At 41.1% G+C, this 72,089-nt stretch overlaps 2 protein-coding genes across 5 annotated transcripts in view; both read left to right on the top strand.

Moving 5' to 3' along the window:
* Positions 1-517: 517 nt before the first annotated feature.
* Positions 518-42,285, top strand: hipk3a (homeodomain interacting protein kinase 3a). 2 transcript variants are annotated; one of them, XM_085780068.1, is made up of 19 exons: positions 518-992; positions 6,470-7,575; positions 8,509-8,700; positions 8,813-8,994; positions 22,610-22,733; positions 25,788-25,907; positions 27,259-27,345; positions 27,536-27,720; positions 29,080-29,245; positions 29,792-29,915; positions 30,055-30,149; positions 30,983-31,137; positions 31,456-31,617; positions 32,354-32,740; positions 33,239-33,385; positions 33,903-34,189; positions 38,015-38,166; positions 39,875-40,201; positions 41,609-42,285. In XM_085780068.1, exons 2-19 carry the CDS (start codon positions 6,472-6,474, stop codon positions 41,852-41,854), a joined length of 4,242 nt encoding a protein of 1,413 aa, XP_085636194.1. In that variant the 5' UTR covers positions 518-992; positions 6,470-6,471; the 3' UTR covers positions 41,855-42,285. The 2 variants fall into 2 exon arrangements, with proteins under 2 accessions (XP_085636194.1, XP_085636195.1); XM_085780069.1 differs by having other exon boundaries at positions 754-992; positions 30,986-31,137.
* A 7,822-nt stretch (positions 42,286-50,107) lies between these two features.
* The window catches only part of kiaa1549la (KIAA1549-like a), a 138,392-nt gene continuing 116,410 nt past the window's right edge, over positions 50,108-72,089 (top strand). The window contains exon 1 of one of the 3 annotated variants that reach the window (XM_085780071.1): positions 50,108-50,646. In XM_085780071.1, coding sequence (XP_085636197.1) covers positions 50,349-50,646 — 298 coding nt within the window. In that variant the 5' untranslated portion in view covers positions 50,108-50,348. The remainder of the gene's footprint in view (positions 50,647-72,089) is intronic. The other 2 variants (XM_085780070.1, XM_085780072.1) reach the window with 2 other exon arrangements.

Raw genomic sequence — 72,089 nt, forward strand, 5'->3', positions numbered from 1 at the left:
TCTAAGACTTGTCACATAAAAAATAGCATGTTTTTAGACACTTTTTTTCTCTCTCTCTTTTTTTTCTTTTTTTTTACTTCTTTCAAGCATATTTTCACTTGAAATAAGTAGAAAAATCTGATAGTGCAGCAAGTTTTTCTTTCTTATTATCACAAGCACAAAAAACTTGCTTTCACTGGCAGATATTTCTACTTATTTCAAGTGTTTGAAATAAGTGAAAATTATCTAAAAACAAGTTATTTTAAGTAGGAAGAGATTAGTTTCGACTAGAAATTATACATTTTTGACAAGAAATAAGACAAATATTCTTGGAAAGATTTTGAGTTTTTGCAGTGTAGGCTATAATGCACAACGGAAGTGTAATGTTTTTTGACAGTGTGACATTTATAGACATCTCTCTCTCTCTCTCTCTCTTTCCTCCTCCCTCTCTCCCCTCCTCTCTCTTTCCTCCTCCCTCTCTCCCCTCCTCTCTTTCCTCCTCCCTCTCTCCCCTCCCCTCCCCTCCCTCACATTCCACACATGCGGAGAAGCAACAAGCTACCGAACCAGCAGCAGCAGCGGCAGCAGCGAGCGGCAGCAGCGCGAGCTCCTCTCTCTCGCGGACGAGCCGTTATTAACATGCAAAAGTTCAGAAGCACGAGTCCTCGCCTCGAGTGGACGCGTTGAGAGCGACGTGTTGTGTTGTTAAAAGAGAGAAAAAAAAGGGGGGCTGCTGGCTGTTAAAGAAAACCATGGGACGCGGCTGGCTGTCGTAATATCTAGTTGTACGTGTTGTTAGTTTTGTTTTATTAATTTTTAATTTTATTTTTTTTTGGTTGGAGCCTCAAATGTGCGAGAAAAAGTCGCTCGTCGTTGAACAAGATGGCAGCAGCAGCAGCAGCAGCAGCGGCAGCCGCGGCGGCATCGTTGCAGGATATGACTGTGGTGCGGGTCCTCGTCGCTAGCCTGTTCCTTGACGCTCTGGGTGGTGTGAATTACTGGTCTTACTGAAGGTATGGCTACTTTATTTTGATATAAAATCAGACCTAAATGGGTGTAAAATACATGTTTCTGCGCTGAGAACTGTGTCGATTTTTGGTCAATCAATCAACCGTTGAGGGGACTTCGCTCTTATGCTGCGTTCGAGACAACTCGGAACTCGGGGTCTTTCCGACCTCCTACTTGGGGAAAAAGTGCGATTTAGCAAACGCCACCTACATGTCGGAGCTCCCACTCGGGGAAAGTCGGATAAAAACAATAAAATTTACCCCGACTTCTCCGGGAATCATTCGTTTGACGTCAAACAACAATCCGCACCCCTGCAGAACCACACACAGTCAACGGTAAAAACATCGATCAAAATGCGTTTCAGTGCCGACGTACATCAAAACGTTATGAAATATACTATTTTTAGTCGTTTTGTGCCCTTTGTAATGTTTAATGCACTTTTTACTGCAAAGTTTTTCTCAGTCCGCCATGTTTTTTTAGTTATTCTGGCGTGGTGGTGCGTCTCTTTGAACGCTTTTGAAGTCGGAAAACGGGAGTTTTCAACTGGGAGGTTCCGAGTTCCGAGTTGTCGCGAACGCAGCATTAGCTTAGCTCACTTCAGTTCTTTTTCCCCCAATGGTAAACAAGAGTTAGCAGCGAAGGCTAACAAGTTAGAGCTCCTGATGAATAGTTGCTCTATTTATGTATGTGTGTGAGGATTGGATTTCGAGTAACTTTAGCTGAAGAGTTTATAAAAATGTTGACGTAACCTTGTAATTATTTGCATATAAGTGACAAATATATTAGGTAAACAGGATAATTAAGTGAAATACGTAGCTTCGTAGATTGGCTTAGTATGAATTAGTTATCTTGGTTATTTAGTTTGTTACATGTGGTGTGTGACAGACACTGACTATTTATCTGCTTGTCACTTAGAACATAAGTTTCAACAGGTGTCTAGGCTAGAGTTGCCCTTCCCCCCAGACACACACAAGCACGTACACACACACACACGCACGCACACATTCGCGCATACACACACACAAACACGACACTCCTCCCATATGTTAACTGTCTCCTAGATTGATCAGTAACAAATTGTGTGTACAGCTGGCATTCTTGTACAACTGTGAGACACACCACAGACACACACGTGTACGTACACACACACACACACACACACACACGGGCAAGCACATAGGCGTACACACACCTATGCGTGTCGTTTTAAGGCTCGGCTCATGTTGCACTGTGGGATATCAGGCTACCTAGTTTGGCAATGGGGGAGGAAGAGGAGGAGGAGGAGGTGTCACAGCTGTGTCTTAGCAACTGTCCCTAAAAGACGGATGGATGTGGCACGTTGGCAGACACACACACACACACACACACACACACACACACACACACACACACACACACACACACACACACGGAGGGTGAAATCAGATCACACCAATCACACTAGCCATATGGTGGTGGGTCTTTTAGCTTGAACTATGTCTGACTATGTTTGATCAGTTGCATCATCAGGTTGACATCTGTCACTCTTTTTTCAGCTGTTGGAAAGTGAATGATGATGAAAGTAGTTTCTGGCTTTGTACACACTGTTATTTACTGATCAACCAGCTGATAAATACTGTTATTATCTTTTTTTAAAATACTTTGTCTGCTGGAAGAATTTTAACTATGGTGTCCACATTTCTTTCTGGAAACTGTCCATAATCGCAAGTCAGTGCAGTCGTAGTTAAATTAGTTTTGCATGTAAAGTTTGGGTATTTTTTTATTCTAACTTAATTGGAACTGGTGTGTTTTTTTTCTCTTTTACAGCCAGGGGTTTTTTCACTGTTAATTGGAAGGAAAGTTTGGTCATAACACGACAGCTTTTAATCTGTGTCAGCAGTGTATGCGTTAAAAATCACCCTCACCCACTAGTCATGAGAAGCAGTGTGTGTTGTGTTGTATTGTAATCTTGACGCCGAGGCACACCCCTGAGCCTGCCTGAGCCTGTGTGTGACAGCGTCAGTGGTTTAGGGAGGCCACTCGCTCGCAGCAGGCCTTTCTTGTTGAACAAAAACTTTGCTCTATGGAAGGTCACTTTCATAAGTGTGTTTATACCGTGTCTGATGTAGCTTTAAAAACTGGAATCACCTGACAGTGGAGTGTAAACGCAGTCAGGCATAACATATGCCTCTGTTTGGAAATATCCAGGACGTGTGGCTGACATGCAGCCTTGGCCTCTTGGCCTGTAATTCAGAAAGAAAAAAACACTGCAAAAGAGATTTTAAAATAGTTTTGAATTGGAAATAGTGTTGAATCTGAACAGTGGTGCATAGTGGAGTTACATTTGTCAAGCCAGATCAGGTCTGGGCCACATTCACAGAACAAAAATGCACCCAAGATCAGATATCTAGAAGGAATTTCTTTGTCAGATGTGGGTTACAATGAAAAAAGTAAATGCAAACATATAGCCTACTGGATAAAAGGTGAAGTTAAAACTTGACATGTAAAGAACAAACCTTGTTCTGCAGGTTGCTTTGAGTGTAAATGTCATGACATCTCCTCTTGTTGTTAAGTTCTCAAAAAGGTTAGAAGCATAGTCAAATGAGACGTATCTCTGGGACAGATCTCTGTTATGTCAGTTGAACTGTCGCATTGCACAGGTTGTACCTGAAGCAGCAGCCAGTTGAGTTCACAGTTTGAGTTTGTGCACATATTGAATTTTCCCCAGCATTAGATTAACTAAGGCTTTGGACCGAAGCATCAAAACTGAGGATATTGTTTGGTGGCCATCACACAAAGTAACAAAAGCAATAGCCTACACGTTCATAAAAGAATATTTCAGTAGCTTCCCACGCAGACAGATCAATTAATGATTGACATCAGTCAACAGTCGTGCATCTGTAAAATGTCAGAGTCGGAGAACACTCGTATGCCTCGTGGTCGTATCATTGGCACTTTGCTTGCTGTGCTGTTCCACTTTGTGTGAAACTGACCCTCCGGTGTAGTGAGCAGGGACAGGCCAGCGATGCATTGGGCTTCCCCCATCTCCCATTACAGCTGACCAGTTCCCCTTTCCAGTAAGGGTGACATGACATGGTGGCTTAGGTGTGTATTCGCTTTGGCAGCTTTTTGGGAACTGCTTTATTTAGACCGCAATCTCCCTCAGGACGAAGGTGATAGGGGAAGGTGCCATTTTGATACTATGCAGGGAGTTATAGCTAGTAATAACTAGTTCTCTGTGCACCAGGCTCGGTACCGCTACCGTTTACTGAATCAATTCGATTACAATTCACGGGGTCCCGATTCTATTCGATTTCCGTTTTGAATCGATATTGATTCATTTAGAGATATTTTAGTTTGATACAAGTTTTGCTTGGTTATGAAACTTTCACAGAACTAATGCTGCAAATTGTACAAAGGTGGAACTCACTAACCTGGTGCGTTATTGAAAATATTAATGTTTACATTGACCCAAAAGCAGTTACATTAATGCACATTTATTTAACATGACAGAAGTAAAGAGTGCAACTCCTCAGTACAGTCATGGGTGATAATTCAAGTGCAATCAATGCAATCAATGTGCACATTGCAGCATGTGAATAGACACACAACCTAACAGCAGAATCTGCTCTGTGATCTTGTCTGGTTAGCCGCGATTTGCGTGAGACTAACAAACAGGAAATGGCATACTTAGAAAAGATTGAGCAAAGGATTTTATGAATTGGATATGGGATCTTTCAAATAAAGATCGATATGATCAGAAAATCTTTTTTTTTTAAACCCAGCCCTACTGCGCAGTGTGCACCAGAGGTTTCTCCGATTTTTCCCTGTTAAAAGGGTTTCCATGGAGTTTTTCCTCAGTCGATGTGAGGGTCTAAGGACAGAGGATGTTGTTACGATGCCATGTAAAGCCCTTTGAGACAAACTGTTTGTAAAAACGGGCTATACAAATAAAATTGCCTTGCCTTGCCTTGCCTTATTGTAACATTTACATGTTGGTGTTGAGTATCTTTATTAGCATGTTGAATGATAATGTAGAGACAGTCCTTACACCTGAGCCGAGACACCTGTTGAATAAGCTGCACGATATGACCATACATTTGCAATGTGTGAAGAACATCTCCTCCACCATTAGCCGTCTGCTGCAGGTTAACACTGGAGAGAGGAGGGGCTGCTGTCTCAGCCTGTAGTTATAGGTTAACAAATATGTGTGGCAAATGTCACAGTGCAGTCTAGACACAGTGTTTTTCTGCTCTCTTGTTCAACTCAGAATTAGCAGTTTAAATATTCTGCACTAGCTTTCCTCCATGTTCAGAGCTCGTTCAACAGGTGGTGTGATGATTGACGCTAATTGCTTTCCTGTGTGTAAAGGTTGGGATGACATTTAGAGCTGCAAATGTAGTTGTTGTTGTCAACTCCAGGAGAAAAAAGTCCACTCACTGGTCTCCACTGCTGCCTCTGTGTTTGTGTGTGTGTGTGAGGCTGCATTACAACACCAAATTGAAGTAGTGTTTCATTCTGGTTAATCTGGCCCTGTGTGACTGCATTGTGCTTGTGTAAATGACACGGTTGTCCTTATTTCATTGTATTTCTGTGAGTCTTTTGGGATGTGTTTATTGCACATGTAATTAGAATGATAAACAAAGCGTTTTATTGTGAACCTACTAACCCACTACTCGTACGATCCTGTGCATTCTTAAAATCACTGATTTCCCATTTGTATTCTTCAGTTAGTTAAATTAAGAAAAGGAAATTATAATTTGAGAGGGTTATTGATGTTCGAAATGTGTAAAGTGAGAACTAATAGGTAACTTATAAGTTTTAAAATATGGAATAAGCTCAGTGATGAGTTGAAGTTATGTAGTGTTGAGTTTTAAGAAAGACTTAAAATGTAAAATTATTATAAAGTATAATAATGAAACTTTTTCGTCTTGGTTTTGAACTACTGTTGCTATTCTACTGTAGGTAATCTAATCTCATGGACTGTATGGGATTGGCAAATATAAACCTTGGGCTTCAACCTATTCCCTTTTCGGTCACTGTATGACTTTTTTTCTGTGTGTGTGTGTAAAATGTATGGATGCAACAGGGATGCACAATAACTTTTTTTAAAAACTGATAACCGATAACTTTCTGCTTCCAAAAGCCGATACCGATAACCGATAACATACCTGGAGATAAGAAAGACTAGTGAGGACCTATCATGACATCAATAATATAAACAAAACCAAAAACAGTTTTGACTCTTTAAATGAAGTTATTCTAATAGCAAGCCTTTCAAACATTTGCTAAAAGATATCAAAAGATATACTTAAATAAATGTATGATAATAAGTGCTGACTAAATTGTCCACGCAAAATGGTTGACTTTGATGTTGGTGTTGTGTGACCGAAATAAACAATTTCATTCGTTCATGATGACGACTGTGAAGTTACATTTGTGTGAAATGTGTCAGCTTTGCCGTCACCTTTACTAAATGTGTGTGTTGTCTCCTGTTTGGTAGGTATGGCCTCACAAGTCTTGGTCTACCCATCACACCTGCACTCAGCGCAAACAAGTGCCTTAGGAACCAGCAGAAGTGGAACCAGCAGCAGCAGACACACGGGTGAAGCCCGCCGCACTAACAACACCAGCAGAGCCTTTCAGCACCGACCCCCTCCCAAAACCTACGTCATCGGAGTCAACTACGGAATCGCCTATCCCAACAACGTCATCCCATCCTCGGCCGGCGCCGATTCAGGACGACAGCAGCAGCAGCAGCAGCGCAGGGGAGCGCCGCTGGACGACAGGCAGGAGGAGTGGCCGTTGTTGCAGGCGGCCGCATCGCAGAGCGAGGAGGAGGAGGAGGAGGAGCGACGTGACGAAGGTCCAGATCAGGAGACTCTTCGGCAGAGCGGAGGCCCAGAGGAAGGGAGGCCCCGCGGGGACAGTGGTGGTGGTGGGACGCCGTCAGGAGGCGGCGGTTTGGACTGTGGGCTACTGAGGAGAGCCTGCATCGGAGCGGAGGACGAGGAGGAGGAGGAGGAGGAGGAGAAGGGTGGCAGAAACAGACGAGTCCAAGCTAGAGGGGGATACGTTAACCTTCTAGACACAGGTGCCAGCCAGAGATGTGAACAGACGGCGGGCGAAAGTAGAGAACGACCGCAGGAGAAGAGCTGCATCGGAGCCATGCAGATAGTGGAGGAGGTGTCTGCGCTACCGTCACTTCCTCCGCCCGTGGCCATGTTGCAAACCGGCACCGGCGGGAACAATGCGGACACTGTCAGAGTCGTAGGAGGAGGAGGAGGAGGAGCAACGCTGCCCGCTGCTCAGCACGGCGCGGCTGACGGAGTGACGGGCGGGACCGGGGCCGGGGCTGGAACTAACGGTAGCAACGAGACGGTGGCGGGAGCTACGGTGACGACGAGAACGGGGTCGGGAGACGGCGACTATCAGCTGGTTCAGCACGAGGTTCTGTGCTCGTTGAAGAACAGCTACGAGGTGTTGGAGTTCCTGGGCCGAGGAACCTTCGGTCAGGTGGTGAAGTGCTGGAAGAGAGGGACGAACGAAGTCGTGGCGGTGAAGATTTTGAAGAACCATCCCTCCTACGCTCGCCAGGGGCAGATTGAGGTGAGGATCTGTCTGTTTCCATTACCCCTAGAAATGCACAAAACCTAAACAACGCAATAAAAAACTGACAAACCTCAAATATCGCTAAAACATTTGAACGCTCTTGTTTTTCAGACGTATCGATATAAAAGTGTATCGCAAAAGTGTTCTGGAAACAGTTATTTCGGTTCAAGAACATCACACAGCTCATTGAACGTATCCTGAGGGGAGAATATCAAGGGGGGGAAAGGGAAGGGAAATGAAGGGAAAGGGCTGCTGATGTTTATTTTTTTTATTTACTTATTTATTTATTCTCTTCTCTGGTTTTGTTCTCTCATCACAATTTATTTCTTATTAACTCTCTACTTTTTTTGGCTGTTGTGTTGCTGTGTCATGTCTTTATTTTTGTCACTTGTATTGCACAATGAAAAAAACGAAATATTCACCGCTGAATATTTCGCAATTTTGTGTCGTTTAGAAAAAAAAGAATTAAAAAAAAAAAGAACCTATCCTGAAATTTTTATCCATAGTTTGTCTGTGAAATCTTTGCGCTGCCTCCGTCTCCTGGTAAAAACAGTAACAGCAGCAGCTGTAGCGGCAGCTGAGATCACCGTCCCAACACCATGGAAACGCAAGACGCTTACATCCGTGGGAATTCGCGAGACTAGACTTTACGACAGTTACGGCTCATTAGCAAAAACACCTTTAATGGAAACTCTTGCAAATAGCAATTGTAATTTTTTTTGAAATTTCAGAAATATCGCTTTTATTTTGCGAAAACCTGTAATGGAAACCCAGCTAGTGTCTGTGTTTTTGTTGAAACTGTAACGAGGGACAGTGTTTAATCTTCCTAGATGTGTCAGAACTGCCTGTTTCCTTTCCATTTTGCCTCTTACATGTGAAGATCTGAACTGAACCTGTTTGTTTTCTGTCTCGGCTCTGAATCCCCCCCAGGTTGAGATCCTGGCCCGCTTGAGCAGCGAGAATGCAGACGAGCACAACGTGGTGCGTGCTCTGGAGTGCTTTCAGCACCGCAGCCATACCTGCCTGGTGTTTGAGATGCTGGAGCAAAACCTGTACGACTTCCTGAAGCAGAACAAGTTCAGCCCACTGCCGCTCAAAATCATCAGGCCGATCCTGCTGCAGGTGAAGTGACCGTAGTTGAGCTCATACACATTTAAAATCCTCTTTTTAGGCCTGGTAGAAAGCAGTTGTGTCACATTTGCTCATGTTCTGTATTGATGTTTTGTCTGTGCAGGTGGCTACAGCCTTAAAGAAGCTGAAGTCTCTGGGTTTGATCCATGCGGACCTGAAGCCGGAGAACATCATGCTGGTTGACCCCTCCAGGCAACCGTACAGAGTCAAGGTTATTGACTTTGGCTCAGCCAGTCACGTCTCCAAGGCTGTGTGCTCCACGTACCTGCAGTCCAGATACTACAGGTGAGACAGCTGCATTTATGAACAACCTTTCACTACTATCTTCCACTTAAGTATCAGAGTCTGTTACATTCCTTTCTGTGTTTTCACACGTGCACCGCGACCCTGAACTTATCTAGACTTTTCCTGGAGGAGCTCATACAAATGTCGAATCAGTTGGACCAGACATTTAACAGACTGTTCTCTGCCACCTCCCTTGTACAAAGTCCATGCAATTTCCGCATGAGCCCGTTTGTGAAAAGAGCAGTTAATTTTGTGGAGACTTCTCAGAAAGCCTTCGGCTGCATTAATGACATTCTCTATCCTGCCTCCTGCTCGTTCTTCCCAGACACCACCCTCGCCTAAACCCGAGTATGTTCAGTAGGTGTGTGTGCATGCACCAGCTTCTTTAGACTATGTTCAGACCTGAACATTATGAAGAACTCGTATAAGAAACTTTCTCTCATGAAGTTGCGATTGTTCTGGTTTCCACAGCCCAGATTCTGTATTTATGATGAGATGAGTAGTTTATTTTCGCAATTAAAAGTTTGATTTGACTTTGGAAGACAGATATTTTGTGCTGTGAATATTTGGGTAAGTTTTTATCAGCTCAGTTATTGAGGCAGAAGATGAATTAACATTGCATTTCCAGTCAGAAGTCGATTAGGGGAGCCGCTCTTCAGATTACCTCCCTGACACAGAATTAAAGCAGAAAAAGTGACAGTGAATTGTATTTCATTTTGAACACTCGTCAGTTTTGTTGTGGGAGAAACCAAGAGCAGTTCAAAGGAAGTAGAAGGTTGCACACATCAAAAAGAAACTCAGCTGTTTTTAAGTAGAACAAAATGTTCAGAAATTAGTTTAACAGGTTAGAATATTTCTGAGACAAATGGGATTCGCCTAGAAGTGAAGTGTTATGTCATTTGTCATCCTGACATGCCAACACAGTGGGCTGACGTGGCCCCCCGGGGGAAATTGTTGTTTATATGGGTGTGTGTATGTGTTTCCCACAGGGCTTAGCAGAGTCTTGCCCCAGCTTTATATGTTTAGGCCTTCTCTCTTCTTATGTAATGTGAAGTGCTCTGTATTAACCTGCACACCCCCTCCATCCCCTCCCCCCCTACTCCCTTCCTGCTCCCTCCTCTCTCTCCTTTTGTCTCTCTCTGTCTCTACTTTTTGTCTTCTTCGCCTGCTGTCTGTCTCTTCGCCTCGAGTAGCTCCCTCCCTCTCTATACTAAAGCACATATGTGTTTTTGGCTGCGTGCCTGCATGCATAAGTATCTGCTCCATGTTCAGAGCGTCACGCCCTGAACTCTGCTGCTGCTCTTGCGTAACTTGCAAAAGGAACTGAGATGTTTATATGAGGAACAGCGTAATGAAATATTTGGCATGTCTCATAGGCCGTGGCGAGAAGGAGAACGTGCTTATGAAACACAGACAGAATTTGTGAACTCTGAGACATTGTCGTTCGCATGAACTTGAAGTGCAGTTACTAAAGCTTTTATTGTGCGTCGTATGCCACACACAATATAATCAAGGAGCCGTTGTGGTTAAAAAGCAGAAGTTAGCGATACAATGCACAAAGAAGAACATCTGTGCAACATCAAAACCTGCGCCCCTTGTTTGAAACGTACTGTAAATTGTTGACTTGACTTATTGCGTTCTCGTGGGCATGTGGAAGTTTGGCGATGCATGACATGTTTCATGACGTCCGAAGCTTGTTACCAAGGCGAAGCATTTCCTTGTTTTTAACTATAAAGCAGCACAGGGTGGCAACTTTTTACTTTATTCACCCTCTGTTCCTGCTAGCACATTTCAAGCAAACGGGGACGGCCGAGTTGGGTAAACTATTGCAAACTCTTCAAACATTATGCAATCTGTGACAAACGCTGTTGTGTTACTACTGGGTACGTCTGCAGCGAACGCTCTGCACACACCCTCCCCATATTACCCTGTATGGAACGCAGTTTATCTCGATAGTAAATGAGATAACTGAGTAAAAAAAAAAAAGAGGTGGTACACTAAAGTGAGGCCTTCCTGTCTTGACAGAAAGAAATTCAGCCAGATTGAAAATCTAATGCAAAAAAAAAGCCAGTTGCAACTTCTCTATTTTAGCAAACGCAAACTCTCTCTGAGGATGAGACTTGAGCTATAGCTGTTGCATAACATGAACGCATTGCTCTCAGTTGACCTGGTTAAGTGTGTATGAGTGAGCTTTTCATCTGTGTCTGTGTGTGTGTTTTGTCTTTGAGCTGTGTCGGCAATGCTCGCAAGTTTAGTGCAAAGTTAAAAATGGGGCCTGGCCTGGCACAGAAAATTCAGGAAGGTCAGTCAGGACACAAAAGGCCAAGGAAGAATGTGGTATGTGAAAACCCACATTTAGATCCAGGAAAAAACATTCAGACATTCCTGTGTGTTTCTGGGTGTGCTCATGTGTGTGTGCTCATGTGTGTGTCTGTGTGTGTGTGTGTGCCCCTGTCCATGTAACAGCTGCCAAGGCTGGATCCTTCATGTAGGTTACACAATGTACCCTAACATGCTTCACACAATACTCCAATTCAGACGTGATAAAAGGGTTTCTTCTCTCAGGATGGAAAATTGATGTGTCAAGGTTGGTAACTTTACCTGCAGCCAGAGCCACGAAATTATATTGACCTGAAATCTTTTGAAGTGTAACACAGTAATCTGTTTTTTTTTTTTTTTTTTTTTTTCTGGGCCCATCATCACTTCTGTCGATTGTTTTTTTTCTCTTTGCTTTTGTGCCTTTTTTTAAAAATGAAATAATGGGAGGCCACTGGGCGGGGTGGGTAAAGTTAATATGTTTTCAATAGGACATACTGTAACGGTACATTTTGTATTGATTATAGTTTGATGGTCTGTTACATAAGCTGCCAGTGTTTGCACTCTGACTCTGCACGTAGAGCCGGCCCCACTTACTCATAACTTCTCCTGCTACATGGAGGCAGCAGCGTTGCCCCCGTACACACTGTGTTTCCCTTATGTAGGCCTCACACCTGTATGAGCTGCGTGTGCTGCACAGTAGTAACTGCATGGGGACCAGAGGCTTCTCTGTGCACAGCCGCCATGGCAGCGGTAGCATGGGATGTTGTTATTTTGAGGACACTTGGCTCTTATTCAAATGATACTTGAAGTTTACACAAAGAAGCCTACATACAAATACAATTAGTATGCCTCGCCTTTATGGATAGAAAATTCAGCTGTACAACCAAATATCTTTCTATAACCAGAGATACACATTCAGAGAGGGTAGAAAAATAGAATAAAATAATATATAATAAACCCTCTGGAATGAAATAATGATAGAAACACAATTGTTTCGGAAAATCAACATATAAGAAAAGTCCGGCGGGTGTCGAGCCTGTGTCACTGCAGTTAAAACTCACACAACAAAATACCATGGTAAGTAGGGCTGGGTACTGCTACTGATTTACTAAATCGATTCAATATTGTTTCATTTAGAGATATTTCAGTTTTAATACCAATTTTTGCTCGGTTATGAAAGAGATTTTCAAAGAACTAAGAAAGATGAAACTCTCGAACCTGGTACATTATCAAAAAATATCAATGTTTACATAAAGAATTAGCCCAAAAGCAGTTACATTAATGCACATTTATGTAACATTACCCACTACACAAGTAAACGGTGCAACTCTTCACTCTAGTTGTGGGTGATAATCGCGATCGCGCAGATCTAACAGAGGAAAAGACGAAATGGCGAGCATTAAAAGATCGATCTAAGGATTTTATGAATCGATATCAGATCTTTTAAATTAAGATTTTTAAGCCCAGCCCTAATAGTAAGCTGTGCAAAGCGCCATCTATTTAAATACAAGCTTAATGGTTCAGTGAAAAACAATTTCTGACATGTATTGGGACATACACAAAAGGACGTTTGGTCACCCTAAAGTTTTACCATCTGCTGCTGATAATCTGCATCTGCTGCTGGTAATCTGCATCTGAGACACTCGGAAGACTTTATTAGATACAGAAAATACCGAGTTATACTTGACTAAAGCTGCACAAGCCTCCTCATGCACACTGGTGGTCACACGCCACATCAAACAGCACCGCAAATAGATAATGAACCTGTGTGATACACGGCACGACCACGTCTGTTAAAAGAGTCTCAGTGGTTCAGTTATTTTTGAGATGGTTCGGACTTAAAGGACCCGATGAGGCGTGTGTTGTGTTTACATGCTTATTAAAGAGAGCGGGGTAACGACGTGCAGCGCGGACTGGATTCACTCTCAAACCGCTGTGGTGAGGCCCTGAGCCTTAATGATATGCACGCTACCCAGTGAGCTAACGAGGGGCCCTGTCATTTACTTATAGTTATTAATGTTTCATCATGATGCAGTGGAGGAAAACATGTCACTGAACTCTTTTTAAATCAACTGAGGGAGCATTGGTTATATTTATTTATACACATTTTTACATTTCCTTATTTTGCATTTTCACATTTTCTACCAGGAAAAGAAACCATGTAGTATTTGCATTTTATTTGCACTTTATTTTGACCCATAAAAGTTCATCAAGTAGGCTACATCTTACATGTAGCTGTGACTAACAACTGAACATGAAGTCCAGATCCTACTGATTTATATGTCATTCATGTATCAATTCAGCCTAGAAATTACGGTTTTGGTTGCTCTTTCCCAGGAGTTAAAAGGTTATTCACTTACTTTTACTTTAAAGTGACACACCACCACCCCTCCTCCATCTTTGCCTCCCTTTAACTATGTGTGTGTGTGCATACGCATTAGTTTACATGAGTGTGCATGAGTTAGACCTGTATCTGAACTTGGGTTAGGTAAATGTTTGTGTTCACTGGGAGAGGTCACCCACGCAACGTCTATATGATTATGTCATTCAAATCCCAGAGCAGCGTGTCCGTCCTACTTGTGGGGTGGGTGTGTGTGTGTGTGTGTGTGTGTGTGTGTGTGTGTGTACGTGCGTCAGTTTGTTTAAACGTCAGGTTATCAGGAGAGTGGTTTTGCAGGGGACACAATGTCTCCTCATCTCCAGTACTGGGGATTATATAATGGATGCACTGTATTGTTACCATAGTGAGGCTGTTAAGAAACCCTGGCCTCACCACAGTGGGTTGAGTGAGTTTTTCTTTTCTTTTTTAACAACTTTTGGGGTTTTCCCTGGATTTTCCAGAAGCCTAGTTAGTGGCATTACCAAAAATGTGGCTTTTGCTGCAAAAAACACTTTAAAAAACCGAGGTTTGTTCTTAAACTCAGCAAAATGTAAAACTATATTAAAAATGCAGGTTTGCATCCGTCACTGCCTCGTGAAGTGGAACTGATCTTGTTGTTTCGATACACGGACCCAACACCAGACCGCATTCGATCCACTTTCTTCATGTTTATTGATGTTGGTGAAGGTTTGTTTACCAGCAGTGGCATGTTGTAGAGTAGAGTTGCCTTGTTTTTGAAATGTATTCATTGTCCTATGAGAATAGCTTAAAATACAAAAGACCCAGTGCTCAAAACAATTAATTGATGAAGCCTGTGATAGTTATTATGACAAATATGACTTGGGTAACACCACTACCTAATTTTAACCCGGGGAAAACCCTTCTAAGTTAACCTGGATAACCACTTTGTACATCTGTGGTGAGAGGAAAAGCAGAAGAACACATTTGGGCCGGCTTTTGCAGAAGGAAAAAAAAAAGACTTGAATTTAATAAAGTTGAATACCAATCAATCCTGGTTTGATTGCCACAGGCTGAGTAGTGCTGCTACCGTCTCTTGAAAACCAACCTCCACCAGGAAAATGCCCCAAAGTCACAAAGCAAATATCGTCTCAAACTGGTTTTTATGACTGTGACGTGACGGTAGGTTCAATGAACTTCTGTGGCCTCCACACAGTCTCTCAGATCTGACTCAATAGAGCAGTGAGCAGCATTTCGATGTGACAGAACAAGAGATGAAAGCAGCGTGAATGTTCAACTGATAAATCAGCGGAAATGATGTGATGCAATTGCGTCAACATGGACCAGAAGGAATGCTTTCTCAAAAATCTTGTGAAACCCATGACCCAAAAAAAAAAAAAATAGAGGCTGCTTTTGAAAGCAAATGTAGGCCTGGCCCACTACTATAGTGTTTCTAATAATGTGCTCAGTTATAGGGCTAGACCGATTATCGGCATGGTCGATAATATTGGCCGATATTCCGATTTTTTTTGATAATCGGTATTGGCTGTTTTTTCACCTATAACTGATAAAATAAATGTATTTTAAAACACACTCCTTTGGCTCTGATGCTACCATTTCTCTACCTAAACTCACCAGTCTTGGCTGTGTGACAATGTCCTGACCACAGTCGCCACTGAACCAAGATTTGTGTTGGAGTTTGTGTTATTCTACAAAAATTTAAGGTCTTTCGATCACCAATATTCACAGTGAGAAACAAACAGAATACTGTATTCAGTCAAATCCCAGGTGTGTTGTTCTAAATTTTGACACTATTTTGACATTTTTACTGCAAATGAATATCGGCTCTAAAATATTGGTTGTCAATTTCGTTGATTACTGACAATAGGTATCGGTATCGGTCCTGAAAAAAACATATCGGTCGATCCCCACTCAGTTTGCGTATGGCAAATATAGATGGAGCTGTTTTGTGTTAATGTGGAATTTCAGTCCGCCATCCGTTTCAGAGCAGTGGGAGGCCATTTTGCGGGAGTGCTACCAACTCAGGTTGACCTGTTGTGTCAGTACCTTTTAAATTTGTTATTGTTCTGTCATTTGTTTCTACCTTGTTTCTGTGGCATGTCATCAAATAGTAATGCCTTTTATATAAACTGCACAGTGCAAGATATTCATTTTTAATAAAGTTTGCTGAGTTTCCTGAGTTGTGGCTGCACATGGGTGTAGCCATATTTGTGACTCACTCACTGGAGTGATGCAGGCTCAGGTGGTAGCATGCCCAGTAAACGAAGGGTGGTGTGTTAACATGTTAATAAGAGTGTTCAAGTTAATGCTGATTCAAGTTGGTCAGGTTTTATTCTGCAGCAAATTAAAGAACAAAGTATTCTACACACTCCCTCTGGTTTGGTTAGCCAAAAAGAAATACCAAACCCAAGTTACAGCAGGGAAAATAAGTATTGAATGCGTTAAAGTTTTTCTCAGAAAATATATTTCTAATCGAGTTATTGACAAGAAATTTTCACCAGATGTCGGCAACAACCCGAATAATGCACATATACAAAGAAATCCAAACATTTATGTCCATGAATTAAGTTATGTGTAATAAAGTGAAGTGACACAGGTACAGCTGTTTAAATGCAAATGCAGAGACTGTTGCCGAAAAACTGCCCCAGACGGGAACGTGCATCAGTGGTTTTGCATGAATTTACCTCTAAAACAACTCTGTCTGGTAACGTTCTGTTATTATCTCACAGCGTGGTGAATGTGCAGGTCACAGCTTGTCCACCAGAGCGTTTTGGAGTTGTTGGATTGTGTATTTGATGAGTTTGATGAGGGAAACCAAGAAATCCCATTAGCCTCTGTAGCGTAGCTCTGAGCAGCTCACGGCTCTGCTCCGCTGTTCTAAAAATAGCTTGCACCGACAATTAAAGGTAACGAACCTAATCCTAAAACAATAGGGATTATGGCAATGGGCCAATTTGCCAAAATGTTGAACTATTCCTTTAAGTCAAACTACACTACACTGTCAACAAACAATCCCTTTATAATTAGTACAACAAATGGGATAAAAACCTATTAAAAGCAGGTAATAAGTTGCTCAAAATATGATTTCTTTATGCACGATGACACCTTTTTCTTGAGTGTCTTCTTGAATCTTGACTTGTGTTCACCTGTTCACCTGCAGCCAAACAGGTCGGCGTCACATTTTGTGGCTTGAATTCCTGCTCGGTCACCTCACCTGCATGTTAAGCATTTGTGCTTAAATCTTGCGAAACCAGCAGGTAATACGACTTTGACCTCCTCCATGACCTGAGCTTTCTTTTTTTTTTTTTTTTTTTTGTCAGTGTGTTACTCTTGTAGAAGGACATCTGTGGCAGAAGCTATTCATTGTTTGTCTTTGTCATGCACTGATGTGTTTGTTGCCGTGGTAACCTGACACAGCAGGGGCATCTGGTGAGGTGACTCTTCTTCCGTCCTGTGGCGCTGCAGGAGGTGGGGGTGGGAGGGCATTGACGTAAAAAAAAAAAAACTACCACCACCACCACCACCACCTCCTCCCTTTGCAATGAAAATGGAGCAGTGTGCTACAACGTGAATAATTTAGCAAAGCCGATCAGGTGGAAGGAAGAGACGGCTATCGACTTAGCACACTCACACAGATTTGGACAGGTCGTGGTTTGTTTAAGGCCCTTTTTCTTTTTTTTTTTTATATGTAGGTGTGATTTTGTACTGTACAGTCGCTCTATTGTCACATATATACAGTAGGTGTTTTCACACCGGTGCCAGTGGTGACAGACACACACTGTCAGTTTCAAGAAATGAGATGAGAATATGAATCTCAAAAGAAACCAGGGACTTTTTTATCTTCTTTCTTTTTGTTGTTGTTGTTGCTGTGGGGAAGTTTATATATGATGAATGCTGCTCGTTGTACAGTCATTGACTTTGTTTGAACCATTGATTCAGGTTCAGGCGCGATTGTGTGAGAAGATGAAGTTTCCGTGCAGTCATTGTGGTATTTTGCTGTGGTCTTATTATTGATTTATTTACTTGTTGCTTTGCTTGCCTCATTGCCTGTTGTTGTCATGTGGCCAAGTCCTCCGCCCGTTTTTTTTTTCTTCTCCTGGATCACAGAGGCCCTTGTTGTGAGCAAGTATTACCGTATGTAGGCCAACTGTTTTTAGTCACTGACAGCCTTTAAGTGAAATCACACATCAGTTCATTAGTCTTAAAGAGCAGCAGCATAAATAGAGACTAAATGAATTTGTGTTGCAGCTGTGCAAACATTTTTAGTAGTGGAAACAAGCACACACAGATTAAAGATCCATTATTTATTTAGCACATATTTAACAAATCATAATGAACAAAGAGGAAATAATAGATTGACCTTAAAATCCAAACTATCTTCCCACCCAGACTGTTTTAGGGTTTCATCTTGAACTCAGTGACATTATATAGTACTGTATTTTACTGTAAATCTACATTATACAAACAATACAAATGACCTGACTAGGGATGTCATGATTATAGAGAAATAATCACAGTATTACGATTATCACGGTTTTTTCAACACTATGAATGTGTAACATCAAATACAGTCAAAATATAATTACGTTACCAATAATTTACACAAAATACTTTAAAGGGATAGTTCAATATTTTGGCAAATTGGCCCATTGCCATAACCCCTATAGTCATAGCAGTAGGTTCATTACCTTTAATTGTCGGTGCAAGCTATTTTTAGAACGGCAGAGCAGAGCCGCGAGCTGCTCAGAGCTACGCTACGGAGGCTAATGGGATTTCTTGGTTTCCCTCATCAAATACACAATCCAACAACTCCAAAACGCTCTGGTGGACAAGTTGTGACCTGCACATTCACCACGCTATGAGATAATAACGAAAAGTTACGGAGACAGAGTTGTTTTAGAGGCAAATTCAGAGACTGCTTGCTGAAAAACTGCCCCCGACTGGGACGTGCATCAGTGATTTTGCATGAATTTACCTCTAAAACAACTCTGTCTCGTAAAGAAAAGACCAATTATTGATCCCCAGGGGAAATGTTTGAAATATTCAAGTCATTAATTGTCATCTATACCACATATTTAAGTTTATTTTAATCATTTTCAGTTTTTTTTATTACAAATGACACACTAACATTTAAATTTCCCAAACTACCAATTCAATGTTACATTAGGTAAATGGACCGGTATCTGTGCATTTACCTTTGCTCTGGCGTACATCTGCCGATACGGTTCTGACAATAATCTTTTTTTGGGGGGGGGAAAGTGACGGTATTTAAGAATCTTTATGATTTGATTAATTGTGGCTTTTAATACCGTGGTTAATTGTGACATCCCTACACCAGACAGGTTTGCTTTCTCTTGGTGAAATGATGATTGTATCTTCTACAATTTGTATTTAATCACTTTAAGGTTAAAGAAAAACATCACATCCTCTTTAGGCAAACTGAGAAGTGTTTGAGATGTGATCAGTGACGGATCGGCTTCAGGCGTGTTCAGGTGTAAAAACTGTCCTGCACTGTGTCTCCTGTCCTGTCTCCTCTTCATGTTTAACATCATCGCTCCCAGTAACATAAACACACTTGTTGTTTATCTGCAGTTATTTCTGTTGCAGCAGTGTGTGTGTGTGTGTGTGTGTGTTGACCTTATAGTCTGCAGCGTTTGTTCTTGTTGTAACTGCGACTCTCTAGTCTGACTAGTTAGTTCTGGAACCTGGTCTGGCTGCCAAACACCTGTGTGTGTGTGTGTGTGTGTGTGTGTGTGTGTGTGTGTGTGTGTGAGAGTGTGTGTGTGTGTGTGTGGGTATGGGAGTGTGTTAGACGTGTGTTATGTGATGAGCTGTTACAGCTCTGGAAAGCTGGGGCCATTGCTGTCGCTTTTATGACTGGCAGTATAGCTGGGAACACACACACACACACACACACACACACACACTGGGTCCTTTAGGTTTATTTTTTGTCTGCTTTAATCCCCTTTCCCACAGCAGTGTGTGTGTGTGTGTGTTTGTGTACATGTTTGTTTATTTTTGCCATGGGCCTACTACAGTATAATGGAAAGCTTTATCATAAGCCTGTGTTTGTGTACAGTGTTATTTATCCATTTAACTTTTATCTAACCAGAATGATACGACTCTCAATGCTAACAACGCTGACAAAAACCCCAAAACAAAACACAAAAATAAAACGGGCGACGACCGACGTAACGAAGAAGTTACCAAACGGCTTATCTGTTGATCACCTGCAGTTGACTCTGATCTCGTGGAGAAATGGGAACATGATGGCGTGTTATTACAAGTGAGAACTCAAAACACTGTTAATGTTGCTGTTAGCGCAATGTTAAATATCTTTACATCATTTTTTTAAGAAGAATATTGCAGTATCAATTTTCACATTAAGGCTTGTTCCCTCCTGTTTTCATACCTCAAACATGCAGCAACAACAACAGCGTCTAAAGTGCAGTTACAACTAAAACCGTACCGTGTTTGTTTCCAAGTCATCTTGGTACATTGGTTTTTAGGTTTTTGTAATACTGAGCAGTTGCCTAACTTGGCCTTGGTTCATCCTAAATTTGTTGCAGTGCAAGTTAAGCAAAGATGTGTAATAAAAGAAATATTTAAATTGTGTAACAATGAGCCGTTGTGCAGTTTACTCACACATGATATCGTATTTTATTACTTTTCTCCCTTTTCTCTGTAAACGAGTGAATGATTTTCATATCGTCATTCATATCGTGTTATTTTCCCATGATAAGTGTTTAAATGTATCATTATTATAACAGTGCTGGCTTCAGACGTGTTAGAAAATGTTATGTAAACAGCGTCTTGTTGTGAGGTCTGACGTGTTTCTTTGTGCAAGTCAGCTTTTGTTTGATTGAAGCACTTAAAACTCTCTTAAAACTTGGAAAACCACAATCATTGTCCCAGGCCGTTTTGCAGGATTGTTCTGTTCATGTTTGAGGCAACTCCCCCCCCCCAGGCTGTTTTTTTTTCCTTTTCTTCTGTCTGTCTTGCATAACCCGACTTCTTCCTCTTGAAGGAGCTGTAGGAAATAGCAATGTGTAATTTCCTCTCTGAGGGCAGAAGGCCTTTAATCGTCTGTACTGAGAGACGAGCTCAGTGTCTGCGTGCATCACGCTTCCATAGATCCACACTTAGAGATTCAATCACACACACAGAGAAACGATGAGCAACGTTAACACTGCTACATTATGGTAGTTGCTTGGCAACAGTCGTTTCCCCCTGTGATCATCATCACCATCATCATAGCAGTGGTTACTATTTACAGCGCTGTTGCTCAGCTGCTGTGTCCAGGCCTTAATAGCCCATTGTTTTTTCATACACACACTTACTGCTGCAAGATTACTAGTCCCATTTGAATTGCATAAGTGGCAAAGTCCTTTTCGTTGGAAGAGATTTAGCTCATTGTTGCAGTAACGCAGCGTGCACGTCATGAGAAGGGTGTAATGTGCAGTGTGAGGTCCCGGGATACCCTGTTGTTGTTGATGACAGACCATCATGTCTTGCACAGACACAATGAGCTTTATTCAAGTTTTTTCTCTGTAAAAATCAAATCTTATGTAAGAGCCAGAGTAGAAACAAACTCAAAACAGAACCGCCACAATAGATTTTTTTTTTTTTTTTCTTTCAGTTTTTGTTGAGAAAGGTGTTGACTAGAGTGTGTTGTCACTCTGGAGGCTGTGGTATGTGGTGTTGTTGCAGGCCACTGAAAACATTACCAAACCATACCGATTACCAGAATCACACAGAAGGATAGAAAAAGTTGGTAACAGTTTATAATAAGTACACACTATTAGTTCAGCGTTAATAAATACTGAATTCTTCATTTATAACGCATGAATACTAATTAGTATGTAGTTTATAAATACAGTAAGCTCTTATCAATGATGAGTAAAACATTTTTATCTGTGTTTATAAACCACATACTAATGAGCATTCATGTGTTACCCAAAAAGTGCATTGAAGCTTTAGGGGTGGTGAGAAAAAAAAAAGTTATTAAAACTATCAGCTCTATTACATTGGAAATCAAAAAATCCATCCAAAGTGTATTTGTGGTTTAGCAACCTGACACAATATAAAAATATATATAAAATATAAATATGAGCATTGTGATCCTGTATGTGTATCTATGTATCATATTGTTAATGCTCAATAAAAAGAAAATGAAAAGCTCTGTGGCAGTGCAGTGTCTAGCAGCAGAAGGTTAGATAGGATCCTCATGTTTGCAGGTGTCAATACTTGTTAGTTTTTGATTTTGGTGTCATTTTGTTTGGATACCTTTCTGTTGTTTTATGCCGTCTTGTTTTAGCTTGTTTGTTTTTTAGTTTTTGTTTTGTTTTTGTCCTCTTTGGTGATGTTGATTGTCGATATGTTGCTGCCACCTGATTATTTGTATTTTACTTCCTTAAAAAGAGAAGCCAAACTCTTCTTGTTGGTGACACAGTGCAAAGTTTGAGGCTGAGCATGAAAACACTGGGTAATCTTGTTCAATATTAATCAACAGAGTCAGCGCTGCTAAATATTACCTTTCACTTTCCAGCAAGTAACCACCACTGAAATGTCAGACTGTCTGTTATCAGTCTCCACAAATCTGCCACTACTTGTCTTCAGTGTCATTACTACATCATCCTGCTACATCAGGTGTTTCGCACCTTGCGCCACCTGAAATGCTTCAGCTCTGGGGCTTTATGTTCGACAGTGATGGATGCCGCCATCGCCATGCAGCCTAGAGTCGGCCTTTTTCGTTTTCACCAGACATGTTTCCTGTCCGCTCGATCTTTTTCAGCTGCAGCATGAAGTCTTTGAAATCACAGACAACATGTTGTCCTCCTCCAGGCTGTGACCGCGTGACTGGTCTCTGATTATACATGGTGACCGACTCCAGACGTAACCTTTTGCCGCTTCTCTCTTCTCTCCCTCTCTGTGTAGGGCTCCAGAGATTATTTTGGGCCTGCCATTTTGTGAGGCCATAGACATGTGGTCACTGGGCTGCGTGATAGCTGAGCTCTTCTTGGGCTGGCCTCTCTACCCCGGAGCGCTGGAGTACGACCAGGTAAGATTTCTCTCACTCTCGCACATGTACAAGAAGCAACAGCCACTATATCACTCACTCACTGGCTCCATAAAGGAGAGACCCTATAGATGTATCCCCTTCCTGAGGAAATAAACAGAAATTAATTACATTTTCTAAGATTAGGATGATTATAGTTCACTGTGCTATAGTTTTAGTTTCAGTTTTATTTATTTGCACTATAAAAATCAAGGACAATTATAAAAACAGAATTAAAACACAAACAGTAAGTGCAGGAGAGTTTAAAAACCCTAAATGGGCTTATACAAAGTTCCTCCCAGAAAAATATGCAAAGATTCAATTCAAGAAACTTCAGAAATTCAGAAACAATACAACAACAACAAGAAAAAGAAAGCAATACAAGTGCTTTATTATGACAAAAAGAGTCTAACTTAGTTTTTTGGTTCGCTTTTTAGACAATAGGAAGTTATCGTTACCTTGTTAACAGTTTAACAGAGTCTTCCGCCTTCGTCTGATAACAAGGTAACGATAACTTCCTATTGTGTAAAAAACGAACCAAAAAACTAAGTTAAATCAGTAGACACAATCAACTTTCACAACATAAAAAGAGTCTAAATAACATTATAAGTATGTATATTTGGGAAGAAAATGTGGAAGATGAATATGTTTATAAACGCATATGCAAGATTGAAGTGTATGAATGTCATAAGTTTCTTAAATAGATGGGCGGATGGAGACAAGTAATTAGAGGAGGTGGCTAATCTGACTGATTTCTTTTTGTGTGATGAATAATTTCTGTAAATTGGTAGGATATGTGCTGCTTGCCCAAACAATATTACAGTAACTTGAGATGTGGATGAATTAAACTGCAGTTTTTCCAGTAGCTGCAACTCATCAGTATGTTCATTATATAGTTAAACCTGTATTTGTTATTGCTCCCTGATCTCCCTCTCGCTGTATGACTGAAGTCCAACAAATCCAGCATGAAATCCACCTAATGCTAATCTGGCCTGAGTGAATCAGGAAATTGTTCTTGGCAATGTGTGATTATCTTCCCACAGGGTTGTGCGGTCTGAACTGCACTACTGGGACTCTAAATGGACTCCCCCAGCGAGGGAGAGGGAGCATGGGAAAAGGCCCGCGCCACATTCACAGACCAGCGCAGGCTTAGCTCCCGTCTCTGGCCGTAGGCTCCTCTGTGGAGAATCAGGCCCGTCATGTTTTCAGTGTATGAGTTTAGACATTAGGACATCCTGGTATTGTCGCGTCTCGACTTTTATTGTGTTGGAAGAAAATGATATTTGACCTTTTATGGGCATCTGTCTGTCTATCTACGCAGCTTGTTTGGCCGTCGTTGCCAAACTAAATGTTTGAAATTGGCTGCATTTCCATAGTACATAGTCCGCCAGCAGCACCAAACATTTCTCCTTCATTAACATTTTTTAAAGAGTTGATGGCTTGTTTGGTGGGACGACTCAGTTTTTAATGCCTGTGCAGTGTGCATGCATCTGTTTGTGGAGTTTTTTTTTTTTGGCGACGTGTCACTCGTGCGTCCAGCAGCAGCGAGCAGTTTGAACAATCATCGGTCAGAGATCGTGGCTGATAGAGCTTCGCTGAGCAGTGACAGCTCTGTTGTATCACAGGGCCATGCCAGGGCGCACACTCACGCGTGCACATTGATCCCCCAAAAGCATGCAGTGCTGTGCCAAGGCTCACTGCAGTTCCACTCTACACAGCAAAATGTATTTATAAACATAAGCCTGATGGTAGACATGTGCACACACACACCCCACACACACACCACACACACTGGTGAGCGTTCAGTGCACCATCAGCAGGTTCTCAGTCCAGTGCCCTCTGGCCAGTCAGTGTGTTTGTTCTGGGCCGTAGACATGTGCACGTGTGCTCATGTGCGCACACACACACACACACACACACACACACACTGTAAAACCGAGCTGTAGGATTTCCACTGGTCATGGAATTTCTGGAGTATTTTCTTTCTTTCTTTTTTTTATTATTATCAAGACAGGTCTGACCAGAAAGTTGAGTGAACTCTCTGGAAATTTGGTTCGAAGATGGTTCAGTTCATAGAGGAGGAACTTGCTTTTTTTTTTTGTAACCTTTTATTTATCTAAGAAGGATCCATTGAGATTAACAATCTCTTTTCCAAGGATGTCCTGGTCAAGCAGCAGTACAAAAAACAAGAAAACATACTTTTAAAGAGATACAGATTCACAGCAAGATCAAGATAACGATTAATAATAATAATCATCGACACAGTGAAAGATCAAACCGTGCTTGAAAATTACAAATAAGAAGAAATGGATTAATGGCAGAAATACATTTTTATGGGCTGTGAGTTGATCAAACTTGTAAAAACCTGTCGTCTCCATTTAAAACTGTTTTAAATGGAGATGTTAAATATATAAAAAGTTGTATTTTACGTTGCAGTAGGTTTACTATCAGGTGTGTATATGATGGGACATGTGGCGGCAAAAGAAAAGCAGCCTCATGAAGCCATGCTGTCGTTTAATACTTTAATTTAGATCAATAATGCTCCTCTCTTTCACCATGAAGTCAGTCTTCAGTGTGTGTGACATTATTTGTTAAACGAGCTACAAAATCTGCTGACAAATGTTGATGACCTTTGACTCCCCCCATTTCTGTGTGTTCGGCTTTCACGCTGCATCCGCCTTGAGCCTGTGAAGTGCTCGAACTATGTCAGTCTGGCAGAGCACTAAAGGTTGAAGTGCAGGAATTCAACATTAGCTGCTGTATTAGATAACAAGACGCTCCACAGCTGTTATGGTCTCAGTGTATAACATAAGTTAACATGTGGTGGGGAGAGTTCAGCGTTATACATGTTTAGATTGCGTCAGCTGAAGGGAACTTGGCAATAAAAATGGAAAAAATTACATTCATTTTACTTTCAGCTAAGTGGTTTTGATTTAACCCATTTTTTTGTCTTTGCTTTCTCCACCTCCATTTTTCTTTACATCCTCTCCCATACGTTTTCCCTCACATTTTCTCCTCCTCCCCCTCTTTTACCTTCATCTTCTTCCTCCTCCTTAGATCCGGTACATCTCTCAGACTCAGGGCCTGCCTGCTGAGCACCTGCTCAACAAGGGGACCAAGACTTCTCGTTTCTTCTCCAAAGAGTCTGACTCTCCCTACGCCTCCTGGAGAATAAAAGTAACTGCACACAATTCACAAAAAGACGCATTTATACATAGTATAAGTAACATGCATGCCAGGGTTTGAGACTTAACAGTTCTTACTGGGAGCACAGTGGCCAATAACTTTTAATTAAAAAAAATTTTAGGAGCGCAAGCGGAAAATTTAGGGGCGCACCAACTCAAATATTCACATTTCCTTTTCATTCATGATCCACACACACATTGGCCTGACACCTGTAATGACAGATACCAGATACTTTCAGTCTTCCTTTCACATTTCACCAGTGTTTAAAAAAAAAGGCAAATTTACTGGTTTCACATGCGCAAGTAGATGAAAAACTTTTCTTGCACTGTCTCAAATGTCAGGAGCAAAATGCTCCCCGTTTAGGAGCCCTGCATGCGACACACAAATATAATAATACATTTATATGTATAGCACCTTTCACAGAAATAAAATTCACAAAATTACAATTCAAAGAGCAAGTTATACAACAGGAAACAACAGTTTACAGTTCCCACACAATGATGAGTGTTAACAACTGTCAACAACCTCATGATAAACGCAGACAATCATGAGCCGCACAGAAAAAGACCCTACAGAACAGATTGGCAATTTAAGCAGAGATAAATGCAAGCTTGAATAGATAGGTCTTCAGATTTATTTTAAAAACTTCTAGAGAGCCTGCAGACCGAAGACATAGAGGGAGAGATAGATTCCAGAGAGAGCACGATCACCATTTGTCTTTAAGCTAGAGTGGGGGACAGTCAGTAAGCCCTGATCTGAAGAAATATAAGAAATATGTATGAAAACACAATGCACACACCCTCTTGTCAACCACAAATTATTGTCACCGATGCTAGTGCATGGGGGAAGATGAAATCTGAAGTGAAAAAAGCACAAACATGCCCGTTGTAGGGAGTGGGAAAGAACTCACATGAAGCTGCAGCGACAGGACCTTCCCAATAGGAAACAGCTGCATAAGCTTTTCAAAACAGGACAAAAGCCTCCACACCCCGAAGAAAGCTCAAGGAAATGTGAAACTGTGTTTAGACTACCTGCCAGGCTCACTCCAAATAAATTTTTAAAATGAATGTGAGACTAATATTTATCTGTGCATGAGTTTCCCAGCAAGAACCCCACTTGACCACACAAAATCTGCATGGGAACACACATGGTTCGCTCCCACCGACTGTATTTATCTGATCTTCATACAGTGACTGTTCCCATTCCCTTTTTATTGAAACCTGACAAATCTAGTTAAAGAGTTGAACACAACACACTGTCCATGTGTTTGAACAACAAATCTTCATCCACCCTACCTTCATACTTGGGATTCTTCCACTTAATACTTGTGTTCTTCCTCCAGACGACAGAGGAGCATGAGAAAGAGACGGGACTTAAATCCAAAGAGGCCAGAAAGTACATCTTCAGCTGTCTGGATGACATAGCACATGTGAGTACTACTCTTCATGTTTATGGCCAAAAATTCAGATCCAGAACAGAAACTGTTTATTCAAAGAGATATTTTGAAAGCTGGTACTGATCAGTTAAATTCCTCAGTGTTTCCTAATAGATTACGACATTAAACCGCTGCTGCCGCCGCTCTCTGTGGTTTCTCACGCAGTGTTTTCTTTATCCGTCAGGTGAACTTGGTGCTGACTCCTGATACCAGCGACATGCAGGCAGAGAAAGCGGACAGGAGGGAGTTTGTGTCTCTGCTGAAGACCATGCTGCTGATCGATGCCGAGGGCAGGACGGTTCCCTCCAACGTCCTCAATCATCCCTTCCTCACCATGACTCATCTGCTGGACTACCCACATAGTAACCAGTAAGGCTGCCGCAGCTGACACCGTCACAAAATGTGTTGGCTTGCAAATTCTTAGTTGTTGTCACTCTGGTCATTTACTCCTTACTGTAGTAACAACCACTATACATGGGGAAGACAAAGGTGTATATTTACATGTACATATGTGTACACCTGTATAAGGGAGTATGTGGCTTGTATATAGATGCATATGGGCTGAATATTAAAGAGATAGTTCAACATTTTGGCAAATTGGCCCATTGCCATAATCCCTATAGTCTTAGCAATAGGTTCGTTACCTTTAATTGTCGGTGCAAGCTATTTTTAGAACGGCAGAACAGAGCCGCGAGCTGCTCAGAGCTACGCTATGGAGGCTCATGGGATTTCTTGGTTTCCCTCATCAAATACACAATCCAACAACTCCAAAACGCTCTCGTGGACAAGTTGTGACCTGCACATTCACCACGCTATGAGATAATAACAGAACGTTACCAGACAGAGTTGTTGTAGAGGTAAATTCATGCAAAACCGCTGATGTGCGTTCTCGTTGGGGGCAGTTTTTCAGCAAGCAGTCTCTGCATTTGCCTCGAAAACAGCTCTGTCAAGTCAAATGCCCTGGAAATTTTATTTTTTTACATTGTGAAATCGGCTACCAGAGCTCTGTTTGACTTTTTCCGACCCCATTAAGGATTTCTTTTCCCAAAAAAGTGCCTAGCGAGGATCAACAGCAGAGAGCTGTAATGGGTGTGGTTTAAAAACATAAACAACATGTTTTTGTGGTGTTCTATGATAAATTTGTCAGAGATTATTTCATAGATAAGTGAGAGCCATAGACTGCACATCTTTAAATCAGACGGGGGATGAGACTGGGGATGAGTGAGGAATTAACATAGAAACAAACTGGTTAAATACACAAAATAAGGTACAGCTGTCGAAAACAACACTTCTCCAAAGCGTGAATGGGACGGGGGATGTGTTAGTGTATGGCGTAGTAACATGTCCGTCATACTGTAGCAGCTCAAAAAGTCCTGGAAAATTATTTAAAGAAAAGAGTGGGAACCCCGATGTAGGTTTCAAATAGATTAGAATAGATTTTTATATTTTTATACATATATTTTTTTGATATCTTGATAAGTAATATTGACAATAATTATTAGAGAATAATATAATAAAAAGGACAAGGGATAGGATCAGTTTTTAACTTCTTCCTACTCCCTTTCGAGCATGTTTTTCTTTGTCTATGTCTTCTGTCAGTCTCTTACATGTTGGAAATAAAGGCCAAATAAATAAATAAATTCAGTTTGGTTTAGAGTAGTCTGAACCTCCAGACCTACAGTACAGTTCAGTTCTTCTTCCTTTAACAACTCCTCTGATCTCCTCCAGTGTGCAGTCGTCTTTCCGGATCATGGACATGTGCCACAGCCGACCCACCAACGCTGTTTTCGACGCTCTCAACCAGAACACCATTCATTTCTCCAGGCCTCCCGTAGCCCCCACCGCCTCCTCCGGCCTCCCGCTGGGTTACAGCAACATACCAGTCCACACTCAGGTACTCAAAGATACTGGAGTTATGTTTGTACTTGTTCTTGGCTTCCTGTCTCCGGGCATGTTATACCGCCCTGGTAGTCAGTCAATGCATCAGTCAAAGTTTATATCAGCGGTAGAAAAACACCGCAGCCAGTTCCTGTTTGACTACGCTAACTGCTGTGCCATTGGGCCTCTGCAATCGCTGGATTATTCCAGTCAAACATTAAGCAACTACACATTTGCCTCTTGGTGACACCCAGTTTTTAAGGACAGAGAACATAAATACATGCCCATAAATATGTTTAATCTTTGGTTGCATAATATCTTGGTGAACCGTCTCTGTACTGTTGACCTTATGTTGCCCTCTGCTGGAGAAAAGGTGCTATGAAATCATCTCACAGTAAAGGTCTTTGGTGTTTCTGTCACATGTGATGCTGTCAATCATTGTCAAGTAAAAAAAAAAACAAGTAAAAGCTCGAATGTAATTGCGATGTCTCTACTTTTGTTTTTGTCTCTCTTTCACTTTATTTCCTCTCCTCTGTCTCACTGCTCTCCTCTCCTAATGCAGGCTCTAACCCAGTCGGCTTCCTCCGTGTTGCATCCAGGAATAGCTCTAACAACTGGGAACGGTCAGTTTGGGTGCAGTGACTCGTTCCCACCTGCCCTCCTTCTTTGTCCTCCCACCATGCAAGGTATTCACACACACACACACACACACACAAAGATGTCATCACTAGTGTCTTATAATAACAAAAGTGCCACACCACTTCAACAAGATGTTATGATTAAACATGTGGGTTCTTTGTCTGCTCTTTTTTTTTCTTTTTAAAGGCAACCTTAATCAACCAGCAGGGTATTCTGTTCCCATGGTAACTCAGGCCCCTCCCATACAGCCCCTACCTGTGAGGCCTGGCGTGATAGCGCAGGTAAGACCCACATGTGTGTGTGTGTGATGACATATGGACGAGAACGAGGTGGAAGATGTGATATGAAACTAAATTCAGGTTTTATTTATGGATTCTTTGTGTAAAAAAAATAAATATAAGATCATGAGTTTGACTACTTTAATAACTGTTCGCTTTTTGAACTAATGTAAATCCAAATGTATTAGTTGAATTGATTTTTTTGGACATAAGACTGTTTATATGGGAAATTTGGTTGTTACAGTAGCATTTGTAACATACAAGGTAAAAAAAAAAAAGTAGAAGAATATGCAAATATAGAGTTATAATCCATTTTATACATCCTTCATTCCTGCTGCCATCAAAATGCACAATGCCTTTTGTCAGGTTATACACATTTACTTTTTATATCATTTTATATAATTTATATCATATCATTGGTATGTACAGTAAGCTGCTGGACGATCTAAATTTCCCTCCTAGGGATTAATAAAGTATTTTCTGTTCTTCTATTCTATTTTTAATAGAAACGATAAAAGACAAACATATAGTTATTTACCAAAACCTTTCAGAAATATATACAGTTATTTACAAGAAAAGAATAGAATTATATACACATTGTTGGTAGTTTTAAGACAGTATTGCACAGATGAGGGGCGTATGGGGGTTTGCAGCAAAAATGGAACTGTTAGACATAAATAATAAATAACGACTGTAAACTGTGTGAATACAGCAATAGTGGAATGAAAAAATATATATATATCGTAATTGAAGCTGGTCGCCACAGGCTCAGATCTGGCAGAGCTGGTAGAAATCAATAGATGATCACAAAATGATTCCTGGTTTTCCTCCTCCAGCAGGCCTGGTCGAGCCGGGGGCAGCAGCTCCTCGTCCCAGCAGCATGGCAGCAGATGACTCCTGTGGGTCCTCCTCCCTCCCACCCCCCTCCGCCGCCCCCATCCTCCCTAACCAATGACGCCACAGCCGGCCCACAAAGGATCAGTGACTGGGGGTGAGTCACCAAACTCTTGAGTAATGCAAACACTTAAAATCTGGGAAATTCCCCATTTTTTAAAAACTTCCACTAGTCAGCTTCACTTGTCGTATTCAGTGAAGTAACTGTGTCTTTTCCCACTCTGTTGTAACAAGACTTCTTCAATGGAATATGAATAAATACAATTATAAACACAGCTGGACAGTTTTCTATACATGTATTTGTTAAGCCAGGTTTTCAACTGGGCTGTTCCATGTGCATAAATAATATGTACAACTGCAGCATTATGTTTCTCTTGCACCTCTTCTCACTTTTTTGTTTTATATCTTTCAATAGGAAAGTGCGTCCCCACAGCAACCACTACAGCTCAGTGATGCAGCAGCCTCTATTGACTAATCAGATGTCAGCGCTCTCTGCCCATCAGCCGATCAACATCGGCATAGCTCATGTTGTGTGGCCCCAGCCGGCCAATAAAAGGAACAGACACAGTCACAACAGGTGAGATCCTGCGTCTCAGACGCGTCTTTAATGCTAAACTGCTGTTTTATGTTTTAGTCGACGTTACAGCACTTTATTGTGCTTCTTTGTCTCTGTGCTTTGCTCTGTCTGTCAAGTTTGTGTTCTGTTGTTTGTTTTGAATGCACTTTGTAATATAAAGCTCCTCTTGCAGCAGTTTATTGTGCTTCCTTGTCTCTGTGTTTCGCTCTATCTGTCGAGTTTTTGTTTTGTTGTTTGTCAATACTGTGTCTGCTTTTATTTCTGTTCTTCTGTGTTTTGTGTCCTTGCAATGAAGTCTTTTGTGTGACCTGCCAGAGGACAGCAGATGAAAAATAACAACAATGCTAACTAACTCTGGTGTATCTGCTTTTTTTTTTTTTAATGCTGATATTATTAATGTGCAATGTCCTTATACAATAAATAAATAAATAAATATTCAAAAAACGTCCAGTGCACACTAGAGAATAGGATAGACAAGATTTATTTTCAAAAGTTAAAACAGAAGGGGCGAAAAACGCGTTTCATCAGATTTTGCATGAATTTGCATGAACGTCTCGTAATGTAACACCTGATGACAATCAAGAGCGAATCTGATGAAGCAACATATGAAACGCGTTGTTCGCCCCTTCTGTTTTTACTTTTGATAATAAATCTTGTCTATCCTACGCTCTAATTATCCTGCACCAGCTAATAAATAAATAGATATATTGATTTTTTTGTGTGTGTGTGTTTAAAGGAACCTGACCCACTCCAGTAACATCCACATATCAGCATGTCGGACCCCCAAGATGGCCGATGTTGTTGGGCAGGCGGTGGCGGTGAGGCAGCAGCCGCAGAGGGAGGCGCCTCTGGAGGAAACCAGGCGGCTCGAGGTCCAAAACACGGACGAGGAGGAAGACGACGCAGAGGAGGAGGTGAGCTGCTTCAGAGAGGTGGTGCCCAACAACGGTAACAGACAGCTGGAACTGTCCAATCAACAACAACAACAGCAGCAGCAGCAGCGAGATGTGGCGGTCCTGATGGGCGACACGCCAAGCCCCGCCCCCAGCGTGATAAGCATTCGCAGCGAGTTGACCGACGGAGAGGACGAGGACGAAGACCCCCAGAGATGCCGTCAGAACAGGTGAGAAACATCAAACACAGTGTCGGTAATCATTCGTTTTCAGCCTCTGGAACAGGCAGCGACTCCAATAGCGGCAATACAGATTTTAATTACAAGAACGAACAATGATGCATATATCCTTATGAAACTGATCTTACTTTTTGCTAAATTCTACATACCGGTGCACAAATGTGCATTTTCAAACATAAAAAACTAACTTCTTTGTGTTCAAATCAGAGGTTGAGCAGTAAAAAAAGAAGCTGTTAAAACTGTAAACAACTCGGTTTAATTGAAAATAGTCTTGCGTCTTTTTCTTTCTTTCTTCTTTTGTACTATTGACCTACGTGTTTGTCTACTTATTTTTCTACATTATTTCTATCTTTATTTATTTTTTGTCTCTACAGTTCTTTGCTTTGTCTCTAAATGTTATTACCTTAATTCAATGTACTGTTTGCATTTAAATAAAGAAAATAAATAAGATTTAAGATTTTAAATTAAGCTGCATTTTTCTGTCGGTAGGTGCAAAGAGGAGTGTGTGTGTGAGGCGTGCAGAAACACCACCGTGTCCATGGAGAGAGTGTGTTCCCTCAGCAGCCCTGACAGCAGCCTCAGCACCAACTCTCTCCAGTCCAGCCCCTCTGTCTCGCCGTGCAAGAGACCCAACAGGTACTCGTCTGGTCAAAATCATTCAAATAAAAGATATCAAAGTTACATACAACAATATTAATGTATACAGGTGCATCTCAATAAATTTGAATATGATGGAAAAGTATATTTATGTGAGTAATTCAATTAAAAAAGTGATACTAATAAATTATATAGATACATTAGATACATAATGAAACATTTAATGTCTTTATTTCTTTAATTTCTTTTAATTGTTCAGCTTATGGCTTACATTTAATGAAAAAATGAATATTACAAAAGACCAATTTTAATATGGAAATGTTGAAAAGTATGTCCATCTATATGCACTCGACACTTTATACATAACTTACAAACATAACCAAGGGGACTTCCATCATCTCTAATCCTCTCGACCCAGTTTAAAGTACATAAGACGGAAAGGGGGGGATAATAATAACAACAATATAGTCATAAAAAAAAATAGAAATAAAGATGACATTACAAGTAGAACAGAAATTCTGAAAGGTTTAAATCGTTCTCTCTTTCTGTTGTTCAGCATGTCTGAGGACGACGGCCACGAGAGCGGCTGCGACACGGTGGAAGGATCCCCCGCGTCCGACACGTCGACCTCCCCGCGGGGCCACAACAGCCACTACCGTTACCTTGACAACAGCAACCACAACAGCTGTCCGGCTCTGGCCTCCATGGTGGTAGCGCCACTGCTGCCTTCCCCTGCAGTGCAGGGCAGGAGCCCCCGCGGCGTCAGGACGATGGTCGTTCCACCAATGAGAGTGCAGAACAACAACAGCAGCCAGGGGATGGAGGAGCGCGTCCAGAGAACAGGTCGGTGGAAAGCTCAACCTTTCTTTTTGTTTTTTAATAACAAATGAAGAGAGAGTTGATGCTTACATGAAAATATAGTTTGTTCACTGACATCCTGAGAACTTGATTGTCATAAACGTGCCCCTTGCTGCCACCTGTCATGTGGTCATCACCTGTGCTGTGGCGGTGTCTGCGTTGCAGGTCATGTGGCGGCGGTAGGGCCTCACCGCCCTCTAGTGGGTCAGAGAGGCTTTAACAGGTGATGAAGAGACGACCAGAGAAGCGCCGATACCTTAGAGATGCATCCACAGCAGGCAATGCTAACGTTTCCTGCAGTTATTCCTTTATTACTTTCCCACCATCAGAACTAGGGCTGGCTATTGTATACTGATTCACCGATATTGATTCATTTCAGTTTTCATACCAATTTGCTTGGTAATGAAAGAAATGTTCACAAAACTAATGTTGCAAATTGTACAAAGATGGAACTAAACACAGTGGAAACCGCTTATAGTGATCATGTAGGTCCAGAGTCAATGTGATCACTATAAGCAGTTGATTACCGGTACTATAACAGATTTTTTTTATTATTTCACTTCATTTTTTATGCAGAACATCATCTAAATGCCATTTGTATAGTTTTTCAATGAGAAAAATTTAACGAAACGGCGGGGTCGTCATATCACGGCGGCTACGGCCACATCGTCTCACTCTCTTTTTTCGATCCTCTCGTCAGCTCGTCAAATGAAGAACAGTGAACATATTTTCTGAACATGGGCTCAGTGGTTCAGAGCTGAGTGGTGGGAAAGGTGGATGCATTTCATTTGGTATCGGTATGTTTTCTCTGCTGGTTCCAACAAAAGTTGCCCTAAGGCCGCTGATCTGTGGTCAGTTTCACTCATCATGTTCTCCCCAGGTGTTTCATTCTCATATTAACGGCTGAGTGAATTTGCAAACTGAGGCAGATCAGGGTCGAAGGATCAACTTTGCTCCTCAGGGGCCTGTTCTGAGTGCCAACAACATCTCTCTCTCTTTCCACACCTCCTGTGAATCTTATTGTCTAGTTTTCTGGTGCTGTGTTTTATTGGAGATTGCCAACTGTTTACATTGTTGTGTAATTCAGAAATTAAGAGTTGCACTGGGACCAAAATCTGAAACAGGTCATTTTCCTGTGTTTACTGGGTTCATAATGCCATCTTGCCATGAAATGACATGTGTATCTACAACATATGTCAAGGTAGAAAGTAATTGTACAGGTGCATCTCAGGAAATTAGAAAATCATTGAAAAGTCAATTTTCAAATTTTCAAAGTCAAATAGCCCCAACCAAGTATTGAGAGCATATAAATGGACTTTTCAGAAGGCCAACATTTCCATATTAATTTTAAAAAAAGAAGTAAGTTTTAAAATAAGTCTTATAATATTCAAATTATTTGAGATACTGAATTTTAGGTCTTCAATAAGCTATACAATATTTTTTTACTTCTTTTTTTGAACATGTAAAAAAGTAAGTAAGGCACAATTTCATTTTGTTCCTTTATTATGTAAATAACATAAACATGTTGAAGAACCAAAAACACAAAAGCATAATCATACATATTCGAGAAAGAAAAGAAAATTAAAAAAGACAAACAAAATAAAGATAAACTTAGGAATTCAGTAAATAAAGTGTGTAATGGATCTATTTAATGCATTATTTCCCTTTTTTAATTGAATTACTGACATAAATAAACTTCTCCATGATATTAATTTATTGAGATGCACCTGTATTTGTTTGGTTTTCATCTATATGGCGCTCTGCATCATTCCTGTCACGTTTGAAATGTAGAAATCGGTAACAGGACTTGAAATGTTGATACATTTTTGTGTCAGATGTTACAGATGTTGGAAGTTGTAGCTCAACTATTGAGCCTCCTATTTTCCAGTTAACTTTCTATTTCTGCTTAAAACAAGCAGACTTTTGTTTACATGTGCAGATGCTGCTTTAGTCTCATTAAGAAGTTAGGCTCATACACTGGTCCCCAGATATTTGTTGTGCCTTCAGGTTTGCCTGCGTTGGCTGAGACTGAGAGTTTTGTTTGTCAAAATCTTTCTCCTGTGCACCATTTAGCTGCAACCTGTCGTCTTTTATCAGCATTCAAAGAGCAATTCAGCATCTTTGCCAAATTCTGGTATTCAGTTATGTCCATTATATTTTGATTTTGGTAATGTAAAAAATTCATATTTTTGTTAGTGGCTTCATCTTATCGTGATCAGGTTAGTTAACATCGGCTGCTTTTCTTCCCAAAGAAGAACGATTAAATGGTCTCAGGGATAATCAGAGGTCAAATCCTTAGTGTTGTCAAACCTTTTCAGACTGAGATTAAAGATGTGATGACAGAAGGAAAACATGTTTTATTTCAATTCTTTGGGAAGAACTGAAATGTCTCATTTACAAAAGCATTCACAGCTGTAATTCGGTACTTTGTAGTAGCTCCTTTTGGCAGCAGTTGCAGCTTTGAGACTCCTTGGGAAAGTCTCTCTAAAAGCTTTGCACACATGGATTTTTGGCAGTTTATCCCGCTCTTCCTGGCCGATCCCCTCAGGCTCCATCAGATTGGACGGGAAGTGTCTGAACTGTCGTCTTCAGGTCTCTCTCCACAGATGATCTGTGGGGTTTAAGTCCGGGCTTTGGCTGAGTCAAGGACAACCTGAGACGGGTCCCAAAGCAATTCGAGCATCACCTTGGCTTTTAAGCTTTGTATGCTGCTGACTAGCCCCCCCCCCAACACATAGTATGAGGCTCCTACCACCATGTTTCACTGATATCGACCAGGATCAAAGGGTTCTCGTGCCCTCAGTCCTTAAAGAAGTGGTGGTATCAGGCAGCGCTGAAGGCTTTAGGTTAGGATTATTGGCAAAATCTGAATAAACTACCCATGAATATATTTGTATAAGTGTATAATCGCTATAAAAGAAAAATTGTTTGGTTTTTGTAGCCTTATAATTCTTATTTTATATCTAGAGAGTGTCACCATCTTGCGCTGCCATGTTTGTACGGCAGCAATATATATGTCCAGACAAGTTTTTTTGTTCTCGGAGGTCACCGCCACTTTGCCGACGGGACGAGTGAGTGCGAGCGAGCCAGTGAGCGCTGCAAGCTAGAATCTGAACGCTAGATAACACGGTTTTCCCCCCATTTTACACACTGGACCTTTAAACTCTTCATTTATAGGAAATGTTCATCTTTTAGTACAGAGATTGAAAAGGTTAAACAAAAGACAAACACAAAACACTGAACAATTACACAAATTCACGATCTGGGGGTGATCTGTATATCCAAAAGACAAAATACCATACAGAACACATCATAAACTCACTCATTGGCCAAATAAGCCGTTTCCGCCATCGTTTTTCACCCAGATCTGTTTGAAGTGAGATTGAGAAAGTCATTTTCTCTTAGGATATGCAATTGTTTTACAATATTAACACAAATATCCGTAGTGGGGCCATTTTTCTGGAGCCAACCTGTGAATTGTTGCACACAGGTGTCATGTTCATAGTTGTAGATACATCTATAGGTGGAGTGAATCAGAGCAGGATACTTTTGTAAATGAGTAATACGAGTTGTTGATTTGCTGTCTTCTTGTTCAGATCAATAAGAAACTAGTTTTCAAAAAGTAAATAGTCAGAATTCTTCCTAAAGTCACCGTATATGCCGTCTGTATCTGTTCTCTCTGTGGTCTGCATGCTTGTTTTGTTGTTTGATTGAAGTCTTGGTTTTCGTTCCACTGCAGCTCTGTGTTTTGTCCTGCAGGCTCATGTGAACTAAACGACTCACTGTCTGTCTAATCTCAATCCCTCCCAGCCTCAGACTCCTGGTCCCGGTCCAAAGGGCGCTGCAGTCTCGTAGGACAACAGAGCACTCCCTCTTCGGTGCCCCTCCTCCCATCCGCCCCCCTCCTGTCCCGGCAGCAGAAGCCCACAGGGCAGCACCAGCCGCCTCTGGCCTTTGGACAGGTCAGTTTGGTTCTTCTATCTGAAATATGGGGCGACCATGCAGACGCTGAAACCTTTAAAAAATCCATGGGGGATATTTATTATGGGATGACACGCAACAGAGCTCCAGGACATTTTTGTGAGCAGCAGGGGAAGATGAATCATGTCTGCCCCCAAAGTATTCTGGAGAAAGTTTTTTAGTCTCTTTCTTTTGAAACGCTCTGGATTTGAAAATAATGAGCGAGGGCTGTGTGTTACTTAAGAGTTGTTGTTTCAGTGGGCTTACACAACAGCTTGCAAAATGAGTTTAAACCTCAAGGGCCGTGTGGTGAGAGCTGTTTGAAGCAGACAGATGTGAGCGTTGGGTATTCTGACACTTTATGAGCGCTTACCTCAAGAGATGAAACTGGTTGCCATCGGGTACATGGAAGTAAATGAAGGTAGGTACGTGAGCCAAATGTTCATAACGCAAACAAACAACCATCTCGGCTGGGGAATACCGGAGCTGGTCGGCAGCGCTCGGGGTCTCCTGTCGCTTTTCCTGCTGGGATGAAATATTATTTCTTTTTTCAAACACAAGGTAGAGGCTCGAAGGAATAGTTAAATTTTTCAGAGATAACCTTATTTCACTCTCCCTCAGAGAGTTAGATGAGAAGACTGAGAAGGCTTTCATGTCTCTATGGTAAATATGAAGCCAGAGCTAGTAGCCTGTTAACTTTGATTAGCATTACGGACACCAGAAGAAGCTGGGTTTGTTCTGCTAGAGCAATTTGCCTACCAGCACCAGGTCACAAAGAAAATGTTATTTTATTATACGTGTTTGTATCACCTGAAGTGCAAACGCAAGTTCTGTTTTGTGTCTTGAACAGACAGGAATGGAAAATGAATAGTGAAAAATGATTTTATGTTTTAAATTGATGGGGAGAAATAATGCATTATTGCCTTTCCTGCTCATTTACATCATACATTGTAGTTTTTTTTAAATGATTTCATTAAGTTTTACCAGCTCAGCTCTGTGCAGTAAATAGAGACTCAAAAAACATATGAAGAACAAAAGAAAAAGATAAACAGCTCTGGATGCACGGGGGGAAAAAGAGTGTCACAAAAATATAGTAAAATGGTAAGACAGAGACTGCCCCAAAACAATAATTGTGTTTTTAGGACATTTCTGTCCGTCTAGGAGTTAATATTGATGTTTTAATTGAAAATAAATATGATTACTAAATAATTACTGGATTCTGATAAGGCTGGCTACATGACTTGAACCAAATCATGTGACCTATGTGCTTATATACCAGACAAGACTATTGATAGATAGCTATGAGATAATAACAGAACGTTACGAGACAGAGTTGTTTTAGTGGTAAATACAGAGACTTCTTGCTGAAAAACTGCCCCTGAAAACAACTCTGTCTGGTAACGTTCTGTTATTATCTCATAGCGTGGTGAATGTGCAGGTCACAACTTGTCCACCAGAGCGTTTTGGAGTTGTTGGATTGTGTATTTGATGAGTTTGATGAGGGAAACCAAGAAATCCCATGAGCCTCCGTAGCGTAGCTCTGAGCAGCTCGCCGCTCTGCTCCGCCGTTCTAAAAATAGCTTGAACCGACAATTAAAGGTAACGAACCTACTCCTAAGACTATAGGGATTATGGCAATGGGCCAATTTGCCAAAATGTTGAACTATCCCTTTAACAGATTGTCTTTGTCTTTGTGTGTTTCTCTCTCAGGTGCAGCCATACGGTTCAAACCACAGCAACAAAGAGTGGAACGGCAACTATGGGCCGCTGCGGCCGCACGCCTACATTCCCCCTACTGTCCACACGCACACCTTCACCCACCTGCCGCACAGCAGCCCCACGCACACCTCGGCCGGCCCGCACACGCACACACACACACACACCCTGCTGTCCTACCCGCCCGGCGGCCCCCCCCTCACCACCGCCCACCACCACCACCCCCACCCCATCCTGCCTTCCCGCCCCCCTCCCCCGCCTCTCCTCCAGCACAGCTACAGTCTCTCCCACCCGACGCAAGGAGGCACCATCGTTCACCAGGTGACGCTTTTGTTTTCTCATATTTCTCCACAGTTTCTATATCGTTTATAGCAGACACCCATTCCTACTAATTGTTATTTATTTCTTCTATTTATAGATTGGGTCTCGTATTTCACGTAGCCTACTTAGACATAAAATGTATTATGTGTTGTGGTTGTATATTTTTTTTGCATTTTTTTGGCACCACATTATGTGGGTGTCCATTAGATTTCTATACAATTTTTGTTATTGCATTCACTGTGACACTTTGGGGTTATTTATCCTATTTATACTGATGTTGTCTTGGCTCTTACACACCTTTATCTACTTATCCCTCATCAGTGTTCTGTGTCACTACACCCATAGATATATATAAGACTAGATAACTCACCCACCGCTGCTGCCCAATGACAAAGCGTAGCCAGTACGGTGGCCATCGTGGGACGGGCATCTCTCTCCCTCAGAGCATTAAGCATGTTCTGCTATAACGACCATAACTTGCTCAGTTTTTGTCCGATTTCAAAACGGTTTGATTCTTTATGAACGTCTATGCAGTTATGATGCAGCATACTTAAAATCACGGATCATTTTAATCATGTACTTTTTTTTTGTAAAAGTAACATTATAGTGACATTATGCGAATAGTTAAAGTAATAGCTACATACTGATTTATTTTTCACAGAGTTATGAATCGTTTTTTTTAGTGAAGATGACTGGATCACCTATCTACTGCACTGTAACTGCAGCCAGAGTCAGAGCAATTTGCCCGTTCCAATATGGCCGACTGTGAGCTACGCCTGCGTGTAGTCCGATCCACCCCCTTAGTCACAACACCCAGAGAAATACCTGTGTGAGGTCGAAACGTCGGTCCTTTTTTAATAAATTATATTTTTCTACATCCAGGGTATCCGCGGGGTCTTGAAAAGTATTAAAAGGTGATAAATCAATTTTGGGAAAATTAAGACCCTTAAAAAGTATTAAAAAGTCTTTTCATGACTTTATAAAGTCTTAAATTTTGAAGGTATTTTTTCTGAATTAGCTGTCCAAGAGTTTGAGTTGTAAAAAACATCGTGAAAGTGTGTGAATTTATTTGTTTTATTAAAAAACAAAGATGAACCGGTTCATGAAAAAGAAAAGAAGATTGTTGTTTTTGTTTTTTTGAGAGTTGAGCTATGTTTTTTTGATAAACTTTGCCTTTGATTTATTATCCCAGCCTTTTTTGAATTCTGTTGTATCATGATCTATAGTCTTTATTACAAAAACTAAAACTGTTCAGTTAAAAGTGTCACTGATGTAAATGGTTGAAGCGGCAGTGAGAAGGTCTTGAAAAAGTCTTAAAAAGGTATTAAAATTAACTTCAAGATTCCTGTATATACCCTGACATCAAGGCTATGAGTTGAGCGAAGTGCTTTTTTCTTCCTTCACCAGGTGACGCTCGGCATCAGCACGCACCCCCACCACCCGCACCACGCCGGACACAGGCTCCTCCCCTCACCGACCATCCACCCCCACCACCAGGCCGGCTACCCCCCCCACCACCCGCACCAGTTCAAGCCTCCTTTCCCCGCCCCGCCGCCGCCGCCTCACCCCTACATGGCCTCCCCGGCCGCCTACACCGGCTTCCCGCTGAGCCCCACCAAGCTCAGCCACCACCCCCAGTTTTCTTATATCTGAGGGGCCGGACGACGGGGCCGACGCCGCCGCCGCCGCAGCAGCAGCAGCAGCAGTTCCTCCTAATGATGAGGAGGGGGGGCCACGGGAAATGGACTGGGGCTGCAACCTGGGCAGGTCGAGCTGGCACCAGAGCACAACACGTACACTTGTGATGATGATGATGATGATGATGATGGAAATGAGATAAGACGATAATGTGGTGAAGAAGACGAAGAGGAGGACGGATAACGATCTATCATAGAAGAGAAAAAAAGTTAACAATGCTGAAGATGTTTATATGGTGTTTTTTTTTTTTTTTTTTTCTGTGAGGACGAAGAAATTCACAACCTCTTGAAATGCGAATGGAGGTTCACATCAAAAAGAGAGCGAACGTCAAGATCTTGAAAGACTTCCTTTGAAATCATGTCGGCTAAGGGAGGAAACAACGATTTAGAAGAAAAAAAAAACCCACCAAGCTTTATATAAGAAGAGCGTTACAGGAGTGAATTAATTCACAAACGATGATGATGACGACGACGATGATGATGATGATGATGATGATGATGATGATGATGATGATGATGATGATAAGGAAATTTTAATTAAGAATGTGTCCTTTGCACATTACCTCCTGTCATTTGTTGTTGTTGTTGTTGTTGTTGTTGTTGTGTAGTGTTCAGACAATGTGATCTAATTAGAGGCTGGAAATCGCTCGTTGTCGTCGCTGTCGGATCAGATCTCAGCCTCCCCCCTTCCCTTTATCTCTGTTGCCTTGTAGCATGTGCTAGCCGGTCAGATCTGTTTGTTAAGCCATCCCAGTCTGTATTAATTAATTAATCGATGAATTAATTAATTAATTAATTAACCAACCAGGATCGAATGCTCCTGTCTTTGTTGTTTCAGGCAGACTTCGCTGCTGCCGTCTCCTAGTGCCTTAAAAAAACCAGAGTCTATGACGTTACTTCAGGAGCTTATACAGTAGATTGTAAATTTAAATGGGCCTTTTAGCACTTAACCTGCAGACTCTGATTTACAACGGGCTTATTATTATTATTATGGATAAATATGAGGATAAAAGCTTGTGGTAATGTTTTAATGTTGGCAATTGTTGGACTTCAGTTTGCTTTCTAACTCAGAGTATGGATTTACTTTAGCTAGAGGCTGCACATTTAGGGCTTTTGACTGAATGAGCTTTTTATGTACATAAAGAGTGATTTGATATTTTGATAATCGATTTCTATTCACTATAGTACTTAATTCATAACAGTATTGTCACTGTTTACTGTAACTGCAATACAATCTAGATGGCCTCTGGGTTGCTTAGTTTTTATTATTTTTGCGTTTATGGTTAGACTTGCAGTAATGCATTTTATGTTTTTAGTTTTTTGGGAGTGGCATAGACTAAGGAAAAAAAAAAGATTGTTTTGTGTTTTTATTTTTAAATGCTTGTCAGTGTTTGAAATAACCTATCAGCTTACAGTGTCATTGCTGGGCTCTTGAGTGTTAGAGGTGTATTGGTAATTGTTTAAAATATTTGTGTGAGACGAACCTTCTTTCGTCCATGTATTGAAGCCTGTTGTCAGTTTTGATACATTCCTTCAGGGTGGATGCATAGCCTTGATTATTTTTTTGGGGTTTTGTGTTTTTATTTTTTGATTTCCAGTGTGTAGTAGTAGAGCTGCGTCTTTACCTGTCGTCATATCAACCGGTATTTTACTCCAATCAGCACCAAAGACTGTTCATTAATCATTTCTGAAAGCATGGTCGCTACTATTTCTCCTTTTCACCTCCAGCATACTGTTGCAGTTATCAACATTGGACTATATTGTGAGATCTCTATTTTAAAAAAAATGAGGTTGAGGTTTTATTTTTCTGAGCTATGTTTGGCAAATTGTATTTGGAATGTATAGATAATAAGCTGCTATGTACTGATTATCTGCCACTTCGTAGCTGTGAATTTAGAGGATTAATCTCATTCTAGCCTGCATTCTCTCTTTTGTATTATAGGTCTGAAGACTAGATACAATAGAAGTGGGTTTTATTTTGATTATAGAGTGTATTGAATGCTATTCCTATATGCTAGTGCCTCTGTATATTGGCTTTGTTGTTTTGAAGTGATTGTAAACTGCTGTAATGGAAGTTATGAGTTTTCTTTTTTTTATTATTACGTTGCTTTTTGGTGTGTGTGTGTGTGTGTGTGTGTGTGTGTGTGTTTTTTGTGTGTGTGTGTGTGTATTTAGCATCAGTATTTCAAATGTAGGCTGGGTTCACTCTCGGATTCTGTAACCGGTGTGTTGTTGATGTACTCTTTTGTTTTTGTTTTCTTTTTCTTCTTCTTCTGCTGACATTTTATTTCCGTTATTGGACTGTATTTGCAACTCCTCGTACTGTACAACTAGTGCCTTTCTTCAAACAAGTGGCTGACAGATGACGTCTTGCATTGATATCAAAGCAGTCGGAAATGTGTTGATTAATTCCTTTTCAAAGGGGATCAGCTCCTATTTTCACATCACGAAACCCCAAAGTTGTTTGTTTGACTGAGATAAGGTCTGAAAACAATCTTCTTTTTTTTTTAAAAAGAAAGAAAAAACAACATAATCCTAAGAAAGTACAAGTCAGGGAATGTTTTATTGTGCTCACCAAGAACACGCCGTGCAGTACTCAAAAACATATAGGGCCTGAATATACACAAATGCAGAGCTTTATTCTCACACCGTGAATGTATTTGTGGAACTCAAGACATCTGTTTTTTGGTTTGCATTTCTGATGGCTACGCAGCATTTTCTCTCCTTTTTTGTGATTGGGATGTTGATAGTTCCTGTATGCAGCTATTACCATTGGTAGATATCACACCATGTGTTTTTCAGTCAGGGGTTCTTTAAAAAAAAAGAAAGAAAAGAAATGCTTTATTCATCAATCATCATATACAAAGGTTAGGTCCAAAGTTGTCCCATCCTCATCTACTCCTTGTACTACATTATGGTTTTGCTATGTTGCTTAAAATAATGGGTTTTGTTATTGTGTCTGTGTCTTGTCTAAATATGCTACTGTGTTGGCGAAACCTTGGACAAAACGAGAGGATGCACACGCTTTTTAGCTTTGAAGTGCAGCCTGGAATCATAAACGCTAGGTGTCGTGGGACAGTAATCTGTACTTGACTTCAAGGATTTTTTTCTTTTTTCTAACTCTGCGGTGTGCAGCCTCTCGTCAATTACCCCCCACGCCCCCCCCTCCCCCACCATACTATCTCTATTCTCTCTGTCAGCTCAGCACCTGTGATGATGAGATGCACATATGTGATGCACCACACTGTAAATCCCACCCCCTCTCCCTCTCCCTCCGCCCCAATCCGACCCTTTGGGTTTTGATTGCTGAGGGGTAGATAATCCCACCACCACCTCCCTGCAGCTTTTACACCCATGGTTGCATCATCAAAGTCACCAGAGGGTCACACGGCCCCAAATCCAAAGCTCCAACAAGCACAGGGAGCAGCAACAACAGCAGCAACAGCAGCCTCGAGCGACAAAAGCAGGCCTAAAAGACGCTTCAAACGTTTCTAAATCATGAGGGGATGTTATTAAGCTTTCTGTGATGGAGGGCCTTTAGTGCAAAAGGCTGTAGTCGAGTGTCAGAGATGAGAGAATTGGCCCCAGGCCTGCTTTTTATTGGCCCCCCTTCGTGTCGAAACGACCAACACGACAAGCACAGGTCATCTCATCTGGGGTACTGAGCTGAAAAATCAATTGTGTAAAAAATTCGACTCCTGAGACACGTTTTGAGTATATCGTACCACAACTGTCTAATTATCATGTTGGCATTTATTGTTATTTAGACACGAATATGTAGACATGATTGCTAAATTGAAACTGTTACTGTTCTAAATATGTGTAGATTTGTGTGGCTTTATGATTTTATTTTTTATTTTTCTTCAATGCTACACTAGTTTGACATGTAGCAACTGCACTGTGCAATATAAAACAATATGAGGACTGGGAAAATGATTAATGTTTGGATGTAATAATGTGTCTTACCAGTTTGCGGTCATTTTCTTTTCCCCCCTCTAGTTCTCAGTGAGTTTCAATGTGACCAAGCCTTATGTACTTTGTCACAAAAAGCGGGTCCTTCTTGGTGACTCTTATTGGTGAGTGTCAAATTATGAATTGATGGTGTACTATGTCAAGATTCACTTTGAATTAAAAAAAAAATCTTTTGCTTCATTCAATGTTTGTTGTCTTTGTTGTTCAAAGTGCATTTAGTGGGAAACAAGCATCAGCCATTTGATTTTGATAACATTAAAGCATTTATACATAAAAAAAAGTTTCTTTGTAGCTCTTTGATCTTTGTCGCAGCACCAGACATTTACTTTTACACAATATAAATACAGTATATGAATGTCCTGTAACTTATATGAATTACTTTATTAATCAAAGGGAAATTAATTTATCTATCAGCTCATCTAAGAATTATAAAGCCTGATGGCTGTAGGTACAAAGATCTTTGTTATCTCTCTGTCCACCACCGCCGTTTTCTTGGTTTATCAAGATGTTATGAAGTAGAAGAGGTAATAAAAATAAACTTTATTTGTATAGCACCTTAAAAACACAGTTACAAAGTACTTTACAGAACTAGTAAAAATAACAGTCATCAAAAACATTGAAAACATAAAACCAAAAACCTGATCTGCTTTACAGAGTGAGCAGCACAGCAACCACAAAAGACAATCTCCTCTCCCCACAGAGGTATCCATCAGTATATTTTTCATTTAGTGTCACTGTCTGGTGGATCCTGTTCTCTACATGGATATGTTGTGTTTTTTTATGGATGTCCTGAACTTTGTGTCCTTGTTTTATGTATTTGAATGGCCTGAGGTCCTTTTAACATCACGCCGGAGGACTTCAGTTGTAGGCCTAAATTAGCCTGTGGATAACAAAGGCACATTTACAGAAATGTTCATGTGTATTGTCCTCTAAATAAATAAATACATAAATAAATAAGAGTAGTTGATAAAATATGACAAAAACACAACAAAAACAAAGCTTATGTTGAGTAAAAACTTTGCCGCTACCAGCTGAAGTGCATGTTCTGAAACAATATTAGCTTTTTTTTTTTTTTTTTTTTTACAAAAAAATTGACTGCTACTTAGGCTTAAAGAAAATTAACATACTAATATAAGGGCTTTAAATTGTATTGTGTGACCAGTAAATCTTAAAAACACACCATTTTAGAGTTGAGAAATAAACTTGTAGTGACCCAAATTCGCACTGTGTGTAATTGTCTTGTTTCTATGGCAACAAGAATGTTGCAGGAGGGACGAGTCCCTCGAACCCGAGATTTTAAAAAAAAAGTCATTTCAACACTTCCGGTTTCCTCGTCCCATTGAATATTTGGCGCCTGGAGTTCACGATTTGACGTTTTATTGTACATTGACATTTAAAAGACGCCAGTAAACACACACATCTTGATTTCTCTTGGACTTACAAGCCGCAATTGAGTTGCTAACACGTGGCTAAATGCTAAATGAAACTACAGAGGTTGTCGGTGAGGTGATCCCCAGGACATGGAAACATGATGACCACCAGGCCACTTGGACTAACTCACTTAGCACTTTTTTTCCTTTTTTTTTCTCCGGTCGTTAACTTTCTAACAAGAAAGGTTTTGGTAGAAGAGGTAAGTACGCTAAATCTCACAACTTGTTTTCTGTGGTAATGAAATTTGTATTGGCTGTTTAGTTTAGTCAAGTGAAGCCATAGATACTATGAAGTGAAGCAGGGTGATGCTGCTAACTTCCGGGTTGGGCCATTTTCATTCCATGGACAAACTACTTTACACGTTTTGACGAATTTTTGATGAAGTTAAGATATGGCCTAGTAGCTAGTAACCAGTTGAGTGAAATGAACGCGTATCAATCAGACATTTTGTGTTGTTTCGTTATTAATGTAACTGCTACAAGCAAGTAGTGAAATGTCAGTGAAGCTCTGAAGCTTGATATGCCTTACGGAAAGAGCGCGCAAGCCCCATCCGCCACCGTCTGCTGCTCTTCATTTATTTCAGAGTTGACACATTGTCCAAATTACATTTAGGAAAATTAAAAGACACACAAAGAATGACAGGAAGTAGGGTTGCGCAGTACTTAACAACAAGTGACCATTGCTGTCAAAATACACAAACCATACTAAAGCACATATGAGACAGCATTTACTTATATTACTTTAGACATAAGGATGAAGGTTTAGCTTTGGTTTGTTCACAGTGTCCAAGATTAACCTTGTTTTTAGAGTTAACGGGTACATATCCATTCTTTAGCCTATTACCTCCAAAAAGGACTTCAAACACTCAAATCTATTGATCATCCATGAAAACAAAGAGCTAGCCTATTAAAACTAACTGCTAAGCTACCTATGTTTACATGGACCTTTGTCCCCACACTAGCCTACACTTTTATTTATTTCATTGTTCTTTTCCTATTAAATCAATTAATCTTTTTTTTTTCTTAATTTTTTTTTTTTTTTTTTTTAAAGAGGATGTATGCTATATGAATATTACACTGTAAAACTCGCTCACCGTACAAGTACATAGAAAATATAAGAACCATGTCATATCATGACAGTAGCCTATACTTTAGCTATGTGTTGGCATTATTTAAGTCTGCATTTGGCAGAAAAAGCTGAAGTGGTGACCTGTTTTGGTTTTTTTTGTGTGTTTTTTTAATTTATGAAAGCAAGCAGTTAATAACTCCTCCTAAGCCTCCCTCTGTGTAAATTTGGGCTAATGCATTTTGATGACATAACACTGACAGTGTTTACAAATTAAAATGTCCCACAGGATGTTCCGGCAGCAAAAAACAATGATTTCTCCATTATTTCTTTAACAGTAAATTGGGCACAATGGGATCAGGGTCTAGCCTAATGATGAGTGTATTTCCCCTGCGTGGTTGTTGTCATCTTTTGTTTTTAGTGACTGGCTTGACTGTGCACAGGCCAGGGTGACAGTGCCCACAGCTCCCACCAGGGGCCGCCTGCCTCCTGCTGAACTCAGATCTGCCAAAAACACATCTTTACAGCAGAGCAGCACTGGCGTCACAGCCTGCCTTTCTTTTTTTTTTTTTACAGTCCTTTAATGATGCAGAGGGATTCACACTGAAGAGGCAAGCAGAAAGACACAATTAAGTGACCAGCCTGGTCTCACATCTCCGGTTTTATCACTGATGGGAGACTCTGTGACCGTGTGGACCAGCCTGTTCCTGTCATTTTATTTTGTAAACCATAATCACACCACACGGAGACTGTTTGTACCTGCTAGAGGCTGCGTGAAGTTAGACACAATAGACCAAGACAAGACCGGAAGTTACTCATTTTTCCCATTAAAAATGAATATTATCAGTTTATCTTGTAACAAAAATAGCCTGTATACAGAACAACAAATATATACACACACAGTATATAGTAGGTATTAGTATGTAGTACACAGTGATGAAATACAAGAGTGATAGGCTATTGTTATAGGCTACTTGTCCTCAATGTTTTCAAACTAATTGGATCTAATCTACCAGAAGTGTGACTGACTTTTAGGTTAGACCTATATATTGATTAATTGATTGAAACCTAGGAGATTCAGGCGTCCGATACAGCAACAGTTAAAAAAAGGAGGGCAGATGACAGTCAAAGATAGTTGGTTAAAGAAAAGTAATTAATTAGCTAATAAGATTAATACATAAATGAATAAATAAATTATTAATTTATAAATGGTTTTGGTTTTAAATGGTTTAAGAACGGGCTTCTCCAATTAAACTGACTTTATGGTTCAAAATTAGTTAATCGCTCATTCAACACCATTATGCGAAATGCACTTTCAGCTCCCATAGAACTGAGAAAAACATTAAATATTATTATTTTTAATGTGTTTATTGATTTCTTTTTAATTAATAAACAAACATACACAAGACGGGACCAAACAAAAACAAGCTCAGTTCCAGGTAAATATGATGGCAAGGGGAGAAATAAATAATACAGTTTTTTATAGCCTACAAATGCTCTGGTCATTATAGCAGAAATATTTACATTAATATAATCAAGAAATGGTTCCCATATTCCTCCAAAGGCATTCGTTTTGTAGCGCAGGAGACGGGTCAGGTCACAACTGAGGGGGCTTTATCTAAGATCCAGTGCTGAAGAAGAACGCTTTTATTTTGAAGGCGGCGCTGGTTGGTTTCCGGTGCAGATCGCCGCGCGTTGACGCAGCTGCCAGCGGAGATGGAGAGCGCGCTGCGGTCGCAGTAGGGACATCAGACTGAAGCGCGCTTACACACAGAAACACACACACACAGAGAGAGACGCATAGAGGAAGAAAAAAAACAACAAAAAACAACAGATCTCTTTGTTTCCGTATCGACCTCAGCCTCCAGCAGGCTCATGGAGAGCGGAGCCCCGCTTGTCCGCACCGGGGGCAGGTTGATCGGATGCCTTTCACCACATCAGCGCCGTTAGATGTTTTCCATTCAGGATTAATTGGTTGACCAATGGCTCCTAAACATGCGCTCCTCTCCAGCAGCGGCACCAGTGGCCCCGGGGTCGATGGGATAGATGGTAAAGAAGACCCCCGCTCTTATTCCTCCCCGACGGCGGCGGCGGCGGCATCATGGACCCAGCAGGACGCGGGGACGGGGATGGGGACGGGGATGGGGATGGCTGCGGCGGCCGTGTGCGCGCCGAAGAGCTGGAGGAGGACCCGGGCGCTGAGGGGGACGATGGCCCGGTGGGTTGTGACCATCGGCGCGGTGCTGGTGCTGATGCTGCAGAGCTCCGCGGCCGCCGACGGTAAGACCCTGATGCTGTGTTGTGATTATTATCCAACCTGTAGCTATAAGAGTGGCCCTTTGTTCCTATTGTATACAGACCATAAATAGCATGCAGGCGCTGCTCAATGCCCGGACTCACACACCAGTCCCAAGCTGCCTTTGATTTCACTTGTTATTATGAATACAGATCTTTATCAGTCAGTTGAGCCGGAAATGAGTGTGTGGAAGATTTCTTTAGACTTTCATTGACAGAAGTGATTGGCATTAACAACAGCAGCTGTGTTTTTGATGCGCCTGGCGCTGCTGGTCATCTCCGAGGGATTTGTTATTGTTCTCATCGCCTGTGAATTTTTATTGGTTTAATTAATCTGTCCGACAGTTGTCCTGTTGTATAAAAGGTTTGTTTCATGTGGTTGCGGTATAGCACACATACACACACACACTCACACAGAGGCCCTATAACCGATGTCACGTCCTCCAAACCGGAGCGCACGGTGCATGGACCGCAGCGCTGCGCCTCTTCACATTAAGGAGGAAACTTTTTATTCATTCACACAGAACTGAGCCCCGAGGTCGCCAACCTCGAACAAGATCCATAGGGGACGTTTTCTAGTCAGTACGGGTAAATAATTAATGATCACACCACAGTCAGTGTGTGTGTGTGTGTGTGTGTGTGTGTGTGTGTGTGTGTCCTCACAGCCATCCCAGGAAAACGGAAGACTAGCAGCAAAGATGTTCACATTTCCTGCCACAGCGTTTTGATTTCAGCTCCTTTTTCCTTTTTATAATGACAAAAAAAAAATGCTTTCCAGCCCTCCTCCAGATTTGATTTTCCTCATTTTGCATTTAATTCTGGGTCAGATACACATAATTTGACCTTTTATATCAAATTCTTTAGGTTACAACAAGTAGATAATGTTATATAAATACAGCTGACATGTACATACACAAGTATCAGTTCACAAAATGCATCCGCCATTCATTCATTAGGAATCCAAGCAGGTCCAGAGCTGCAGCTGGCTGTGTTTTGTGTTGCTTTTTGACCGTTTAACTCCTGTGGTCAGTAACCAACCATCCATGCAGCAGGTGTAGCTATATATTGTTGTAACTCTTAATAGTTGTATATTTATATAGATGTCAGCGGGTTGATAATCGCCTCTCAGACTCATATTATATACAGGATGTGAATGGAATTTCAATGTTGGTGCTCGCAGCACTAAGGATGACATTTAGGGGGGAAAAAAAACCTTAAATGTCAAATGTCCTGTCTCTTTCAAGGAGCAGTGAGTCTCGGGGACAGCTGTGGACGGAGACAAGGTCCAGCTCATGTTTTCTGAATATTGATTTTTTATTTTATTTTTGTCTTATAGCCTATTATTCTCAGTTTAAAATGACCAGCACCCACTGTAATGCCACCACGTCTTCTTGATGAACATCTCTTAACAAAGCCTTTTTAAAATCATCTTTCTCATTTACATCTGAGGACAAAACCGGGACAAATGGCCCCGTTTCTGTTGAAGTTGCTGAATGGCGGAGCAGCTGTTCTGCTGGCGTGTTGCTGTTTTATATTTCAATAGTTAATTAAGTGATTCACCGGCCGATGTGCTCACTCAGAGTGAGACAGCCTGAAGTCGACTCTCACTCTCCCCCTCTCTCCCTCCCTCTCTCTCAGTATTACCTCGCCAACCTCTCTTATTAACTTTCAAATTGGAAAATAATGAAATACCGGCTCCACTTCTTAACACATGCAATCCGTCCTCCGGGTGTCACTTGATGGGAATAAAGAAGACGACGGAGCTTCTATATATTATGCTCAGCAGCAGCAGCAGCAGCGGCAGCAGCACAAATGAATTGGATGAAGATTTTGTTAAGCGTAAAGATTTTTAAGAATCAAAAGCGGAAGAGATCCAGGATAACGGAGACGATTGACAAAGCATTTTGGGGGCGAAGAAGAAGAAGAAAAAAAGAGAGAGTTTATCTGCCAATCCTCTCCAGTTATATCTGAGTAAACTGTTCCACTCACTCTCAACATATCCTTTTTTTGATGTATCCTCCTGCTGTGCCACTTAAAAGCAAGCGTTTCTTTGGCGTGGCTTCAGGAGATTTGACGTTCCCTCTCTCTCTCTCTCTCACCTGGTTACTCAAGCATTCAACTGTTTCAGCAGAGAAAACCTTCCCATTGTATTTTTGTATTTTACCGTCTCCATTTATAACTCAAAAGGCTGATGCTTAGCTGCTGGTGTGTGTGTGTATATATATATATATATGTACGTGTGTGTGTGTGTAGGTGTTTTCTTTAACAGGTCTACAGAGATCTTCAACTCTCGGTCAGTAGCGGAGATAGGGATCTATTGGTCCGCGTTACCATGGCAACAGATGAGCATCCATCTATCTATCTAGTATCTATCTATCCGGTGCTTTTCTCACAGCGTGCGTCTGTTGTTCAGGGTTGAAATAACATCTGAGTAAGTCGGTGCCAGTGGGTTAGAGTCTAGTTGGCTACTAATAATCACTGTCACAGATGACTCACCAGTGGAGATATACAGTGTATATATAAAAAAACAAAACACACACTTGGAAGGGAATCTGTCTGTTTGGTGTGTGTGTGCTCAACTTCAAACCTCTCACTTCCAGTGGCTAAACAACATCTGGTTCTTGTTGTTGAGACAGTCACTGCAGTCTATGTACGGCAGTCATGTTCATAGAGTTACACATCATTTGTTTACAGTACGTGACCCTTTGGGGACTGCAGTGCAGCCGGTTTCTAATTCGTTCAAAATGAACCTGAGCAAGTGGCAAAATGGGTTGTTTTTTTGTCTTCATAACTTCTTCCCAGATGAGTCCATATAACAGCGGCCTTTATAGCTGTTTATATCTAAATAGTCTAATAAGGTAGTTGTTAAAGAGAGCAACACTACACTTACACAGCATTAGGGAGGATGAGTATTTCTCACCTGGATTTTTACTATCGACATCCAAGTAAATAAGTAAATTGACCCTTTAACCTTTTCTACAAACTGCTCTCTATTGCACCAGCCAAGGATGGGTACCTCATTTAATCCAAAGTCATTATAAGGTGGATTTATGCTTAGATGTGCACATTACAACTGTTCCCACTCCAGCGTGCCCTTTCTCACCAATTCACACAGTCTTTGCTCAAAGTTTTGTTCTTCGTGGCTTCCTTTTTAATACATCAGTACACCAATGCAATTGGTTGATTACATGTGTTTACAATAATTAGAGGAAGTGACATCATCACAATACTGGAAAGCTTAGTCTAGTTTATTTTATTTTATTCACTTGGTCGATTAAAAAAGAAGAGATTGACAAAATGCATAGATTGGTCAGTAATGCAACCAAAAGGTGTAGGCTGAAGCAATTAGCTTATTGTGCCACTGCCTACCCTTTGTACATAAGATTTCCATTTACATAGTGAAAATAAAGAGCGGAGAGAAGAACTAGACACTCAACACATAAGAGTATTGATCCAACAACAGTATATTCAAGACCACAATAAAAAACTTGGGGCAGTCTAGGAATAAAAGAGAGAAAAAGATCAAATACATTGTGATATTATCTCCTCCAGCAACCCGTCATCTCTGAAAAATAAGGAAAAAAAGCAATACTTATGTCATGAATAAAGCCAATATATTACATTCTTTATAGGAAACACCCATCAAAAGCTTCAATCAATATGATAACAAATGTTTAAGCAACTATTCAATATGTTAAATTGGTTATAGGAACATTCTCTACAAACTCTACAATCTGTACATATTTCAACCTGTATGGACATGTAATCTTTTTTTTTTTTGCAAGAACCTCAATTTCACTTCATTTTTTTTCTCCAGAGACACAGTTTTGAGAGCGGCAAAGTTCAGAATTGGAAAATAAATTCTTCACCGTTCAGTGAAGCGCCTGCAGCCGCTGGCGTCCACTGAGATAGAGCGCCGAAGACGAATCGATCTCTGGTGAATAATGAGTATATAGTGACCAATCAGCTCTCTAATAGGCAGAAGCTGCCCAGGACCATTTGTGTAGTAGTAGTTTGGGTTATGAAGTTTTAAAAAAATGACTGTGATGAGTCAAAACCCAAAACATGATGTAGTCCTCTATGATTTCCTTGATGTTTGAACAACAGAACAATGATTCACCTCCTTATTCACTTGTTTTCTTGGCTTTAAACGGAGGAATCGGTCAAACCCGCCCCTTCGGTGGCTAACGACCTGGGCGAGACAGCCAGAAAGTCATTGATAAAACTTCTGCTGGTCATCATTTATCTGCTGTCATCAATTAAAGTGATCGATTGAGCTGATTAGGTACAGTAGTATAGCTTGGCTCCTCTCCGAGAGAGCGGTGGAGTTGGCTGATCGTCAAAGCCGGAGCGAGAGAGAAGGAGAGAGTCGGCGGCGCTCTACACGGTCTGATTAAAAAGTTTAGTGTGTGTAGCCAGAAGAAGTGTCCTGTGATCCATCTAGTCTGAATAAAAGCACTCTTAACAACATTATAGCTGTTGTGTTACCTGCCTGTACAAGGAAGAGTGGAAGACGCACACCACTCAGGATGAATTTTAATGTGATCGCGGCAGATCACATTAAAATGCAAAAGTTTGGGCTACCCTGGTCAAACTTTCAGTGAATGTGAACACTTAAAGGGGACATATTATGGAAATATCACATTTTGAAGGCTCTTTAACATGTATTTAGATGTTTGTCTTGCCTTCTGGCCCCCAAAATGTGAGAATTGACTCAAAAAAATCAGTATTTTTCAGGCTCCTTATGTTGAAATCCATGTGGTTTTATGAGCTGTTCCCATGGTTGTCTGACAATGATGTCATTAGTTTTCGAATTTGCATAATACCACCCCTATCTGTGAACTGGTAGAAGGGCGGGGCTGTTTTGAGCAGATGAAAAGCTGTGATGTTTGACCCTTGGGGTATTTTGACCACAGCATGTCACAGACATGTCTTTAAGACACCTGGTAACTATTTTAATTTGTGGAAAAGGGGCATAATATGTCTCCTTTAAGCAAGTGGAAGATGACACATTCCCTTTACATTTTAAACAATATGTTTTCATCTTTTACATTTTCAAAATTACAAAATAGGAAAATGACCTGCAGCAAAGGTTTGCCCCCCCTGCATAGTTAGTACCTAGTAGCCCCCCCTTTAGAAACTATCAAAGTGTGTAAATAGTAAATATCTTGTCTGATACCTTGGCCAAAGTTAGCTCAAGTCTCCTGGGTTTCCCATTCTTTTGCAGGCTGCTGCTTTGTTTCCCTTTTCACTCTAAAACTGGAGAAAACTAAAATAATACTAAAATAATACACTGATATTGCTTAAAAATATTTCAAAAGAGTTTTTCATGTTTCACTTTATATCTTCCACTTGCTTAAAGCAGATATCATCGGCACGGCCGTTTCGGCTAATGCTGTGCTCAAGGCAGGCTTTTGAAACCGTAAGTTACAGCTTCAAGTCACAACTACGACTTGGTAGCGTTCCAGGTAACCCGTAGCTCGTGTTTTTACCGTCCTGTTGTCTGTGAAAGTTCCCTATAACGGCCACTCGTAACTTCCGACCCGTGAACTCGTACCAGATCGAACTGGTATGACTTCACAGGAAGGAAAAACACAAAGTACGAGTTTCCTTGAACGCACCATGAGTTAGCAGCCCCCACCCTTGTCAGGCATCAATTGGTCCTCGTGCTACGTCACCACATTCACGCGCATCCCTTGGCTGCACACACAGCCCTTCATGCCGTTCTCTCCCCTCATTGGATAACACTTGTATCCCACAAGGAAAATTTTCTCCTCGGGTTACAGCAGAGCAGAGTGACGGAGAGACTCGTGTTTAGGCTGAAATACTTCATGTAAGTGATTGCTGACGGAAAATAGGACTATTTAGGACTTATATTAACAAAAACATTCCACTGATATCTGCTTTAACTGTTCACATGAACAGCAATTTTAAACAAGGGTGCCCAAACTTTTGCATGTTGCCACTTGTAAGTAAAGTCTGGCACTGAGGTAGTGTTTGATGAAATCACACGTATTTCACATCAGCCTCTTTGACTTGATGTTGATGTTAAAGCTGATTTTGGAAAAATAAAGCTGTGCAACAGTGACACACACCAAATCTGGTTGGTTGGCAGTGGATTATCATAAGGATAAAAATCTATAAATATTTATCCTTGCAGAGCTTGATCTGACGTGAAAGGAGAATGAGTTTGTTGTGTACTCTCCTGAATACCTATGTCAGTTTTTTAGTAGATTTGACTCATAATTGTTCACAGTGCGCTCGGGCTCGGTGCTTGTGTTTAATGCATGGAGGCTGTCAGACGTGATCCCTGTGATACCCGCTGATGACGGCTGACAGATGAGAGCACTTGCTGCCGCTACAACCTGCTCTATTTGATGTCAGTTACTTCGGCTTTCGTGAGGATCCTCCTGGCTCGCACACACACACACACGAGAGATTGCGTCTGCGCCGGCGTCGGTTTAGAGGCTTGACAAAATGAATGAGTGGCAGCTCATGATCTGCCGCGGCGTGCTCTCCGGCGCCCGAGTAAATAACGTTTCCAAGATCCAATCAGAAAAGGGTTCCCAGAGCCGCAGTTCATTTCTGCTCAATTTATCTGGTGTCAAACTGTGTCTCTGAAAAAGATGGATATGTCACCAAACGGTGGAAAATAAAGCTCAGTGCTGTGGCAGGGCTGGACGAAGCTGAGTGATGTTTTTCTTCCCCCTGATACAACACTCTAGGTAATAATATTAATAATAGTGAATAAGAGGTTTTTCTTCATCTTTAATTAGCCACATTTAACATCTGCAATGGACACACACTAGTTCATTTTGAGTCAGCATGTTATACACAGTCTTGCTGCAATAAATATTTATAACTAGAGCATTATAACCTTTATTTATTCTCGAAGACCATTGAGGAAAGTCTTCATTTACGATGGCGTGGAGAGAACAACAATACAGACAACAATTACAGCCAGAAGAACAAAGGTTTACGGAAGAAAATATTGGGAAACAAGTAAGAAAAGCTAACACAGTCAAACAATCTTGATCAGCTACAAGTAAAACAATTACAATCCAGTGAAACCAGGTTTGAGACGAGGAATTTGAACTGCTCTACTGATGGGAGAGATTCTAACTTTAAGATTTTCAGCACATACTGGTAATCTGCCTTTTCCACTGGCGCTACTTGGTTCGACTTGACTTGGGTTTTTTTTTTTTGCTACGGATAATACCTGGTACTTTGTTTGGTAACGCCTCACCCGAGGATCCAAGCGAACCAAGCCGAGCCGATAGTAAAACGCGACCTCAACCGACTACCGGCCGCTCATTGGCCAGAGTGTTGTCACTGGAAGAGATTTGCGAATGCGACGTCCGACACAAGAATCAAACCCGCTATTTTTCTTAAAACAGACCGGCAACAGTGACCAGAATCGACCAGAATCAAAAAAAGTGAGTCGGTTATTATGGAAAATGACTTAAACAGAGGTGTAACTGTGAAGTGGAAGTGGACAATTAGTTTGTGGTGGAAAATAGCAAATTGTTAAAAACTGCAGTTCCTCAAATGGCCACTAGAGTCTGGCTCCAAAAGTGAGTCAATCCTCATTGACTCCCAGGTAAAAACGCCACTTGCTTACAGCCTTGTTTTGGTTTCTACGGCTTGTTTCCTCCTTCAGGACAACTGTACAGAGGTTATTTTTTTATGGAGTCACTTGGTTTTGATTTTAAAGTTTGGTATAATTGATGTCATTTTTGGATTAGCCAGGACTTTTGTCTGCATCAGACGGTGGCAAGGTGGCGACGGCCTAACGGGCCCCTATGAGCTTCAGAACGACTCTTCCTCAGAAACCTGCAGGTGATATCACGGTGGCTTCATCCATCTTTATTCAACCACATCGACTCAAGATAAATTCACTATATATTCTATTTAAAACAACAGATCAAATCCCATCAGTGACCACTGGTCTGCCTCACTCTTCTTCTTATCTCCACCACCTGCACCCACCAGCTGTGACAGGGAAAGACGGATTAACTGAAATTACATGCAGTATGGTGTTTTTTTGTGTTATCGTTGTATTTAGATATTCATTGTGTAGTAGTCATGTTGTTTTATGTTTTACATGTTCATAGAGATGCTTTGTTGTCCGTGTGGCCACTGTGAGTGAATCTATTGGTTATATCAGCTGCTGCAGCTCTCTTGTTATATGCTCCCTCCATTATTCTTCACAGGAACAATATCAATATTCACGAGGGATTTGCATCGACTGCTCATTGTTTTAGAAGTTGTGTTAGTGTTTTCTGGGGCGGATGCTGGCCAACGAAAACATGTTGACTGTGATTTATAAAGGAAAGAGGTGTGTGGATCTTTTTATTGTTGCTTTTGTTGTTATATAGGCGTTTTCTGGCTTTTGTGCGCGGCTCTATAACACCAGGAGTAGCAGGAAGTCACTCACCTGTTTTTTTTTTAAAGATTTACAGAACAAAATGGGCTTTTAGGTGATTAGGTGAGTGCTGCAGACCAGGTAGGACTTTCAGACTGGTGTTGGTCTAATAATGTGTTGGTTGGTTTTAGTCTTTTCATGAGAGATTATTGGATAAAATACAGACTTTCTGTCATTTTTATAATCCTTCACAAACTCTCGCAGTTTTCTACTGTTGAGTATTTGGTTAAACATAATAACATATTATTAAAAACAAGAAAATACACTACAGAACTATATGAACTATCCTGCCAAGAGGTATGAGCCTCTGTAAATAAATGTAAATTAATACAGATTCAGTCCTAAAACACATTCACATCAGTGTTTCCAGCTGAGATGCGTCCCAGTCAGGTTTGTCACTTTTCAGTCCTCCCTGGAAACACTTTTGTTGTGCGTTGTCAAGTTCATAAAGATATATTTTGGGCGGGCCATTTGTTTATTTGCACGACACATGCAAACAACAATGTGACTTTGCAGCAGGTTTTGTTTGTGTGCATTTTGCAGCACATGTGTCAACAAGTCAATGAAGATGTTTTTTTTAAAGAAATTTGCTTTGCTGTTGTGCGTCCGTGCATCTGCGTGTGTTTTTCTTTGAGCTCTCAGGGCCACCGTAGCAGCAGAACACCTGACAACAAGGGAAGGAGGGAAGGAGGGATATAGGACTATCAATCTGTTACCGCCTCAAGGATAAAGGCTCTCGTGTTGGAGCTTTAATTTACAGCAGCTGCTCATGCTCAGACATCAGCTGTCTCTTCTTTTTCTTTCTTTTTTTTTTTTTTGCATCATCACATTGTCGCTCCTCTTTGCTCTGCTCTGTTGTGTGTGTGTGTGTGTGTGTGTTTGTCCTGTGTCTGTAGAGCTCAGGTGATCCAGAGTGTGTGTGTGTGTAGCAGTACATCTGAGACTCTGGCAGTTGAATTGATCCAAGGCCAAAGATCCTGCATGTGGTCCCAGAGGCAGGACGAAGCGGGGCTGAGCGCTGCTGCATCATTCCCGCACATGTTCTCAGCATTAAAGCAGCAGTGGCTCATTTAGCGTCGCTGTACTTCGCTGATTTATGCGCCGCTGGAGCTCCTCACTGTGACATGTAAAGAAGCGTATCTGCTGGAAGTTGTGGCTTTAAAATGTGACACAGATTTAAATGAGAGGAGTAAGAGACGTAATCTATGATGCTGTAATGTGTCTCTCTCTGTGTGTGTGTTTTCTTTAACAACACCACCATCTTCTCTTTCCAATATTTTGTCCTTTTTTTTTTTTTGATGCATCCGTACCACAGAGACTCCTCTTCGTCACCACGGGGAGGCTGTGCTGTGTGATGTGATGTTAAGTCGTCTCTGCTGGCAGCAGCAGCGAGCGCCGCCGTCGACTCACTGTTGCCAGGCAAGAAACGGCAGAGAAGCAGCTTCATCATCGTACTGGAAAGATAAATTATTAGTGATTCGATTGACAAAGCTTTTAGTCTGAGCTGCTGCTGCTGCTGCTGCTGTTCTGGCTCAGGCAAAACAACAAAAACTGTAGGGCTGGGACGATATGCTTTCCTCCCAATTCGATTCTTCTACGATTTTTTGGATGCCGATTCGATTTAAATTGCGATTCTACGATATTGCAGATTTTCTCGATTTTTAGTCTGCATTTTTAATACCAGTGAAACAGTTGAATGATTATGATTGTCTACAGACTATTCCAGGAACCATATTTCCCCCAAAAATACACATCACATGTTAAGTCAGTTTTTAAGATTTATTCAGCAGCAATATACAGTATATGTTTACTCTTTTTTCAAAAGCCTGGACTGCATAAAAGAGTATAGAAAAAAAGGGCTTCTGAAACCTTTCTGACAAAATGAGACTGAGACTAACATTTATCTGCACACAAATACTGTAGTAGCCTATAAATTAGCCTATTATACCTTTAATTGTCAGTGCAAATTATTTTTAGAACGGCGGAGCAGAGCCGCGAGCTGCTCAGAGCTACGCTACGGAGGCTAATGGGATTTCTTGGTTTCCCTCATCAAACTCATCAAATGCACAATCCAACAACTCCAAAACGCTCTGGTGGACAAGTTGTGACCTGCACATTCACCACGCTATGAGATAATAACGGAACATTACCAGACAGAGTTGTTTTAGAGGTAAAAGCAGAGACTGCTTGACGAAAAACTGCCCCCGACGGGAACGTGCATCAGCGGTTTTACATTAATTTGTTCCGTTATTATCTCATAGCGTGGTGAATGTGCAGGTCACAACTTGTCCACCAGAGCGTTTTGGAGTTGTTAGATTGTGTATTTGATGAGTTTGATGAGGGAAACCAAGAAATCCCATGAGCCTCCATAGCGTAGCTCTGAGCAGCTCGCGGCTCTGCTCTGTCGTTCTAAAAATAGCTTGCAGCGACAATTAAAGGTAATGAACCTACTGCTATGACTATAGGGGTTATGGCAATGGGCCAATTTGCCAAAATGTTGAACTATCCCTTTAACATACTCCATTATAAAGTGAACTTGAACCCTTTTCAAAACCTGGACTCTCTGTATGTGAAAAAGGCAAACAAATGGACATTGAACAATATTTTAAAAAAAATCAATTTAAAAATCGTCAAAAAAATATTGCGATACTTATGTGAATCGTTTTTTTTCTCCCACCCCTAAAAAACTGTTTTTGTTGTTGTTGTTGTTGTGACTGTGTGGGCAAAAGCGACCAAGCTGGACTTCAGCCGGTACGCACCTGAGTCGTTCCCCGTCCATTACACAAATAAATGACGTGAAAACACTCTCTGGAGTTGGTTGTTGTCTATTTATGGGATGTGCGTTTGTGTGTGAGCGATAGAGGTTTCACATGCAGATGGTAAATACTGTATATGCTCCTCGGCTCCTCCATCACAGTTTGCGTGGCAAGGCCGCTGTTATAAATCATATAGAGAGGAGGAAGCAGCTCTTTGGGATAAATTGATTTTATAATCCTAATTAGCCACACTTTGTATTTGTCTAATCTTGCGGGGGCTCGGAGAGGTTGCATGTTTCCTTGCTTGTGTGTGTGTGTGTGTGTGCGCGTGCGTGTGTTTTTTCTTTTTTTTTAAGCAAGGTTAATTATTTCCCCGGCTGTCTCAGCGGAGAATCACTTTGATGTACAAACCGTCCTGACATGAGAACGCTTATCATGTTCAAAGCTCATTCACGTGTGCTCACGGTGGTACACACAGTACAGAGGCTGTTTGCTGTCATGCAACGAGGTTTCTGGGGTGTGTGTGTGTGTGTCTGTGTGTGTACATCCTCGCTCTGTCTATAGAGACTCCTACACACAGAAGGGTATTTAGCAGCAGGCGTTTAGCTTCCTGCAGTAAAACTACAGACATCTGTGTATGTGTGTGTGTGTGTGCAGCATGTGTTGTCTTACTTACCTCCAGATGTCCTGTAATAGAAGAAAGATGCAGCGTTATAATTACCCCGTGTGATGATGACCAGTGAACCTGTGCACGGAAAAGAGTGAAATTGATATTTCATGTGGGACGATTCAACCTAATTACACACAGAGAATAAGTCTAATTACTCACTAACCCACCCGAGTGGATGTCTTTGTACTAGTTTGCAGTTTATTTACAGATGTGTTCAGATATGCTCAGAGCTACGCTACGGAGGCTAATGGGATTTCTTGATTTCCCTCATGAAACTCATCAAATACACAATCCAACAACTCCAAAACGCTCTGGTGGACAAGTTGTGACCTGCACATTCACCACGCTATGAGATAATAACACAACGTTACCAGACAGAGTTCTTTTAGAGGTAAATGCAGAGACTGCTTGCTGAAAAACTGCCACCGACGGGAACGCTCATCAGTGGTTTTGCATGTATTTACCTCTAAAACAACTCTGTCTGGTAATGTTCTGTTATTATCTCATAGCGTGGTGAATGTGCAGGTCACAACTTGTCCACCAGAGCGTTTTGGAGTTGTTGGATTGTGTATTTGATGAGTTTGATGAGGGAAACCAAGAAATCCCATCAGCCTCCGTAGCGTAACTCTGAGCAGCTTGCGGCTCTGCTCCAGCTTGCACCGACAATTAAAGGTAACAAACCTACTGCTATGACTATAGGGATTATGGCAATGGGCCAATTTTCCAAAAATGTTGAACTATCCCTTTAAAGCTGATAAAGAAAACAGTTGTTGTTTTTTTAAGTATATTTTTTGGCTTTTTGCCTTTATTTGATAGCACTCAGTAGAGATAGACAGGAAAGGGGGAGGCACAGAGAATGACATGCAGGAAAGAGCTGCCCGACACCGGATTCAAATGGGGGCCGCCTGCGGTGAAGACTGTAGCCTCTACATGGGGCGGCCACTTTACCCACTGCGCCACGCACTGCCCCGAAAACAGGTTTAATCTGTGAGCACACATGCACAGCTGACATCCCCCTTTTTTTATTCTAATGAAGTATATTTACCTTTAACTTCTGTCGGCTGCACCTTAAGAACAAAACATGAACAACTTCCCAAGAAACTGGGAACGATTGAAGGTTTTGATCAGTCATTATTTCATAGCTCTAATGGCAGGAATGGAAATTTGGTCCTAGATCCTATTAGTGATTTTTTTCCCCCGTCAGAAAATCAATTTCATAACAGCTAGTTGAGAGAATTGTTTGGTGCTTGCGGAGGTTTGTGCTTTTAGTTCTGTCAAGCTGCATGATTGAATTGATGGAAAAAGGGTTTTTGTTTGACGTCACCCCATCATCGAATGATTTTTCAACCAGGAGGTGGCGAACCCCGTGTGCCGTACAGGCAGCAGCGAGTGATGGAGAGCACGCACTGTCCCTGGTAATGACAGCTGAGGGGATGAAGTGTCAAAACCCCTGGAAATTGGAAATTTACCTCCAGAGCGGTTTGGGGGTCGACGTGCGTTGTTGAACGAACGAACGAAGCCCCTTCCCCTGACGACTGACAGTGCTGATGGAGACGGTCGTCGTCATCAGAGAGGAGCGAAGAGCGAAGAAGTTTCATTTCCTAAACTGGTTAAACAAGAGGAGAACAGACAGGAAGTATCACGTGTGGAGGAAACTGACAGCGTGAGAGAGAAAAAACAACAAACGGGAAGAGATGGAGTGACAGAAGCTGAATATATCAGTCATTTGTTAACAGCTCTGTCATCACCATCTCTGCTCTGTCTGTTCAGAGAAATGAAAACCACAGATTTCAGTCGCACCATAGGCATCCTGTGGCTCGTTTCATGAAGGTTTGAGTCCAACCTGTGGTGCCATTTCATCAACTCTCTTTTAGGGCTCCAGACTAACTTTTTTTTATCAGCACAGTGACCAATAACTTAAAATTTTAGGAGTGCAAGCAGAAAATTTAGGGGGCGCACACTCGCAAAGCAAATATTAAAGAGACCCCGAGGAGTATGCTTTTGGTTATAAAAGAGTCTCATATTAATGTGGATGAATCTACGTTACCATTGTTAATGGATCCATTTTCAATAAATATATCGTTTTGTCTTTATTGTTATTTTGATATTATTATTATTTAGTGGTCGGCTCGCCCAGCATCTCCTAGTCTCAGTTTTCTGGACGCTGTCCGGCAGGTCATAACGGGAATAACGTCGCCGGATCGCTAGTTGGCATCGTTTATGGTCGGAACTACGACGGTATCTGATCGTCTTCTAACCTCCGACTTTCGTTCTTGATTAATGAAAACATTCTTGAGTCGACCCATTGACGTTTTACCAGTGTTGACAAAAAATGGCAAAATAACTGGTTGCACATGCACAAGTAAATCAAAAAATGTACTTGCACTGTCTCAAAATTTCTGGAGCCCTGTCTCCGTATGAGAATTAAAGCAAAAAAATAAATTAAAGTGATGCAACTGTTTCCCCTGGAAACACTTCTGCAGTACACTTCTGCACTCGATTTGTTGTGTGTTTGTTTATTTGCATGAAATTGTGAGTGGAGCTGCCCGATTAATCTTATTGTCATCGCCATCGCCATATCAACATGCAATGTATGATAAACACATCGCAAAAGGTTGACAGAAATGTGACGAGTACATTTTATTTACATCTTTGCTCTGGCACGACTTCCCGATTTGTAATGTTTGGAGTTTGTTTACAGCGTGCAGACTTTCCACACTGATTTTTCCCCCTTTTTTTCTGCAGTGGATGTGTTGTCAAATTGTCATAGTCAAAATCAGCTGTATTCGTCCCAACTGTGATACGTGCAGGACATAAGGAGGATTGAAATGTTATTTTCTCTCCAACCCCACAGTGCAAACAATGAATAGTACACAAAAAAGTTGAGACGCTTTAACAACTATATAGAATGAAGATATAAGATTTAAGGTGTATATGGATGAAGATTTTTTCTGGATTTTTAGCACGCTTGCGTCCTTGTCCGTGTTTTGGGCTCTCAGGGCCACCGTAGCTCGTCCTTGGTTGAAACTCTCCGCCCATAAAAAACTGACTTGAGGCTCCTCCAGCGACTCCTCTGCACCCTCGCCCTCGGCCTCAGCACTTGTGAACAAGAAGATTTATTTATTTTCCCCCCTCTGTCACTGGAATGAGGTGAAATAAATAAAGAAAACGCGCTACACTGCTCTCCTATCCTCTTTTGTGCACCGACTCTTGCGTGTGTGTGGCTCGCTGCGCCATCATCCTGTATTCAGGACGTCTTTGTGTCATCCACCTGAGCTCGGTCCTCAGTTGTTCCTCTGTTCAAATTGAAATTGAGCCTCTTCCAGGACGCAGAAAAAATGCAATCCAGCTTTGTGACGACTGAGAAGAATCAATTTGTTCTGATGAAACTTGTACAGTGGAAGCGTTTTCTTTTTTTTCTTTTTTTTTTCTCAGCTAGATGAGTTCCCTCGTATCCACAGGAGGTTGTTTCAGCCTTCAGACAGGCCCACAGACAGACAGACAGACAGACAGACAGACAGGCAGCAGGGATTTATTGCTACTTGGAGCATCTGAAAGAGAAAAGAACGGAGAGATTCGAGCGGAGGAAAAGAAAGCGAGAGACAGAATGAAAATTTAATCAGGCCCTGCTTCTTAAGGGTCGACTGGGAGAAGAGGAGGATTTATAGCTGCTTGGCCTCCTCTCCTTCAACTCACCATGTATCACTGCAGCTGCTGCTCACCTCTCTCCTGCACCCCATCACTCACTCACACCTCTATGTGTGTGTGTGTGTGTGTGTGTGTGAGTGTGTGTGAGTGTCGTTCTGTTTGTGTTTCTCCAGAAAGATAACTCGGATCTTTTATATTTGTAGTTTTGGAACAAATTACTCGCAAGTTCTCTGATGCAAATGTTGATGCCAGACTGATTGACTGGTCAGTAGCTGTCAGACTGCAGACGGGTCTCACCAGAACAATAACAATGCGGTTGAAAGACTGAAAAAAACACAACAAAAAAACATTTATCCTCTTTATCCTGACACTTAAAAACCATTGCCAGTGTTTAAAATAAACATTTCCTCGCCATAATGAAGTCGTGTGCAGGTTTTCTTTACATTACTGACATGTTTGCATGCACTTACTGTAAGTTTCAACCTCCAGATGAAGGGTTTTGCTAATCTGACTTGACTGACAATTACTACATTTAAAAGAGAAGTTACATTAAAACAGTAATAAACATTAACCTTAGTTTAGTAATAGGTCACTGGTTTGTGATGTAATAGGATTTGCTCATAATTATAACAGACCTCTCCAGGTCCTTAAAGCTCTAGAGTGTATTTTAATATCTTAAAACTTGACACTATAGTTCACCAGCACCAAATATCAGACAAAGGTACAGCAGCCAGTGTCACAGTGGAGCAAATAGCAGCCAGATGTTCACCTCATATAAGATAAAGCTACTGTTGTGCTGGATGCACAAGTAAACAAAGAGAAACTATGCAAGATTTTTTTTTACCTTTATTAAACAGCTTCGGAAGAATTGTGATGGTTCAATAACTTGTTACAGGGAGAGAATGGAGGCTCTCTGTCTTCCACCGAGGCTGAAAACCAACCTTGCAAGATCAGAGCCTCCCCTGTTTATGACAAATAAGACTACACATACACATTGAAAAAAGTATATGATATATAACGTTATCCACCACTCAATGGATTGACCTCTCGTCAGCTTCTATCCCAAAAAACAAAATGTGGTCACCCTTTAATTTACAGGCCACTCATTATGTGATAATGTCAAGAAATAGCCAAGAAATAACGGTCAATTTCATAGTAATGACGTGTTTTTCACACATGCTTTTCATGCTTTGAATTTTTTGAGAAAGGCCAGAATCTTTCTCCACCAAGTCTTCTTGCAATTGACCGACATTTCTGGGCTATTTCTACGCAATCAATCGTTATTTCTTGGCTATATTTCTCGACATTACTATGAAATTGACTGTTATTTCTAAGCTATTTCTAGACATTATGACGCAATTACTTGTTATTTCTTGACATTATCACATAATTAGCGGCCTGTAAATTAAACTGTTTCCCACAATGCCACTCCACTAAAACCAGTCAGTGCAGGATTCACTAGGAGCTTGTGCATGAACTGCTGTCACCTGTGTGGTAGTTGATCTGACCTTCACACCTCCACTCCCGTCCTCACCACCACCACCTCCACTTCCTGCAGTCACACTGTACATTTCCATTTGATCGTGCACTCACTTCTAATCCAACATGAATGTAATTCCCAGGAGACTAGGCGATGTTTACGTCTGTCAGAAATAAGACCCAAGTTGTAATAAACCAGAATTATCCCCTTTTTAATTTGTGCGTTTGTGCATAGTCACATCGGTTTTAATGTTTTTTTTTTTTTTTAATACTTCTGAATATGGTGGTATTATGGCTGCAGTGCGGTGATATCAGCCTAAAATTACCTTTTCTCACTAGATAAGCTCATGTTTGTTGCGGTATAGCCTACGTCTCCTCCGTTTCCATGGTGACGTTTGATATATTCTGTTTGTTCATCTCTGATGGGACTTTGAAGATAAAAATGAACGGCTTATCCTGAGTTTGACCCCAGCCAGGATTTTACCCACCCAGCGCAGGTAAATAGCAGCTAAAGCTATAAATGCCCTTTTCAACCCGGGATAATTCAGACTGCAAATTGTTTGGACGGCGCAGACTCTGAAGACTAATAATAAATCATAAATGGTGTTGTGCTTTTCATGACAACAGGGTTGTTTAAACAATACGATTACATTTCTCCGCGTGCATTTCAAGTTCTTCTTCGCTCGTGGTTGAAGTCAAAGTCCTGGAATCAGCAGCAATTAAATGTAATATCCGTTTCCACATGGCGGCTTATTTTCCTCATTATGTCTGTCTGGTGAACCGAAGTTGCATCGCTGTGTAAACGGCACAATTGCTTTCGATGAGGAAGGTAATTATTCCCCCTGGGTAAATCAAAGTCAACTCGCACGGTTCTGACCTTCCCACACGCTCCGATGTCTATTTACCAGCCCAGAGAAAGAAAGAAAGAAAGAAAGAAAGAAAGAAAGAAAAGAAAGACAGAAAGAAAGGAAAAAAATCTACATAAAATATTCATAGCTGTGCATAATCAGACATGCTGTTCAAGACCTAGTTTAGGTGTTAGGAAGCTGTTAAGCCGCCCATGCACTCAGCAAACCCAGATTAGATTTTTTGGGGGGTTTTTTTGTCAGAGGGAAATGTTGCAGCAGCTGGTTCAAGATGGCTGCATGAAATTCACTGTGAAGATCAGAGGTCGTTAGCTGCTGCAGAACGAGGCATTATGGATCCAGGGCTTCACTTTAAGGGACTTTTTAGATGAAAAACTGTGCAGAACAGAACTGTATCTTGAAGTTTGTATTTTATATTTTATTATTTGTTGTAGGATTTGAAGCGAAGTGAAGCGCTGTCGCTGAGCTCTGTGATGTCTTCTCGCTGTCGGATCATGTCGAAGAACTCTTGGCTTTGTGGTGTTTATACAGTATGTGTGTGTGTGTGTGGGTTTTAATGTTACACAACAGAGACTTAATTAGCAGTGCATATTTTTTATTCTTCTTTACTGCAGTTAAAGTTTCACCAGCATCATCGTCATCATCGTCGTCGTCGTCATGGTCGCCACCGCTGGGTGACTGATGCGAGTCAGGTCGAGGATAATGAGGACTTCTACGCTCAATCAGATTAATGTCTGTGATTCCACTGTCAGTAATGAAATGGCACTTTGTACTCGCACCATATGTGTCTTATGAAACACACACACACACACACACACACACACACACACACACACTACTACACACACGCTAATACACACACCACAGGGGACACAGAAAGGGCAAACGCACATCAGGCGCTCAGGGCCCATCACATCCACTCAGCTCACTCATTGGTTGACGCGCGGTCACATGGTGCGTCATCCTGCAGCAGTTTTGGCATGTGTTTTACTGGAAAATCAATACTACTGCTGCACACACACACATACACACACTGACACACACACACACATACACACACACACACACACACACACACATACACACATACACACATATAATGTATATATACTGTGAACAGGCTCACACAAGCACATGCAGTGTTTGAAAATCATCAGTCAAAGTGCTGGAACAATTCACTGTGATTATGTTTTTACATAAGCGTGTGTGTGTATGTGTGAGTTTGTGTGTGTGCGTCTGAGTGAGAAAGTAAGTGCCTGAGTGTGTGTGAGTGTGCACTTGTGTGACGACACAAGTGTGCGATGTGTTCTTTTTTTGAGGGCGTACTTGAGTTAATAGGAATTTATAAGCGAATTAGGGCTTTGAACTTCCATTGCTGCGTGTTGGTGTATAGTGCAGCGTGTGTGTGTGTGTGTGTGTGTGTGTGTGTGATTGTGCGTCACATGACAAAGAAGCCTGTCCTCCTTTCTGAAGATGCTGCCTTCAGTCATCTGGCAGTTTTTTTTATTTTTAGGAAAACAACAGTTTCCTACTGACAAACGCACACGACAGATGTGTTATAGTCAAACATACACTGAATATGAATGTGTGACCTTCAGGGACCGCGTGTTAAAAAGGAAATCATTGTCACGTTTTTGTTGAGATTGCACAGTTTGCACACACACACAGACATGCAGCTGGGCGGCGTATGAACTTATAGTTAAATTACTACAGGAATAAACTTTGAAACAAAACTTCAAACAGAAATCCTCTCTCCCTCTGGACACGTGCGTGTGTGTGTGTTTTTTTTATGTAACCTCGTACTGATTCTGTGAGATAATATTTTCGGCTGTGCACTTCAGTTTTTCCAGGGGTGGAAAAGGAACTGAAGTGCTGTACTCAACATAATACTGTATGGTTTAAAACAAAAAAAAAAAACAGCAGCAGCTCCATCTGCACCAGCTACAACATTAAAATTGTGCTCACACGCTAATGCATCAGTAATAATAATTATCCCACAATAATATCACACAGCCGTTCTGCAGCATAATGAGCACTTCTTTTTTAAGACACTTACGGCTGCATTTAATGGCATTTTTATATTAAGAGTGGATCAGGTGACTGTATTTTTAATGCTTTAATGCTTTCATTCACACTTTCACTTCATCACATCGATGTAGCAGCAGCAGCAAACAGCTCTGATAAAAAAAAAACCCACTGCTCACCAACGACCAGCTGCTGAACACAGTGCAGCATAAAGCAGCTCGTATTAGGGGTCGGTGGAGGCCAAAACAGAGCAACAAGAGAAGTGAACATCTGCATTTGCATTCACCAGGTGGGACCAGATTTGTTCCTTTGTGTCTTTAATGGAGGTGTAACATGTTTTCAACTTGTTTTACTGACTCTAAATGGATAAAAATAGATGAATGAAGCTTTAGGTGCAGACTTATAGTGGTAAATAACTGTTTTTACAGTAATGTATTGGTAGTGGTACTAATGGCTTCCATTAGGTTTAGGCCCAATCTTATTTTTTATTCATACCCCTAACTCCCTTTTAACCTGTTTGCAACAACAGAGTGGCACGGTGGGGTTGGATCATGAATGAGACGCCACTATACTGTAAAAAAAACAAAAACAAAACAGTGAAAGCACTGGCAGCAGAGTCAATTTTTACAGTCAAAATTAATTAAAATACATTATTTATAATTGATAAATGCCCATTATACTATAAAATAACATACATATTATATCAAAAAACATTAAAAATCAGATGCCTTTCAGGTTAATCTAAGGTTAATTTTACAGTATTGAAAAACTTTTTGCGGCCATCTTGCTTGTGTATCAGATGCATTCTGGAAAATTTGTAGTGTTGTTCTGAAAAATCCTGATTTGAGGAGTTTGTATTTTGTTGGTCTCTTACCTCAGTAACACACACACTGTTATGAATATTGACACATTAAACCAAATCCAGTTTTCATGTATTTCAGAGTTGAGTATCTGTCTGAAATCACCTGTAACACCTGTTTGTCAAGCAATAATTCATTTTACAGGCAAAACTTTTTTACACAGCATTGTAATATATATATATCTATAAATCTATATAATATTTGTATTCATGAGACAGAATTAAAACTGCCTACATTGGCGACGAGACACTGAACCCCTCAGACTGTTTTATTGCTGTATTGGGTTTGATATTGCAGCTCCAACACAATAAAACTGGATTGAATTTGCCCCCAGTGACAAATCGCTGCTCCCAAACAGACACTACTTAATCTAACAGTCTATGGCTCTCCACTTTACCTTTTACCACGGCTGAAAATTGAAATCTAAAAATAAAGGGAACTGCAGTGTGTGTAGGCTGCAGAGCGCAAAGTAAAAAGCCACTGAGGTATTTTAGGGCGTCCAGTGGCCCCGGTCATCACCATTTCCTGAACGCATCAGACCACAAAACTACACAGCCTGGGATAAATGTAGTTTGTAAAGTTACATTTATATAAGTTTCCTTTGAAAGCAAATCCTTTTTTAGCAGGAGCAGAGCGGCGAGCTGCTCAGAGCTACGCTACGGAGACTAATGGGATTTCTTGGTTTCCCTCATCAAACTC

This window comes from Trachurus japonicus, chromosome 6 (genome assembly GCF_045865225.1).
Source record: "Trachurus japonicus isolate A0001 chromosome 6, Traja_1.0".
Lineage (NCBI taxonomy): Eukaryota > Metazoa > Chordata > Actinopteri > Carangiformes > Carangidae > Trachurus > Trachurus japonicus.

Excerpts from the sequence above, each read along its gene's own strand:
- hipk3a (XM_085780068.1), top strand. The coding sequence starts at position 6,472 with ATGGCCTCACAAGTCTTGGTCTACCCATCACACCTGCACTCAGCGCAA. Across the intron at positions 22,734-25,787 it reads GAGCGCTGGAGTACGACCAG|ATCCGGTACATCTCTCAGAC; the intron begins GTAAGATTTCTC and ends CCTCCTCCTTAG. Across the intron at positions 40,202-41,608 it reads GAGGCACCATCGTTCACCAG|GTGACGCTCGGCATCAGCAC; the intron begins GTGACGCTTTTG and ends TTCCTTCACCAG.